Raw genomic sequence first — 72089 nt, 5'->3', positions numbered from 1 at the left:
TCACACAGCAACTCAAATGAATCCTATATGATAGTGGGTTTGTTTGCTATTGGCATTAACAGAATTTTATGAATTTGGGAATTTTGGTATTTCTTTGAATGTGTATTACCTGTTGTACTACTGTTTTATAAAGCTGTTGTGAAAATCATTTATACTTACACTGTGAATCATGCCAAAGTTATTCTTTTTTTAATTTTTTTTTAAACCCTTACCATCTGTCTTGGAGTCAATACTGTGTATTGGCTCCAAGGCAGAAGAGTGGTAAGGGCTTAGACAAAGGGGGTAAAAAGACTTGAATCATGGCGAAGTTAAAACGGAAATGGATGTCATTTTTTGGGTGAAAAACCTGTATATTCTACCTCTCCTTGACTGACACAGTCACTTATTGTAAGCTATATTTGTTTGCTTTTTAAAAATTTTTTATTATTTTTTTCCTTGTATGTGCAATACAGTATTTGAGTTTTCTTTTTTCTCTCATTTTTGTACTTGAAGCAAATTACCAGTATTAAGAATTTTTTTTTAATTTTGCACTAGGAAACATTTAAAATGTCCACAAGCCCTGATGTCAATGCATACCCCAAAAGCTTTAAACTAAAGAAACCTGCCATTCATTATTTAATATTATGGGATTTTGCTTAATAATTGTGTCTGATTTCATGAGAAGAGATCACAAAAGAGTACCTGCACAGTGCCAGAGAGAACATGGTCAAAGAGACCAACCAATCCTGGTGGGATTGATGAGATTCTGAACCAAGACAAGAGGACTTGAACTTGCTTGAGGTTCGAGGTTGTGGCTATTTGACACACGTCAGAGGCAGGTCTTCCTCATCCCACATTCTATCAAGCATCTCACTTTGGCTGCCATCCTGGCTCCCCTTTCCCTGAGAGAAAAGGTGAAATCATACCAGGGAATGCTTCTTCCCATTTGATACTAAAATCTAATCCCTTTTTCCTTCCTTCATAGTGTGGTAATTTTCTATAATCCTGGCTGCTGATTGAGTAAGTGCTTAATTGCTACTACAGGCTTTTCCAACATAAATCACTTTAATCAGGCCCTGATTCAAGGATCTCTTATGGGTTTATTTTTCCTTTACTTAGAATTTTTACACATAAGGCTTTGATATTTTATATTTCATCCAGAAGCTATTTTTTCTTTTATTTAGATTTTTTGAAGTTTTTCATTTTCTTTTGCTAATTGATTCATATACCTCATAAGTCAGCCATGTATCCCTGTGTGATCCCTGTGATTGTCAACATCCTCCTCAGAGGGTAATGTATTATTATCCTATAATGCAAACTTTAAATTCTTTTGAGAGTAATTTTAGGATAAGAAACTTGCTACTTCCCCAAATACAGAAAGTGAACTGTTTGGAGAAGGCGCCATGAAGATGCCTGCAGAGATCACATGTTGTTTTTTTAACAAGTTAACCAGCTCATTATTTGTGAGAATGCAGTAGTATTACTTCAGACACTTTAAAATTTTGAAGGTAGGTAAGTTTTGCTTCCAACTTTCTTGGGCATACCCAAGACCAGTGAAGCCTGGGGAATCCAGAAGGGGTCCTTGCAACCCTAAACTGAATTCTGATTCTTTCAAGGTTCCTCTTTAAAATGCCAGCACCCTCTTTCTTAATATCTCCTTCTTCCCACACCTGAGGCCCCCCTAAATACCAACCTCTGACTTTTTCCTTAGTGCTCTTCATTAAAATTGTTACTTCCAGCAGGGACCACCCACATAATATTGGAGTATTTTCTTTCCTTTCAAGGCCCATCTGCTTATCTCTGGTCTCAAAGATCTAATCTGATTGAAAAATTCTTTGTAAGAACCAGTTAGGGCCCTCTGAGGGTCAGAAGTAATGTATGGGGAATGTGGGGGTGGGGCAGGAAATGAAGGAAGATGAAAAGGAGAGACTGTCAGTCCTGCAACCATTCCTCCTCTTCCTATATTTGCTTTATAGAACCCAGGACTATTCATAAATCTATATTAACCCCACTCCCCAGATACTTAACCTTCTCACTATCCCCTCCCCCAAAACTATAGAGTCTATCCTCTAAGCTTAGACATTTATAAACAATTTTAATTTCAGTTGTTTTGATCACAAGTCATTGCACATTTCTTTCTTTTTTCTTTCTTCCTCCATTCTTTCCTTCCTCCCTCCCTTCCTCCATTCCTTCATTCCTCCCTTCCTTCTTTTCTTTCTTTCACTCCTTCTTACTCTCCTTTCTTTCTCTCTTTCTTTCTCTTCTTCCCTTCCTCCCTCCTTCTTTCTTTCCCTCCCTCCCTTCCTTACTGCTTTCCTTCCCCTTTCTTTCCTTCCTTCCTTTCTCTCTCTCTCTTTCTTTCTTTCCTTCCTCCCTCCTTTCCTTCCTTCCTCTCCTCCTCCCACCTATTCCTTTTTTAAAAACCCTTCCCTTCTCTAATAAAATCAATATTATTATTGGTTCTAAGTCAGAAAATCAGTAAGGGCCAGTTAAAGGGGGGGAGCAGTTAGTGACTTCTTTAGGGTTGCATAGCTACGAAGTATAAGTCTAGATTTAAGCCCAGGACCCTCCTCCAATATTCCCTGGTGTTCTAATCACTGAGAGGCCTATCTGATCCACCCCCAAGTCTTTTTTAAAGATATGCCTCACAGCCTTTATTTGAACATTTCTATTGACAGAGAGCTCATTACTTTATATTTTAAAATTATTTACTTTTTCAGGTACATGTAGAAACAATTTTTTGACAATTGTTTTCTGACATTTAAGGATTCAGATTTTCCCCTTCCCTCCCCTGTCCTTCCCACAAGCAGGAAATAGTCTGATTTACATTACATCAGTACTTTCATCCAATGCCTATTTCCATATTGCTCATGTTGCAATAAAAGACACACATCACACTATGAAACAGAAATCTCATGAAGGAAATAAAATGGAAGATGGTATGCTTTGACCTACCTCACACTCTGACAATTCCTTCTCTGGCTGTGGATACCATTTTCATCATGACTTCTTGGTAGATATCTTGGAGATGTGTTTTGCTCATAATGGTTTAGTCCTTCACAGTTGATCATTGTATAATATTTCTATTACTGTATACAGTGTTTTGCTGGTTCTGCTCACTACCCTTTGAAAGAGTTCATATAAATCTTTCCAGGTCTTTCTGAACTCATCCTGTTCATCATACCTTATGGCACAATATTATTCCATTACAACTTGTTCATCTATTCCCCAACTAACAGAAATCCCCTCAGTTTGCAATTCTTTTTCACTACTAAAAGAGCTGCTAAAAATATTTTGGTACAGGTCATACCGAGTAATAGTATTACTAGGTCAAATAATAGGCATAGTTTAATGGCCCTTTGAGCCTGGCTCAATATTGCTCTCCAGAATGAACTCATTGATTCACGAAACAGCCAGTTCCATTACTGACCAGTTCTTAGTTATTAGAAAATTCATCCTTTGAAGACACTAAACAATAACTCTAGTGCACCTATAAATAATATGGAATTAGGTCTTAATCAATGATACATGTAAAACCCAGTGGAATTGTGCATTGGCTAAGGGGGGTAATAGGGCTTGGGGGAGAGGGAAAGAACATGAAACATGTAACTATGGGAAAATATTCAAAATAAAAATCAAAAAAATAAATAAAACTAAAAACAAAAATACCACTCATAACAAAAAAAGAAAGAAAATTCATCATCCTATAGAGCTGAAATCCTCCAACCTCCTTGTTCTTATTTTTGTTGTCTAAAGCTTAAACAAATTAAAAGTCCTTTCTTCTCTATGTTGTTGTTATTGAGTCATTTCAGATGTATCTGATGCTTTATGACCACACATGATGTAGTAGTAGTAGTTGTTGTTGTTTTAAATTCTTACCTTCTGATACTTCTAGGTTAAAATGGATGCAGAGTAGAAGCAGGGCTCTTAACTCTCCAAACCAACCCATACATGATACTTCAAAATGACACAAAAACCAAATCCAGATGAATGAAGGGACCCCACAATAGGGTGCAGCACTGAAGGTACTTGGGATTTGGACATTTTCACACTATAAGTGGGTGAAATAGCTCTCGCTAAAATGCAAGCTGATTAACCACCCCTCCACCTACAGTCCCAGAGACAGCACACAAGAGTTAGAGCAAGTGTGAGGCATTTACTAAGTTCTTGGCAGCTAACTAGGATCACCAGGGGCTGGCTCCTGAGAGCAGCAAGACTTAAGACCCCAAGAGGTTAAAGAATGCATACTTCCAGTGTGGACCTTGAGTAGGGTCCTTGGGTGAGGACCTAGAGTGGAGGGGTGACAGACTGTGGAAGCAGCATGCTTAGACTTGTAAAGAAGCCTTGGGCAGAGGAGCAAGCAAGGGGACCACCAGGAGGCGTGAGCCTGAGGACAGCTGGACTTGAGATCCCAGGAGGCTAAAGAGCTTAGAGCCTAAAGAACCTTAGGCACAAGGATAAAGCTGAGAGAGGTGGCACTGAGCTGTGACTCAGGCAAAAACTGCTCCACCACTCTATACACAGAGAGCTTGCCTGCCTCACCCAGACTTCTGACTGAGAAGGAAAAACCAACATAATAATGGCACACAATGCCTAAGAATTAACCAAGAGAAAAAAAACAAGAGGAAAGCATTAACACTGAATAACTTTTGCCCTGAAAAAACCAGACAACAGAGCAGACAGCAGGAGAGGACAATAAGGAAACACATCCAAACCTTTCCAAAAAATTAAAATTGGTCAGAAGCACTTGAAGAGTTCAAGTCTGATATTATGAGAAAGATAGAAGATGATTTGGCAAGAAAAGTGGGAAATAGCTCAAAAGGAAATTAGCAGGTTAAAAGACAGAAACTGCCAATTGGAGAAAAATGCTGCAAAATCAAACGAAAAGCAAATTGGAGACCCAAATTAAACAGCAAAAAACCATGAAAAACAAGAGAAACCAAATTGAAAAGGAAAATCAAAAGATTATAGCAGAAAACCAGTCTCTAAAGACCAGAATTGGGCAAGTAGAAGCCAATGATCTTACAAGACAGCAGGAACTAATAAAGCAAAGTCAAAAGAATGAAAAAATAGAAGAAAACATGAAATGTCTCACTGAGAAAATGACAGATCAAGAAAACAAGTCTTCGAAGAGACAATTTGAGAATCATTGGTCTTCCTGAAAAATGAGAAATTAATAAAAATTTAGACACCATACTACAAGAAATTATTCAAGAAAACTGCCCTGATGTTCTTCAACAACAGGGCAAAATAGACATTGAAAGGATCCATAGATAATCTTCTACACTAAACCCTCAAAAGTCAACCCTCGGGAATATAATTGACAAATTCAAGAGTTTCCAAGTTAAGGAAAAAATGTTACAAGAAGCCAGAAAGAGAGAATTCAGATATCAAGGAACACCAATCAGGATTACACAGGATCTGGCAGCCTCCATGCTAAAAGACTGCAAAGCATGGAATATGATATTCAGAAAGGCAAGAGATTTGGGTCTACAACCAAGGATCATCTACCCATCAAAACTGACTATATACTTCCAGGGGAAAGTATGGGCATTCAACAAGATAGATTTCCAAGATTTTACAATGAAGAGACCAGAACTAAATGGAAAGTTTGATATCAAACCACAAAAATCAAGAGAAACATGAAAAGGTAAATTAGAGAGGGGAAAGAAAGAAAACTCTTATTTGTAAATTTGCTTCTTTAAGGGCTTCAATAAGATCACATTATTTGTATTCCTATATGGAGAAATGTTATACGTAATTATCAAAAATTGTATTCACTATTATAATAATTAGAAGAATTATTCATAGGGAGAGGCTGGAGTACTAAGTGGTCTAAGATGATCTGGAAAAAAAAGGGGGGGGGGGAATAGAAGATGGCACCAAGAGAAACTTGAAGGAATAAGAAAATAGGATAATGTATACTACGCAAAGAGGGTATGGGAAGGTGAGGGGATGAATACTATCATAAAAAGGAGAGGAAGAGAGCTTTAATAGGAAATACTTAAACCTTACTCTCAGCGGAATTAATCCTAAGAGGGAAGAGTAGCTATATCCATTGGGATATCGAAGGGATAAACCAAGGGGGGGCAGTGGGGTAGGGAGTTCAAAAAGGGAGGGGAAGAGAGGGTGGAGGGAATTCATTAGGCCTTAAAAATAATGAGGGCAACAAAATGGGAGGGTGTGGAAAGGGAAGTAAACTAAGGGAGAGGATAAGGGGGACTAATTTAAATTCTTACCTTCAGTCTTAGAATCAGTACTATGGATTGGTTCCAAGTCTGAAAAGTGGTAAGGGCTTAGAAATGAGGATTAGGTGACTTGTCCAGGATCATACAACTCTCTGAGCCCAGACACTCTTAGAATTGATTGAAAGATGAAAATAACTACATTGCAGAGAAGCTTTGGTAGAAGATACTTACTGAGAGCTCCTTGTATGGATGTTATCAATTGTGTTAGCTGCCTCTCTCAGCTTCCCATCTTTGGGTCATCTATAAATGTAATAAGCACACCTACTACATTTTCATACAAGTTGGGTTTTTTTTAAAAAGGTGGTAACTGGGTGGTTTGGTGAATTGAGAACCAGACTTAAAGAGAGATAGGAAGTCCTGGGTGCAAATCTAGACTCAGACACTTCCTCGCTGTGTGACCCTGGGGAAATTATTTAACCCACATTGCCTACTCCTTTTCACTCTTTTGCTTTAGAAGCAATACAAAATAGTTAAAAAAGAAAAAAGTAAATAGAATTGGGACCTTCTACTAGATACCTCTTTTCAAGCTGACTCAGCCACAATCTACTTAACTATATTGTCATGTAGCCCATCCCTCTCCATCTTGTCCTGCCCACAAGGGTAACATGAGGGACTTTGCCAAATGCTTTGCAGGTCTTGATAAATTATACTCATAGCATTCCCCTCATTTGTCAAAAGAAGGGAATGAGGTTATTCTGACATGACCTGTTCTTGAGGAAAGCATGCTGACTCAGTCACTGTTCATTACAAGGGCACATATTATGGCAAAGGATAGTGGCTCTCAAAGTTTTTGGTCTTAGGATCCCTTTACACTCTTAAAAGCTAGTGAAGATCCCAACCCCAACATGAGCTGTTCATTTTGGTTCTAGCTATTGATTTTTATCCTAAAAGAAATAGAAATGTCTTAGTATAATTATGAAAAGTTTTGGCCTTGTAGGTATGAAGGTCCCCAAAAGTGAGGATGGTTTTGAAATCTCAAAAGCTAGGAATAGGGCTGGAAGGAGAATGAACACAAGCCTAGGTCCCTCTGCAAGATGGTGGCTCCAGGAGGAACTCATCAATGGGAGAAGTGGATTATACCTCACAGTGGGATGTTTCATGTTGAGAAAGCCATAGGGATGCTGGATGATGTCTCAGGCTCTGAGGAAAGTTTCAGAGTATGACAGAATGTTTTTGTTGGTGATGGAGTTGTCAACAGCTCCAATCATTCTGGAGAGCAGTTTGGAATTATACCTAATGGGCTCCAAAATTGGGCATACCTTTGATCCAGAAATCCTACTACTACATCTATATCACAAAGAGATTTTTTTTAAAAGCAAAGGGGACAAATTGGTCGCTCAGTAGACTGAGGACCAGACCTGGAGATAAGAGGTTCTGGGTTCAAATCTGGGCCTACACACCTAATACCTGTATGAACTGGGGAAGTCACTTATCTCCCACTACCTAGTCCTTGCCTCTCCTCAGTCCTGGAACCAATACATAGTATGGATTCTAAGATGGAAGTTAAAGGGTTTGTTTTTTTTTAAATTTTAAGTAAAGGAAAAGGGCCAAAATTAGAAAAATATTTATAGCAGCTCTTTTGCTGTTCTAATTCAAAGAATTAGACATTAAGGGGATGTCCATCAATTGGTGAATGGCTGAACAAGCTGTATGATGTGCTATAAATAATGATAAGCTGGATAATTTCAGAAAAAGCTAGAAAGACCTATGTGAACTGATGCAGAGTGAAATAAGCAAAACCAGAAGAAGAATGTACCCAGTAACAGCAATATTGTACAATGATCAGCTGTGAATGACTTTAATATTCTCAGAGATACAAAGATCCAAGACAATTCCAAAGGATTTATGTTGGAAACTGCCACACATCTCCAGAGAAAGAACTCTTGGAGTCTGAATGTACATTGAAGCATACTATTTTTACTTTTAAAAAAATGTTTTTCTCTATTTTCTTTCATAACAACACTATTATGGAAATGTTTTGCATGGCTAGATATGTATATCTTATATCAAATTGCTTGCCTTAGCAATGAGGAGAAGAGGAAAGAGAGAGGGAGAAAATTTGGAATTCAGCATTTTTTCAAAGAATCTTTAAAATTGTTTTTACATGTAACTGGAAAAAATATAAAAAGTTTACAAGTTACAATGAAGTAAAGAAATTGTTTTTGAAGTCTAGGAAACAAACATAGGGCACAGAGTAGAAGAAGAAATGGAGGAAGAGGCAAAATTTGAAATGTGTGCATTATAGCTTTTGGGCGATATAATGGCTCAGTGTGGCTACCATTTTACCTTGCATAAAAACAGGTCAACCATGATATAGAGAAAATATTGTGTCATCTTAAAAAGCTGATTTATTTATATGCATTGATATGTGGCTTTTAATAGCCCTAGGCAAGGTGACATTTCACAGAATTTAGAATTAGAGGCCTAGTCCCGAGGTGCTTAACCTTTTTGATGACATGGGTCCCTTGGGTACTTTAATTAAACCTGTGGACTGCTTCTCAGAATCATGTTTGGTTTTTTCCAAACCCTTACCTTCAATCTTAGAATCAATTCTATGATAGGCAGTGTCTGAGGTCATATTTGAACCCAGAGCATCCTGTCTTTCCACCTGGCTCTCAGTCCACTGAACCACCTAGCTGCCTGTGAACTTCTATGATAAAAATTATTTATAGTAGTTCTCTTTGTGGTAGCAAAGAACTGGAAATTAAGGGGATGTTCATTAGTTGTGGAATGGCTAAACAAGATGTCGCTTCTGACTGTGAGAAATGATAAGCAGATTAACTTTAAAAAATGGAAAGACCTACTTGAAATTATGAGAAGTGAAATGAGTAGAAGCAAAAGAACATTATATTCAGCTTTAGAATTAGTGTTTGAAGCAGAATTTGTGGATGTCTACCTCCAGAGAAAGAATCAATAGAAACACAAAAGATATAATTCATTTTTCAAGTATTAAAATATGCCCACTTCAATTTTGAATGAAGAAAGGAGATCCAGGCTTTAAATTAAAATAAAACAAACAAAAAATTTAAATGTAAACATTTTAAATATATAAAATTTAATATATACATTTAAATATATAAAATGCATAAAATAAAAAATATTAGAAATTAAACAGAGGGCTAATGAAAACAAAGGTGTATAGTAATTATTATCCTACCTAAGTTTACAGAACCCCCAAAGTTTATCCATAGACCCATTATAGGAGGAGAGGGTCATGGGACCCCAGGTTTAACCCCTAGATCGAACATCTAGTTCCATTCTATTGTTTCATAGATGAGGAAATCAAGTCGAAGAATTGTGAATTCATTTCCTCAAGGTCCAACAGATAGTAAGTTGCAAAGAATTTGAATTTTTTGCAAGGTCCTCTGACTGCAATTTCTCTACTCTGAAAGATATACCACCACTACATAATCATTTTTAATTACCCTAAGCCCAAGGCATTATCCTAAAGAAAGAAATGACAACCAAACTAACAGAAATTACACAATTATCTCAATAGATTCAGAAAAAACCTTTGACAAAATACAACACCCATTCCAATGAGAAACACTAGAAAATGTAGGAATAAAAGGGTCTTTCCTCAAAGTAATAAACAATATTTATTTAAAACCACCAGCAAGTATCATCTACAATGAGGATAAGATCAAGAGTGAAACAAGGATGCCCATTATCACCCCTATTATTTAATATTGCACTAGAAAGATTAGCTTATATCAATTTGAGAAAAAAAAAGGAATCAAAGGGATTCAAGTAGGTACTGAGGAAACTAAAACTATCAGTCTTTGCAGATGATATGATGGCATACTTAGAGAACCCAAGAAAATCAACTAAAAAGCTACTGGAAAGAAAAAATAATCTTAGCAAAGTCGCAGGATACAAAATAAATCCACATAACTATTCATTATTTTTATTTATTTCCAATAAAAATCAGCAGCAAGAATTAGAATGAGAAAATCCATTTAAATACATTCTAGGTAATATGACATATTTGGGAATCTATTTGCCAAGAGAAACTTGGGAATTATATGAACACAACTACAAAACAGTTTTCACATGAATAAAACTAGATCTAAACAATTGGAAAACCATGAATTGCACATGGTTAGGACCTGCTAATATAATAAAAATGACAATCCTACCTAAACTAACTTACTAATTCAGTGCCATGCCTATCAAACTACCAAAAAACTTTTTTATATAATTAGAAAAATGTATAACAAAGTTAATTTGGAAGAAGAGAAGATAAAATATATCATGGAAGCTAATGAAAAAACAATGTGAAGGATAGAGGCATAGCAATATCAAATCTTAAACTGTACTATAAAAGGGGTGATCATCAAAACAATATGGTACTAGCTAAGTGATAGAAGGTTGGATCAATGGAATAGACTTTGAGTAAATGACCTCAGCAAGATAGTGTGCAATAAACCAAATGATCCCAGTTTGGGGTACCAGAACCCAGTACTTGACAAAAACTACTGGGAAAATTGGAAAACAGTATGGGAGAAACTAGGTTTAGATCAACATCACACACCTTACACCAAGAGAAATTCAGAAGGAGAAAATGACTTAAATATAAAAAGAACCAAGGAAAAGATATAGAACATTACAAAATGTAAAATGAATAATTTTGATTACATAAAACTGAAAAGGTTTTGTACAAAGAAAACCAATGGAACCAAAATTAGAAGGAAAGCAACAAATTGGGAAAAAATATTCATAACCAAAACCTCTGACAAAGATCTAATTTCTCAAATTTATATGGAGCTAAGTCAACTGTACAAAATATCAAACCATTCCCCAAATAACAAATGGTCAAACGATATGAATAACCAATTCTCAGAGAAAACAAAACTATCAATAAGCACATGAAAAAGTGTCCTACACCTCTAATAATTAGAGAAATACAAATCAAAACAACTCTGAGGTACCACCTCACACCTATCAGACTGGCTAATATGACAGCAAAGGAAAGTAATAAATGTTGAAGGGGATGTGACAAAATTGGGATATTGATGCACTGCTGTTGGAGTTGTGAATTGATCCAGCCATTCTAGAAGGCAATTTGGAACTATGCACAAAGAGCTTTAAAAGAATGCCTGCCCTTTGATCCACAAATACTTCTATTAGGTTTGTACCCTAAAAAGATAATGAAATATGTTTGCACAAAAATATTCACAGCCACACTCTTTGCAGGGGTAACAAAAATTGGAAAATGAGGAGGTTTCCCTTGATTGGGGAATGGCTGAACAAATTGTGGTATATGGTGGTGCTGTAAGGAATGATGAACTGGAGGATTTTTATATGAACTGGAAGAACTTCCAGGATTGAAGCAGAGTGAAGTGAGTAGAACTAGGAGAACATTATACTCAGAAAGTGAAACACTGTGGAACAAATACAGTGTAATGGACTTTACTAATACAAGACAATCCCAAGGGACTTATGATGAAGAATGCTATCCACATCGAGAGAAAGAACTGTGGGAGTAGAAACACAGAAGAAAAACAAATCACTTTTCATGTGTTTATATATGGCTATATGATTTGGGGTTTTGGTTTTAAAAGACTGCTTTATTGCAAAAATGAATAATATGGAAATAGGTATAAATGATAACATCTGTATAACCCAGTGGAAGTGCTTATTGGATCTGGGAAGGGGGAGGGGAAAGGGGAGGGAAAGAAAACAAAATATTAAAACATAGAAAAATATTTTAAAGTTTTAAAAAATTACAGTAAAAAGAAAGAAATGGCAAACCACTCATACATCTTTGACAAAAAAAAAAACCCAACACCTTGGTGGCTCAGTGGATTGAGAGCCAGGTCTAGAGATGAGGTTCAAATCTGGCCTCAAACAGTTCCTAGCTGTATGACCCTGGGCAAGCATTTCCTAGCCCTTACCACTCTTCTGCCTTAGGACCAATGTATAGAATTAATTTTAAGGTGGAAGGGAAGAGTTAAAAAAAAAAAAACAAAACCAAACCCAAATAGGGTCTCAAAGAGTCAGACATGACTGAACACAACCACCACCAAAGTGTTATCCCAGCATGTATTTTTGGTTATTCATTCCATATGCTTCAGACACTTGAAAAAAAATTTAATGGAACCTATTTTCAGGTGTCTAAACCTCTTCCTACCTTACTCATACCATAGAAGATTTCACCCAATAAAAAGATAAGTATATGTAGAGTGTCTCTTGGTTTCTGTTTTTTAGTTCATTCTCTGGAGGTAGACATTCACAGACCCATTTTCAACAATTTCAATAATGGTGAAATATTCCTTCTGGAACTGTATATAATATTCTCTGGGTTCTACTGCTTTCACCATTCATTACGTCATGTAAGTTTTTCCAAGTCTTGGGTTGCTTTTTTTTTTTTTTAACAAGTTGACCTTCTCATCATTTGTTAGGATGCAATAGTATTCTTCCGAACACTTTAAATCAAGGTTGCCTCCAACATTCTTGGGCTTCCCCAAGACCAGTGAAGTCTAGGGAATCCAGATGGGATCCTTGCAACCCTAACTTGAATTCTGATTCTTTCAAGTTTCTTCTTAAAAAATACCAGCATCCTCTTTCTTCATATCTCCTACTTCCTACCCCTGAGGCCCTGCTAAGTTCCAACCTCTGACTTCTTCCTTAGTGCTCTTCTTTAAAATTGTTCCTTCCAACAGGAATCACCTATACAGCACTGGCCTGGGTAATATTAAGCCCCTATTTGGAGTCCTTTGTTTTTCTTCAAGGCCCAGCTCATCTCCTGTCTCACAGCTCTGACCTGATTTAAAAAAATTTTGTAAGAACCAGCTGGGGCCCGTTGGGGGTCAGAAGCAATATATGAAGGATGTAGGGGTGGGACAGGAAATGAAGGCAGATGGAAGAGAGAGACTGTCCTGCAACCATTACTTCTCTTTCTCTGTTTGCTTTATAGAACCTAGGACTATGCATAAATCTTTATTAACTCCCCTCCCCAGATAACCCTCTCAGTATTCCCCACCACCACACACACTATAGGCTTTATCCTCTAAGCTTAAACTTTTATAAACAATTTTCATTTAAGTCATTTTGATCACATCATTGCACATTTCCATTCTTTTTTCTTTTCTTTTGTAATTCATTCTTTTTTCTTTCNTCCCTCCCTTCTTTCTTCCTTTCTTTCTTTTTTTCTTTCCTTCTTTTTTCCTTCCTTCCCTCCCTTCCTCTATTCCTCTATTCCTTTTTCCTTCCTTCCCTCCCTCCCTCTCTTGTTTCTTTCTTTCTTTCTTCCTTCCTTCCTTCCTTCCTTCCTTCCTTTCTTTCTTTCTTAATTTCTTTCTTTTTTCTCTTTTTATTTCCTTCCTTCTTCCCTTCCTTCCCTCCATCCATCCCTCCTTCATTCTCTCTTTTCCTTTTTCTTTTCTTCTCTCTCTCTTTCTCTCTTTCTTTTTTTCTTCCTTTCCTTCTTTAATTCCTTCCTGCTCTCCTCCCTCCTCCTCCCCCCATTTCCTGTTTAAAAAAATCCTTCTATCCTGTCTTAGAATTATTACTGTGTATTGGCTCCAAGGCAAAAGGGTGGCAAAGGCTAGGCAGTGGGGGTTAAGTCACTTGCTCTGACAGTATCACATAGCTAGGAAATGTCTGAGGCCAAATTGGAACCCAGTATCTTCCATTTCTCAGACTGATTCTCTACCTACTAAGCCATGTAGCTGGCCCCTCACTGCACATTTCCATTGTACACTTCCTTGGTCACATCCACAGATTTAGGGATGTAAAATCATAGATAGACACCTGAAAAAGACTTCAGAGGGCATCTGGTGCACTACCTCATTTCACAGATGAGAAAACTAAGAGATTGAGTGATTTGCCTGAAGTCGCGCATGTAATAAGATACACAAAGTAGAATTTAATCCTTTGACTAACCAGACAAGGCTCTTTCTGCTACCCCATATTTTTAGCCTCTTCCCTTGTCCTCCAAAGATTCCTCTGAGCGGCCACCTACCCTAGTAATACAGGCATGATGTTATTTGTGATATCTTTGAGGTAGTGTTGCATAGAGGTAAATTCTAGCCTTCCGGACTCCCAAAGAACAATTATCCAAAAATAAGTAGACATTGAAGATTCACTTTCAGAGACTTTGAGCCCTACTTTTCCTCATGGGAGCAACTCTCTTGTACCTAAGTGCCTTCTTCCTTTAATCCCACCAGAAAGTTAATAGGCCTGAGTCAGAATGAATTTATATCTCTTCTGGTTGATTCTCAGATGTCTCAGGCTGCTCTGGGTCCCATCAAAGAGAGGCAAGTGAAATATGACCTTCTTTCCTCTTTTCTACTCCTCTTTCTGCCTTCACCTTGGACCTCAGAGTTGATGTAGCTCAAGGGACCTGTTGGCCTTGCCAGTGGAGTCTTGACATAGAACTTCTGTGGGAAAAACTGGACCTTTGAGATGAAGGGCCTGGGAGATGACTGATAAAAATCTTGACACAATTGTGTTCTATTCCTTCTCAACACAGTTGGAGCCCTCAGGAAGTAAGAAGTCAGGCAAGGTCACCAGCTCAGAAAGAGAAGATGAAATTCTATGGAGATGGTGGAGGCTAGTGGTTATGGTACTGAGCTGCTACATGGACTCATAGAATCCTGGGATCTTAGAGCTGAAAGAGACCATAGATATTGTCTAATCCATCCACCCATAAAATGAAGAAATTTTCTTTTTTTAAAACCTTTACCTTCTGTCTTAGAATTAATACTATGTATTGGTTCTAAATCAGAAAATCAGTAAGGGCTAGTCAGTGGGGGCTAAGAAACTTGCTTAGGGTCATATAGCTAGGAAGTATAAGGCCAGATTTGAGTCAGGACCCCCAGTCTTCAGATCTGGTGTTCTCACTACTGAGAAACCTAGCTGCCCCACCTCCAAGTCCTTTTAAAGATATGCCTCACAGCCTTTATTTGAACATTTTTATTGACAGAGAGCTCATTAGTTGATTTTTAAAAATTATTTACTTTTTCAGGTACATGTAGAAACAATTTTAGATTATTGTTTTCTGACATTTTAGGACCCAGATTTTCCCCTTCCCTCCCCTGTCCTTCCCACAAGCAAGAAACAGTCTGATTTACATTACATCAGTACTTTCATGCAATGCCTATTTCCATATTGGTCATGTCGTGATAGAAGTCACACATCACATTATGAAATAGAAATCTCATGAAGAAAATAAAGTGGAAGGGCATGCTTTGACCTACCTCACACTCCACCAGTTCCTTCTCTGGCTGTGGATAACTTTTTCATCATGAGTTCCTGGTGGGTATCTTGAAGACTTGCTTTGCTCCTAATGGTTTAGTCCTTCACAGCTGATCATTGTATAATATTTCTCTTACTATATATAGTGTTTTCCTGGTTCTACTCACTTTACCTTGGAAAAATTCATATAAATCTTTCCAGGTCTTTCTGAACTCATCTTGTTCATCATTCCTTATGGCACAATAGTATTTCATTATAACTTGTTCATCCATTCCCCAAGTAACAGACATCCCCTCAGTTTCCAATTCTTTTTCACTACTAAAAGAGCTACTAAAAGCAATGCAATGATATAGGACAATTCTAAGGGACTTATGAGAAAGAACACTACCCATATCCAGAGAAATAACTGTGGGAATAGAAACACAGAAGAAAAAAACATTTCCTTATGGTTCAATGGGGATATGATTGAGGATGTAAATTCTAAATGGTCACTCCATTGCAAATATTAATAATATGGAAATGGATCTTGATCAATGATACATGTAAAAGCCAGTGGAACTGCGAGAGGGGGAAGAAGGAGGTGAGGGAAAGAATATGAATCATGTAACCAAGGGAAAATATTCTTAATTAATTAATTAAATGAATACATTTTAAAAAATAAAAGAGCTGCTAAAAATATTTTGGTACAGGTCATGCCCAGTAATAGTAATACTAGGTCAAATTGTAGATTTTGTTTAATAGCTTTTTGAGCCTCCATGAGATAGCTAATTCCATTATTGACCAATTTTTACTTATTAGAAAATTCATCCTTCTATAGAGCTGAAATTCTCTAACATCCTTGGTCTTATTTTTGTTGTCTAGAGCTTAAACACATTAAGCCCCCTTTCTTCTCCATGTTGTTATTATTGAGTCATTTCAGGTGTGTCTGACTCTTCACGGCCACATTTGAGGTTTTCTTGGCAAAGACACTGGAAGAGTTTGCCATTGCCTTCTCCAATTCATTTTTATAGATGAAGAAACTGAGACCAACAGGGTTATGTGACTTCACAAAAGTCACACAGCTAGTGTCTAAGGCTAGATTAGCACTGAGGTCTTCCTCACCGGGCCGCTTAGCTGCCCGCTTCCACATCAAGCCTTTCAGATATCAGACACTGAGTCACAGCTTTTTAGAATTAGAAGGAACTCTACAGGCCTTCTCATTCAACCTAGTCATGTCATAGCAGAAGACACTGAAGGCTCAGGGAGGTTAAAGGATAAGAGAACAAGAGCTAAGAGAGACTTTAAAGATCATCTAGTCCAGCTCCCACATTTTACATATGAAGAAACTAAGACCCAGGAAGGTAAAAAAAAAATGCTTGGTTCAAAGTAATACTGATAGGGTAGGTAGCACAGTGGATAGAGTATGAAGTCTGGAGTCAGAAGGACCTGGGTTCAAATGTGACCTCAGACACTTTCTAGCTGTGTTACCCTGGACAAGTGACTTCACTTCAGTTGCCACACCTTTGCTGCTCTTCTCTCTCAGAACTAATACTAAGACAAAAGGTAAAAGTTGTTTTTTGGTTTTTTTTTAAGTCATATACCTAGTAGGAAGGTAAGATTCGACTGTAGCTTTCTGACTCTAAATCCAGTGCTCTTTGCACTGTATCATAAAGTGCCAGATCTTTCCTGTCTTCTCCTGGCTGAGCCAAGCTGACTAGAACTCTGGACAAAGACTGATGTAGGAGCTAATGCTTTGGTACAAAACAATATAACAACTCACACGAACACCTCTCGGCGTCAGAATGAGCATGATTAGATAAATTGGCTATGAGACTTTCTGCTGCTTGGGGAAATGGGATAGATTTTGAGCATAATTAAATTTTTTATTTTAAATATTTTCTGTCTTTTTTTGGGGGGATGACCAATTGTGTGTACCTGAATTCACTTGTGTTGAGTTTGCATAAAATAATTCATGCTGTAAATGGGAAACATATCTGGCATTATATGCAATGTTCCAATTAATCAAAAAGCATTGTGTCTACTTTATGTAGGGCACTATGCAAACACTCAAACTAAAAAGAGAAGGAAAAAATGATTCTTGCTCTTAAGAATCTTACATTCTAAATGGGAGGAGGAGAAAACAAATGTACAAAAAAATGTATATGTATATACATATATTTGTCTATATTTGTCTATATATGTGTGTGTATATAACATAGAGATACATGCAAGATACATATAAAATAGTTACAAGGTGATCTTAGAGGTCATGGCATTAATAGCTGGAATGCTAATAGGAAAGTGGAACTTGAAGAAAGATCAGACATTCTTAGAGGCAGAGGTGACATGGGAAACATTCTGGGTATTGGGGAGAAAACAGAAGCTCAAATCAAGGAGTTGAATCAAGAGTTGTGAGGACTGGTGAGTGGGTAGCTACACCATCGAGTGTGGAGAAAGGAATGCTGTAGAAGGAACCCAGAAAGACAGGAAGGGGCCAGGCTGTGGTGTACTTGAGGACCCATCTCTGCCCAGAGTTGTCTGGAAAATATCTTTTCAAATCTTTTCTTTGGGGCCAAGATTGTTGTTAATTTATATTGTTGCAGTCATGGTCTATCATTTTACCTGACTTCATTTTGTATCGGTTCATATACATTTCTCCATGCTTTTGTGTATTTATCATGGTTGGCAGGTGAAAATTAGTTTGTCTAATATAGCCTCAGACCTCCAGGATGCTAATAAACCCAGGAACAGGGCATGAACCCTTTTTAGCCTTGTGCTGGAATGGAACCATTACGGTCAAATTCCCCACTTCCCTCTTTCCTTGCTACTTATTCTTACCTCCTTTCTATTTTTCTGTCCTGTCTTTTTGGCATATAATTTTCTTTGTGTTTGCTCTTTCTGGTTTTGACATCAGCATCTTATACTCCTTTCTTTACCAATTTTTCTAAATAGTTTATTCAATATTATAATTAGTTCATTTTTAAATATTGGCAGAATTCTGTTGTAAATCCATCTGGTTCCGATGGCCTGTTAAATTTCTCTTTCTAAAATAGGTCTCTAGATATTCTTTTTTTCCTCCTCTGTTAGTCCACGCAGTTTATATTTTTTGTAAGGATTCTTCCATCGTTTCATGTCAATTGGTAAATCTATTGGTATGTAATTCAGTATAATAAGTCCTGAGAATTGCTTTTATTTCATTTTCATTCCTGAAAAATTCACCTATTTCATTTTTGATGTTAGTGATTTATTTTTTGTCTTACTCTTAATATATTAAACAATTTGGTAGAAAATAGGTATAGAGCCATAGCTTAAACTATTTACTTAGATAAAGTCAAAATGTATACATGACCTGGACCTAATGGGAATTAGGAGGACCTGGAACACATTACCAATTAAATTTATGGAAAGGAAAAAAATATGCATGAATAAGATATAAAAAATGTTGTAATGTAAAAAATATATAATATTGCACAGACCTCTGTGATGTGAGTAGTACTGTTGCTCAGGAGGGACAAGTTATGAATATACAGAAGGGATGGGCGATATTTCTTGCTTTCCATGATGCATTTTTTTTCAATGATAACATTACTGTATGTTAATGACTTGTTGAGTAACTAGAATCTAAGGTACTAGAATTGATATCAATGTATACAGGGTCCTTTTGCAATAAACCTGATCATAACTTGATCCAAGTATTTGACAATTGGAGCTGTTGAATCTATACATCAATGTGACAAAGCATGTTTTTTCAGAGGGTCTTAACCAGGGTGTAACTTAGTTTCTGAAAAAAGAAAAAATTAAATTAAAAGGTTTTTGTACAAATAAAACTAATATAACCAAAATAAGAAGGAACATAAAAAATTGAAGGAGGGATTTTGTAGATGATTTCTTGTATAAAAGTCTTATATATCTAAAATATAGCAAGGATTTTGCCAATTTTATAAGATTACAAACCATTCGCCAATTGATAAATGGTCAAAAGATATGTCCAGAGAGTTTTTGGAACAAGAAATAAAAGCTATATATAGCCATATGAAAAATTATCTAAATCATTACCAATTAGAAAAAAGACAGTTCAAAATGATTCGATTTTTTTTAGACCTTTAACTTCTTTACTTTCTATCTTAGAATTAATACTGTCTCAATTCCAAAGCAGAAGAATGATAAGGACTAGGCAATTAGTGTTACTGAAAGCTCCCTGTATTAATGAAATCACAGTTCCAGTCCCAATCCCAGAAAGGGAAGAGAGAAGTATGCAATATAATTTTATAAGGATAGAGGAAGCCATAGTCTTATTTGTAATCAACAAGTAAGGAGCAAGTAGATGTGATGAGACCAAGGATGACATAGAGGAGGGATAGACTATAGAGACAAGGTCTTGGAGAAGACAGGAGGGAATGGGCTGAAGGCACAAATAGAGGGGTTGATCTTGCCCAGAAGAAGGGCCACCTCTTACTCTAGGGGCAGAGCAAAAAGCATGAGAGAATAAAAGATTTTGAGGGAGTTTGAATAAGTGAATGGAATAAAGAAGAAGCTCACAATAGATGATATGTCTTTTCCTTTTTTAAAATTAAATCCTTACCCCCTGTCTTAGAATTCTCAGGACTAGGCAATGGGGGTTAAGGGTCTTGCCCAGGAACACACATCTAGGAACTGTCTGAGCTCAGGTTTGATCCCAGGTCCACCCAACTCTAGCCCTGATACTCTATCCATCATGTTACCTACCTGCCTCAACCTCAATTTTCTGACTAAAGTCAAACTCTTTTGATAAGAAGGATGGGGGGGGGTAATATTAATGCTGATATTATCAAAAGACAGATGGCAGCACAATTTGCCAAGCACCTATAAAGGAAATAAAGTTAGTTTTCACAGAGAAGGAATATCTCATGTAGAGAATGAGAGGGAGAAGCCATCAATAGGGGGAGAAGGGAACAGCACTGGGAGGCTAGAAATCCAAAAGTTTCCCTTCTCTGTTTTACCCAGAGCTTGGTATTACCCAGAAAAAAAAATCAGCATTGAGCCTAGAGGGTTTCCTCTACATTATAGATGGGAAATTAAGGTCCATAGAGAATAATGAATTTCCTCCAGATTACCTAGTACAATTATACAACATATTTGTGACAAGATCAAGACTGATAATACTTCTGTGCTCATTGAAGGATGATGAGAAAACCTCAAGGGCTGTGGGCTGGGAGAGGGATCCTAGATCTGACAATTCTGGAACCTGTATTCTGGCTTAATTCTCTCCTGGACTCACTGAGGGTTTCTTTTCCTGTCTCATTCCTGAGGTCATCTACACCATGGAACCCAGGACAGGCCATGTAACCAGTGTGACAGATTTGTAGACCTGCTGGCATTACTGAATAGTGGTCTACTTTCCCACCACCAACCCTCCCTGTCTTTCCCCCTGTTGACCTTACTAGAAACAGGTGAAACCAGGCTTTGTACCAAGGGTTAGCCCTCAGCTGGGGATTTATTACTCCTGTCCTTCCAGGCTATAAATCAGAGGAGAGGAGGATCCCAACTAGAATTCAGTAGTATATAAAGGCAAATGGACCTTGGAAAAGAACAAACAGCCTCAATCCCAGGCCAGACAGACAGATAGACCAGGATGGATTGCTGGGAGCTCCTGCTGGTAGCCTGGATCACTTGCTTCTTCAGTCTGCCCAGTGATGGCTTACAAAGGTAACACCAAGGCCAAGAAGGGGTTAAGGGGAGTCTGAGCTGACTAACAGTGTGGGAAATAATGTGACCAAAGAACCTTGGGGAGGAGAGGGATTTCCATATGATCATCAGGAGGAAAGCAACATCTGTGGATCAATAAGCAGGGGCAAGGGGTTCTCTGTCTAGGTATAGGCAACAGGGCAGTAAGCCAATAGAAGGAGCAGCAAGTACCTAAGGCTAAAGATGATAAGCAGAGAAAAATTGGTCAGGGGGTGCCTTTTGACCATGGCAACTTTCCTCTTCTCTCAAAAACCTATAATGGCTTCCTCTTACAGATGGGAAAACTGAGACCCATAAAGAATAATTAATTTCCCCCATAGTAACCTAGTACAGTTTTACACCATTCTTACCTTCAAAACTGACAAAATCAGGCCTTGTGATTCTTGTGTGGCCAGTTCCCATAAGGAAGAAGGAGGGATTTGGGGAGAGGGAGCCATTTGGAAGGAGGAAGCCATTTGTAGAGACAGAGCCATTTGGAGGGACAGAGAACTACCAACCTTCAATCACTCCTTCAGCCACAATGATCAGAATTGTAGCTTCAGTCAATCAACTAGGAGCTATTTTCAGATGCAATTCAATTACACAATCAATAAACATTTATTTAGCAGCTACTGTGTACCAGGCACTGTGCTGAGCTGAAGAGTTAGAAAGAAAGATCTAGTCTGAGTGAAGAATGTAGTTCACATAATGAGGAGATGATGTGCAAACAAATAGGTATTTATATAAGCTATAGAGAGAGAATGTAGACAACATGGATGGATGATAATTTCTGTGCAAAGCCACTAACAGAGGAGCTTGTTAAAAACCTTTTGCAGAAGGTGGGATTTGTTTTGAATATTGAAAAAGTAATGCAGGAGTTGTATAGCTAGGTAGTACAGTGGATAGAAAGTCAGGCCTGGAGTCAGGAGGACCAGGGTTCAAATCTAACCTCAGATACTTCCTAGCTGTGTCACCCTGGGCAAGTCACTTAACCCCCATTGACTAGCCCTAACCACTCCTCTGCCTTGGAACCAATACTTAGTATTCATTCTAAGACAGAAGTTAAGGGTCTTTAAAATAAATAAATAAATTGCCCAATAAAGAGTGAAGAGCAGGAAGCAGAAAAATAGGAATGAAAAGCAGAGAAGTCAAAGACTTCCCCCTCATGGGACCATTCTAGCAAGAGGGTGAAAAGGATTAATGCTCAATCTTTGGGTCTCTTAGCATTTGGGGGCCTGAGCTGTACCATGCAAATTTGTTTTCATAGGTAGGCAGAAGAGTAGAGAGGGTGACATAAAGGGTGTTTAAGTGGCACAGCAGACAAAGAACTAGACTTGGAATCAGAAGACTCATATACTGATGTTCAAATCTAGGTTCAAACACATATTGGCTGTGTGGTCTTGGGCAAGACACTTAATCCTATTTCCCTCGGTTCTGGCATCTATCAAATGATCTGGAGAAGGAAATGGCCAACTACTCTAGTATATTTGCCACAAAAACCCCAAATGGGGTCATAAAGAGTTGGAAAGGAATGAAACCTCCAAAATAAGAAGGGTGGCATGATTTTGGAAAATCACTTTGGTAGTTGAGTGGAGGATAAATGGAGAGGAAAGAGATTTGAGGGAGGGGAATCATCCAGAAGGCTATTGAAGTAGAGGATAGGAGAGTTTGTACCAGTGATGGCTGTATGACTGGAGAAAATGGGAGACACTAAGAGAGAGGTTAGGCAGATAGAAGGAAACCCAGAGAGAGGAGCGAGAGACTATCTAGGAGAAGAGATAAACAAAGTTGTGCTAACACTGTGTTCGATGTTGTAGATAGAAAAATGAAAATAAAATGGCTCCAATCTTCAAGGAGTTGACATTCAGCCAGGGAGTGAGGTTAGCCTTTTACTAATTTATTAAAAAAACAACAACAGGGGGCAGCTGGGTAGCTCAGTAGATTGAGAGTCAGTCCTAGAGATGGGAGGTCCTAAGTTCAGATCCAGCCTCAGACAGTTCCCAGCTGTGTGACCCTGGGCAAGTCACTTGACCCCCATTGCCCACCCTTATCACTCTTCCACCTATGAGCCAATAAACAGAAGTTAAGGGTTAAAAAAACAACAACAACAACAAAAAAGCAACCTTAACTTCCATTTTAGAGTTGATATTGTCATTCATAGTTGATCATTGCAACTTATTGCTGCTACTACATATAATGTTCTCCTGACTCTGCTCACCACAGTTTTGAAAAAAAAAAACCAAAGCAAAAAAACAACCCATTTCTTCCATCTTAGAATCAATACCAAGTATCAGTTCCAAGGCCAAAGAGTTGTAAGGGCTAGGCAATTGTGGTTCAGTGTCTTGCCTAGGGTCACATAGCTGGGAAGTATCTCAGGTTAGACCTGAAGATAACAGACCTATTATCTTCAAGCTTGACTCTGTTCACTCAGCTGCCCCAACCAGCCCTTCACTATAATTAATTTTTTAATTATAAATCAATGTGAGGTGTGAAAGCAACAAAGGAGACATCACAATGCTCTGGCAAGATTAGAGGAATGAGAAACTAGCTTGGGGGGAGTGGTTTGGAAAAGTTTCATGGAAAAGGTGGATTTGGAGCTTTCGTTTTTAAAAATTAACTATTATATTATATAGTCATTGTTGTATTGTTTCACTCATGTTCTGCTCCTTGTAGCTTCATGTGGAGTTTTCTTGGCAAAGATACTGGAGCTTTTGGCCATTTCCTTCTTCAGTACATCTAATAGATGAGGAAACTGAGGCAAACAGGGTATCATGACTTGCCCAGGGTCACAAAGCTATTAAGTGTCTGAGGCTGGATTTGAACTCAAGTGCTGCTGACTCCAGACTTCACATCTCTATTCTTAGTGCCACCTGGCTATCTATTGTGTAGTGCAGACAGGAAAATCTACAGGCATTTAAGGAAAGGCAAGAACACTGGGAAGAAAAGTAGGCTGGGAAAAGGCTTCACAGAAGAGTCAGAAAGTGTCAGATCTTGAAGGCTAGGCAGATTTTCAGAAGGCAGAGAAAAGAAAATTCAAAGCATGCTGAATTCTAGGTAAGGGAAATGTCATGAGTAAATCATGCAGGCTCCTTAGAGCTAATGGTTAATTTTCAAGGGTAGCATCTACAACTCCGAAATTGGCAAAACTACAAATCAGACTTCGATTTCTTATTTTGTTGATTGTCTAAACTTAAGAAAGTGATAGAGAAAATGTTAATAATACAGATTAAGCTTAAAATGGTGTCTTCTGCATATTCCTCTCCTGGAGAGCCAGTTGTTAATCATTTACTAACACATCTCTGTGTGAATGTATGTTTGGGTTGAGGGTATTTGGGGTTAGGATGACAATTTGGGAGCTTTTAGCAATATGGATCATCTTCACAGAGGAAGACTGTGCTGGGAAAGAGGAAAGCCCATAATAATACAACTTAGGACAGAGATGAGTTCTTGCATCATGCTCCTGGGGGAGGGGGTGGCCCTGGGACAGTTGCTAGTGTGACTGGTACAGTGGAAAGAGGGTTTGAATCGTACCTCAGATGTGACCTTGGGCAAGTCTCCTAACCTCAGTTTCCCAACCTCTAAAATGGAAGGCTGGGCTGGATGGCCTCCAATACCCACTTTGAGCTAGAGCCCTCCTTGGTCATCAAGGATGCATCTTGGCTTGAGCGCAGCAGTCAGGGCAGCAACACTGAGGTGGACAGAGAGGGGCAAAAATCCTTCAGGGGTCCCAGCAATAGGACTGCTGACTCTTCTCCACAAGACTCCTCCATAATCTTGTTCCCTCAATACTCCCCTTGATGTGCCAGTTTCGTGCTGGGCTGCTGTGTCTCTGCTGCCACCTACTGTTTCCATGTAGCATCACCTCGTTCTTAGCTCCCTAGTCAGTACTCCATCCCCTGCTCCCTTCCCCAGCAGCCCTTTAGACCTTTGCCTGAGCTGCTCCCTTGCACAATGGATGGAATGCTGACCCTGCAGGCAGGAAGGCCTAGCTCCAAATCTGTCCTCAAACATCTACTAGCTATGTGACCCTAGACAAGTCACTTTAACTCTCTTGGCCTCAGTTTCCTCTTCTGTCAAATGACCTGGAGAAGGAAATGGCAAATGACTCCAGTATCTTTGCCAAGAAAAGCCCAAATGGAGTCACAAAGAGTCAGACGTGACTGATTGACTACATAACAACAACTGGTTTCCTCAGGACTCCAGGAAATCCCTGAATCTCAGAGCTGGAAGGAAGCTTTCCTGACTTCTAATTCAAAGCTCTCCTTTAGCATGATCTCGTCTTGTTTCCAGTCCCTCTGCCCAGCCGCCAACATTTGTCTAAGAGATCAGTAAGGACATTCTGCCCGTGCTGGGGGCAGATGGAAATTCTGTGGCCGTGTCAGTGATAAGAATAAGTCAGCCTCTCTGGTTTCCTTAAGTCTCCTAGTGCTGAGTGTGTATTTTCTACAAACAAGAATAGATTATAGGAGGGCAGATTTAGATCTGGAAAGAATCTTTCCCATAGCTAGTCTTATCCCCTTATTTTACATATGAGGAAACTGAGGCTCAAAGAGACTTGATCAAGATCATACAGATATTCTAAATTTAAAACACTTTCATACCACTCCCCTCATTGGGATTATTTTATTTAGGTTTCTTGGAGAGGGCAAGAGGAATAAACTCATAAAACTTTTGTGAAGATAATTCTTCTTTAGTTAATTTTATTAATGCTAATTATATAATCATTGTGCTTAATTATATATGGAAGAAATGTTTTATCTGATATAATTAATGAATATAATTACTTTTAATTAATTAAAGTGATGCTTTTGAACAAGTCATTACCCACCCTGCTTCAGAGCAATTCTTCCTTTTAACAATGAAAACACGATATAGAAATCTTGCCAATAATAATAATCAGTATTTCCATGTGCTTTAAGATATCAAAGAACTATCGGTAGCTGGGTGGTTCAGTGAATTGAAAGTCAGATTTAGAGATGGGAGGTCCTGGGTTCAAATCTGGCTTCAGACACTTACCAGCTGTGTGACCCTGGGCAAGTCACTTGACCCCCATTGCCTAGCCTTTACCGCTCTTCTGCCTTAGAACCAATACTTAGTATTGATTCTAAGAGAGAAGGTAAGAGTTTTAAATTTAAAAAAAAAAGGTTTCAAAGTACTTTTGCCATGTTATCTCAATTCTCACAACTTTGTGAAGTATATACTATTATTAACCCTATTTTATGGACAAGAAGAGGTTAAATGACTTGCCCAGATCACAAAACTGGTAAATGTCTATGGCGGGCTTTAAGTTCAAATCTCCCTGACTTAAAGTCTAGCACTTTATTCATTAGAACCTCTAACTGGCCCCAAATGTCTATAGCACCCAGTAGCCACTCATAGCTCTGTCATTATGTATGGAAGAGTTATGTTTTGTTACTTTGTGAAGAAGTGGCAGGAGTGTATATGTGTGTGGAGAGGGGGGTGTGGCATTGCAGTTTTCATCTTAATGTAGGAAATAAACTGGAGGAATTAAGATTAAATGAAAGATAAAGTATATGAGCAGGAGGAGCCAAGGAAGCTTTTAGACCAGTGGCGTCAAACTCTACTATAAATGGATCTCTCTGAGCCACATGTTAACTTGGAAAATCCCAAGGCTTCTCCATGTTTCATTTTGTTTTTATTTATTTTGTTAAACATTTTTCAATTATATTTTAATCTGGTTCAGGTAAAACTACTCATGATACCTGTTGTGAGGAAGATTAATTAATAATAGTGTTGGACCTAGCAGGAAGGGCTGGAGGATTCTAAGATGGAATGAAGGAGCAGGAAGTGGGCTTGTGCTCTGAGAGAGACTCCATTAGTGGTTGGACATAACTCTTGCTAACCCTGGGAGATCTCAGAGTTAGGGAAAACCTGCATCCTGATTCCCTGGAATCCTGAGAGGTGGAGGCTTTCAGCAAGTGGACAAGACCTGCAGAGCTGCACCAAGTGGGGAAGTGGTTTGGGATCTGGTGGACAGCATCTCAAGCTCACGCTCCCTACCTGGGTACCTTGGACCACCTTGGCTCTTGGCATCCTGTGATCATCCTTGGATTACCGTGAGACCCTCAAAGCCACCCTCAAGCCCATTAGCTGTGCTGACCAAACCTGGCTGGAACCAGGTTTGAGGTAGCCTTCCCTTTGACTCCAGTACTGCTCCTTTGGGCCCTGCCTGACTGAGGTCAATTAGAATAGTGTAGTTAAGTCCTTCCCTGCCCCCTATGGTTTGCCCTTAGGATTTTAGTATAGGAATTCCTCATCCCATCCTTTCATTATTATTTCCCCAGTTAAACTGTATTAACTTTTACCTTTGCCTGCTGGTTTCATAGGCCCTGGCCAGCTGCCATTCCTGTGTCAGTTAAAAGCTTGGCAGCTGGGTAGCTCAGTGGATTGAGAGCCAGGCCTAGAGATGGGAGGTCCTAGGTTCAAATCCGGCCTCAGACACTTCCCAGCTGTGTGACCCTGGGCAGGTCACTTGACCCCCATTGCCTACCCTTACCACTCTTCCACCTATAAGTCAATACACAGAAGTTAAGGGTTTAACATAAAAAAAAAAAAGCTTGGCAGTAAACCCTGGTATCCCTATCCTGTTTGGTCCTGTCTCTCCCTCAACCCAGTGAGCACCCACAAACCATTTAGTTGTATCTAATAATAATAATAACATCCCTTGTGCTCCATTTTTACATACTGCTGTCCTAGAATTTCTCTGGCAGTCTTAGAAACAGGTGCAGCTCTCTATTGTCTGGTCTGAGAGGTTGGGATAGTCTTAACTGGGGGGGCAAGGGAATGAGCAAAATAATCTTAGGGGATTGAGTAGGGAACCATGGGAAATTCTAATATGCTTCTCTTTTCTTTCCTCTCTTCCTGGTCAGGATTCCCCTCAAGAAAATGACTTCAATCAGAGAGAGCATGAAGACAAGGGGAAAGCTTTTGGAGAAGTTGAAAATGGAACATGGGACACAGACCACAAAAAAGAACTCCATTTATGAAATATTGTCTCTTGGTCTCTACAATTTTGTGGATGTAAGCCCTCCACTACTGATCCTTTCCCCTTTCTCCCCACTCCTCCCCAGGGCACAAATTCAATTAGAATTCTAGAAGATATGAAACAAGGGTTTTAAATAGTTTCTCTTTAATGTTTTTATCATTTAAATCAGTGGTTCCCAAACTTTTTTGGCCTGCTGCCCCCTTTCCAGAAAAAATATTACTTAGCACCCCCTGTCACATACAATTCACTGCCCCCAAATGCACCTGTGGCCATCACCACTCCCTTGGATCGCTGCAGCACCCACCAGGGGGCAGTGGCACCCACTATGGGAATCACTGATTTAAATGAAAGCACTAGAGGAAAAAATTGGAAAAGAAATAAGAGCTGTGAAAGAAAGAATTAGAAAGGGAATTAAAACTTGGCAAAAAGGATACAAAATATTGCCCAAGCAACAAACTCCTTGAAAAGTAGACTGGACCAAATAGAAGCCAGTGATTCCATGAGACAATAGTAAAACAAAGCTAAATGACTTTAAAAAAGTAGAAGAAAATCTAAGGTATCCCATAGCAAAAAATGACTAAACTGGAAAATGGAACAAGGAAAAAAATATAAGAAACATTGGACTACCTCTGGAACAAATTAAAAATAGAGTCTAGGTATATTTCAAGAAATCTTAAAAGAAAGTATGCAGAGTACTTAGAATGAGAGGCCAGAATGGAAATAGAACTTACTGGTCACTTTTTGAAAGAAACCCCCAAATGAATACTTCTAGGAATGTTATAACCATCATTCAAAGTTTCTAGGTCAAAGAAAAAACACTTGAAGCCACAGAAAAGTATGAATAATAACAATAATTCATATCTTTATAGTACTTTGAGGTTTAGAAAGTGTTTTTGTTTATCAAGAGGTATATAGTTCAAAAAGGTATCATCCCCATTTCATAGATAATGCTTTTATTGAAAAACCAGCCAGTCCCTCACACCTTTTAGTATATAATTGTGCACCTCAGAACTCAAGGACCTTAAGGGATAATTCTGTTTAATCTGCCCATTTTATAGATGAGAAAACTAAAGTCCAAGAGAGTGAGGAGATTTATGCTCAGTTCATATCTCCTTTTTATGCCTACAGAAACAGTATTATGGTGAGATCAGTATTGGAAGCCCACCCCAAACCTTCAAAGTCATTTTTGACACTGGCTCTTCTGACTTTTGGGTATCCTCCAACAAATGCAGTACACCCAGGAAAGCATGTGGTAAGATCCTAGCTCCTGGGCACCAAGGTCCAGGCTCTCCTGATTTGAAGTTTGAAATCTGTGCTTCGCCTCAAACCATCCTAAATCAAAGTCCTTTCTCCTCTTATCCTCTCATCAACCCATCCTTTCAACAGGAGTAGGGATGATTCTCACTTTCTTAATAGTGGAAATAAAAGCCCAGAATGATTAGAAATGTGTACAGAACCCAGGAATCCTTATCCCAGCTCCTTGTTCTTTCAGCCAGAAAATATAAATGATAATAAGGGGAGAAAATACGAAATCAAATCTGATCTCCTAAAGAAGCATTGAGACCCTGGCCACCCAAAGTGGCAAAGTGCCACCACATCCAAGTCTTCCTCAGCCTGGAACAAAACCAAATTCCTAAGTCTCTCCTCACTCCCATCCCAACTTTGCCTCATGGCCCCATGCTTGTAGCTCCCATTCTCATCACTCAAGCCTTATGGCTATTTTTTAACCCTTACCTTTAATTTTATTTTTTTATTTGTTTTTTATTTTAAACCCTTAACTTCTATGTATTGGCTCCTAGGTGGAAGAGTGGTAAGGGTGGGCAATGGGGGTCAAGTGACTTGCCCAGGGTCACACAGCTGGGAAGTGGCTGAGGTCAGATTTGAACCCGGGACCTCCCATCTCTAGGCCTGGCTCTCAATCCACTGAGCTACCCAGCTGCCCCTACCTTTAATTTTAGAATCAATTTTGTGTATTGGTTACAAGGCAGAAGAGAGGTAAGGGCTTGGCAATGGGGGTTAAGTAACTTGCCCAGGGTCACACAGCTAGGAAGCCCTGTGGCTTTTAATAACCCAGCCAAGGACTAGGTCCCTCTCATTCCCTACATTGAATTGCCATCTCTGTCCCTTAGCCCTCTCTCACTGACACTTAGATTTGCTCTATCCTTGGCATTTAGCCTCCATTCAAGGAACTCTCATGACTCCTGGCAATTAGATCTCCATCAATATCATTTTAGGATCTGTCACAGGTCCTTAGCCCCTATCTCTGACAATCCATCAATCAACAAGTATTTCTCCAGAGTATATTGTGTACTTCCTGTCTCCAAGCCCACCCCAAGACTAGAGATGCTTCAAGCTGATTCATTTAAATGATAGAACAAAGCTCAGGAGGAATCCTAACCAGAGAACAGAGGCTTACCTAGGGTAAGGCGAGTGGGGCTTAGGCATAAGCTATGAGTCCATTCAATCTTCAGCAATATGTAAACACCAGCTAACTGCTTTGGTTAAAATAGGAAGCTATCAGATGACAGGCTAGAGGAGCCCAACTATCCAGGTCCACCCAGGAAGTACCCAGAAGATGAGCTCTGCTACCCCAGAATCTCTGTGTTGCTAATGGGGATAATGTCAGGGTTTATGTCCCAAATGATAGTCACCCTTCCTGTGGTTTGCAGCAGGCTTTGGATTGTAGTATGTGAAAAAAACACCAAAACTGAAATCTAATTAAGGGCCTGACAGAGTGGGGGGAGCATAGCAGATATCAGTCATTTTTTACATTTTTAAAGGTTTTATTGAGGGATAAAGACTGACCTGGGATTTCACTGAGATAGGTACTCCCAGGTGAAGAAACCCCCTCAACAAGTACATGTAGGCACCTTCTCTGTGATTTGGGGTCTTACCTAAGCACAGAGACAGTATGGGACTTGTCAAGGATCACCAAGACAATCTGTGTTAAAGCCAAGTCTTCCTTGCTTTGGACTCTTTCTTTTCAACCATGATGCCTTTAGCACATCCTTTATTTTTTTAACTAATCCTGACTTTCTGTCTCAGTAACAACTCTAAGACAGAAGGCCAAAGGCTAAGCAAATGGGGCTAAATGACTTGCCCAGAGTCACACAACAAGGCATATTCCTAAGACTTTTAACCCTGCCCACCTCCCCTTCCAGCCAGTGACACCAGATAACAGAATCATAGGCTGTTAGCAGGATGTTAGAGAGCATCTGTTGGCCCCTTTCTGGACAGAGGAGGTCACTTGTTAGTGGCAGAGAAGGGAGCCCAATCTCTTTCTGACCTCAGTGCATTCCTGCCTTTACTGCCCTGCCTGGTTTCCTCCTCTAACACCTGGATCTTTGCTTCCTCCCCAGAGTTACAGAATCGATATGATGCTTCAGTTTCCTCTACTTACAAAAAGAATGGATCTGAATTCATCATTGAGTATGAATCTGGCTGGGTCGAGGGCTTCCTGAGCCAGGATATACTGAGTGTGAGTCCCTCCCATAGGAAATAATGCTCCCTTTACCGATTTCCCATAATTTAGGATCTTGGAGGAATTCTTGTGGGAGAGGGGGAAGGCTAAGGAGAGGGAATGGATGTCAGCCTACTCTGAGAACAGAGGAAGCCTGGGAGACAAAGGAGTTCTGCTACTTCCCTTTGGTCTCTAGGGAGCAGTAATACAGCCCACATACCTATCCTAGAAGGTGGTTCAACTACTGCCTCAGAAAGAAAATCTGCATTATTTTGCATGGTATTGTGTTCTTGATTTGTATGTGATTCACTTACGTGTAAAATGATTAGAGGTTCTACTCCATTCCTTGTTCTTTTCCTACTGTGATATGGAGAAAATAAAAAAAATCTCTCTTCTATACATCTCTTTCCTCTTTCTCCAAGTCCTCTATCCTCATTTCCCTAAAGGAGGGCACTAGCATTGTGACTGGGCTTGAGTGCAGTGATTCCCAAAGTGGGCACCACTGCCCCCTGGTGGGTGCTGCAGCGATCCAGGGGAGCAGAGATGGCCACAGGTGCATTTATCTTTCCTATTAATTACTATTAAAATTAAAAAAAAATAATTTCCAGGGGGATAAGTAATATTTTTTCTGGAAAAGGGGCAGTAGGCCAAAAAAGTTTGGGAACCACTGGCTTAGAGGATAAACCACAGGCCAATTAGTGGTAAGGAAGGACTTACTGTATGAATCCATGCAGCATCCTATTGGTTCTCAGCTGAGAGAGAAGATCCTGGGAAATGAATCACCTGAAAACAGTTTATTTTGGAAGAGAGACATTGGGAGTTGGAGGCACAGTACAATCTGAAGCTTGGACCAATACCTTAGGACTGTGGCTGGGTGGGAATCTGTGGGAGTGAAAGGAAGGCATTAGGCATGTCATAGGGAGAAGAAGGGACCAAAGGAGGTAGAGAAGGAAGTGAAAGACAGACTAAAAGATCCAACTTATTCCAGTTTGGCCCAGAGTCCAATCTGCTCCTCTCTTCTCAGTGTTTCTCCAGGTCCTGATCTGTTGGGTCAACTTTAGGTTAGGTTATTCCTGAGGGAGAAGGCCCAGGACAACTTAGGCTATGCCTCCCACAACTCCATTCATAGTTTTATCTAGGTGAAATCAGGTTTTGATGAATAGAAAAGGTATCCTGGAAGAGGATAAGAAGGTAGCCTGGAGCCCAGAGGGTGGTGAAGGGATTAGTTTGTCTTGCAACCCAGCTCATGGAATAAGGGGAGTGTTGGCCCTAGTTAGAGAGGATTAGGGTGGAGCAGGGCTCCAATCTTCACTCTGACATTTAATCCTCTGTGCCTCCGGTTCCTCATCTGTAAAATGATGAATTTAGACTAGAGGACCTCAATGATTCTTTTGAATTCTAAATCCAGGGAGAAGAGTCAAGATGGAGGCTTAGGAGCAGCAAAAACCAAAACTGCTCTGACTATCCTTCCATACTAATATTTAAAAAGCACTTCAAAAAGACTACATTCTAAATCTATCTTCAAACTACATATTTTTCTTCTTTTTCCTCCCTAATTCCTCCAAATCTAATAATGGACTGCATCCCAAGTTAGGGACCAGTGTCCTGATTTGTTGTGGCCATGGTCAGCACCAGGTCAGGCTGTTAGAGCAATATGCCTGGTCTGCCAGCTTTCTACTCTGGCTTCTTAAACCCACAGATTGCTGGAATCAAGGTGACTCAGTTATTTGGTGAGGCCACAGAACTGTCCCCGATACCCTTTGGACTGATTGAGTTTGATGGAGTCCTGGGGCTGGGCTACCCTGAGCAATCAATAAGTGGAATCACTCCTGTCTTTGACAACATAATGGCCCAAAGGGTGCTGGAGGAAGATGTCTTCTCTATCTACTACAGCAGGTGAGGCTGTTCTTCTGGGCTGGGATTCCACACCCTGGGGAGGAGGAAAGGAAGGGAATGGTGCCCATGACTGTGCCTTCTGCAGGAGGAAGAATGGCAGGAGGACTCACTTCCAAAAGCTCTGTGAAGTCCAGGGTGCCTCAGAGAGACAGTTGAACCCTTATTCCATGTTAGTGGGAGGTAGCCCAAATGAGATATCATGGGAAATTATTTTTACTTGGCTTTGGAAAACATTGTTTTGTGTACTCACAGAGGTATACGTAATCCAACAATTGTCTAAATTTTGTACTTTATAAAACACTTTATACTTCTCTTTTCAATTGCTGTGATTGTTGTGACATAGGCAGGGTATGATTATTATCCTTATTTTATGATGTTATAAAATACTTTTAAAACCATAATTTCATAATAAAATGAAGTTCGTGTAGATGAAGCCAACCAGGATTGTAAAATCTAGAACTGGAGAGAACTTAGATGATCTAATTCAGAGGTTCTTATCTTGGAATCCTCAAATCCTCAAGGATTCTGTGGATAGATTTCAGGAGGTTCATGAATTTGGATGAGAAAAAAATGTTAATTTGGTATTTCCTTAATTATTCAAAAACATTATTTTGAAAAGGGCATGTTGGACTATACCAGATTGACAAGTAGGGTACAGGTCATCAAAAAATGGTTAAAAATACCTTTATCTAGTCCGGTTACTTCATTTTACACATGAGGAGATTGAGGCCCAAGTAGGAGAGTACCTTGTCATTGTTGTTGTGTGGGAAGTGATTTTGGAATCATAAAGTGCTATGGAAACAACCTTAAGCTGACAAATGAAGCTGCAAGATGATGTTTTGTGGGATCTTCACAACAACCCAGTAAGGTAGGGGTTATTTATCCTCAACCCATTTTACAAATGATAATGTTGAGGTTAAGAGAGGGTAACTGTGACCTGTCCCTGATCATGCAGCTATCATGAGATGATAGACTAATAGAATCATAAATTTAGATGTGGAAGGAGACTGAGTGGTCATTGAGTCCAACACCTTCATTTTACAGATGAGGAAACTGAGGCCAAAAGTTAGGATACATAGTTTAAGACTGAACATTTCTGATGACAAATACAAAAGAAAAAAACCAAATGTGTTTATTAAATAACTTACATGAGATCACACAGGTTAAGTAAGGGACAAAGACAAGACTCTAATTGAGAGCCTCTAGCTCCAAATTAAGTATTCTTCCACTGTTCCTTGTTGCTAATTAGTCTCTTGGGTAGTAGCCAAACCCAGATCTCCTCTAACTCCACGTGGAGGGTTCTTCCTATTCTGCCTCATGGATTTTCCCAAGGTCACAAAATTGAGTAGAAGACCTGGGATTTGCACTCATGACTTCTGATTGAAAATCCATTCTTTTGGGCCTGAGACACTTCCTAGCTGGGTGAACATGGACAAGTCACTTAACCACCATTTTCTAGCCCTTAGCACTCTTTTGTATTGAAAACAATACATAGTATTGATTCTAAGCAAGAAGGGAAGGGTGAAAAGAAAAAAAAAAGAAGAGAAAAGCAGGGAAGAGAAAAGAAAAGAAAAGAAAAGAAAAGAAAAGAAAAGAAAAGAAAAGAAAAGAAAAGAAAAGAAAAGAAAAGAAAAAAGAAAAGAGAGGAAAGGAGAGAAGAGAAGAGAAGAGAAGAGAAGAGAAGAGAAGAGAAGAGAAAATTTTCTTTCCAATGTAACTTGTTGCCTTTCTTTACCTAAAGTGAGGACTAAAATCCAGGGCTTCCAGCTCCAAGAAAAGTGCTTCCCTGCATATATGGGAGAGATATAAATGGAAAAGATATCCTAGGCAGGGGAAATTTTGTGATGCTTTGTCATCTCTCTCTATAGATGTGTGAGAGGTAACATATTAGAGTAGATAATAGTGCTGATTTCTAAGTCAGCAAGACTAGGACAAGTCACTTTCATCTCCAAGAGAATGATGAGATAATGCCCAAAATTGTAAGCATCAGGTCAATTGCCAATCTGCACTGATACAGGGATCTCTCTCCCTTCTCTCAGAGCTCCCTAGATTATGGCTCTTTAGCACTCTCTTTACCCCCTACAAAAAAAAAAAACAGCAATATAGGGAGAGATGAACACAGTGTTCTACTAGAAGGTGTTATCTTCTGTGACCAAGTGCATGTCTTGGGTTGACAGGTAGCCACTGGACTTGCTTGGTATTTACTCGAGGTCCCATGATCTAGCAGAAGGACCCCAGTCCTGCAAGGAGACATCTGCTTGTTCCTGAGAGCGCAGGAACAAAAGTGAGAATGTTGGGATTTGGGATCCATTTGAGATTCCTTCTGTGCAGTTTGAGAGAGCCCCCACATTGATGAGACCACAGAGCCTCCTAAATGTCAAAATAATCCTAGAATATCTGATGTTTCATAGAATCCTGCCAAAAAGAGGTCCAAATTACCATCTGGGTAAAGTAGAGCATTACTTGATAATGAATGAAAATTCCATCAGTTTCCATGTGAGTTCCACATGAGCACAGTTGAATGGGACATATATGAGATGGAGGTTGTATCTCCACCTGGGGTGGGAATATCCCCTTCTACCATGATAGGTCACTTATCAAACAAACAAAGAAAGAGGCTGAATACTGAGAGTTTGAGATGCAGAGAAGAGTAGGGAGTCTACAGTGGCTTATATGTCCAGCAGCAGGCATATAACACACACGTGCACACGCTTTCTTGAAACATTGTTCATTCAATTTCTAAATGTGTATTGCTCTAAAATTGGGAGCACCAGCTAATGAGATGTGTGCTGAAGTCTGTGAGCTACCACATTCTTTTAATTTTTTACCCTTACCTTCCATCTTTGAATCAATACTGTGTATTGGTTCTAAGGCAGAAGAGCAGTAAGGTACTGGGGGGTTAGTGACTTGCCCAGGGTCACATAGTGAGGGAATGTCTTGAGGTCCCATTTGAATCCAGGACCTCCCACCTCTAAGCCTGGTTTAAAAACTACTAGGGGTATCCTGGGAATCAAATGAAATGCTAAGTGTGAAAGGGATGGGAGATGAGAGTGGCCAAATAATTCCATCAATTCTTCCCTGTCTCTACAGGAAATCCAAGTGAGGATGCAAGCCCATCCCAACATGACTCCAGCTTCTCTGTGCATGAGCAGCCTTAGTAGCATGACCCAAAGTCACACACTCTATCAGCCCAGAGAAGCCCCAAAGAGGCCCAGGCTCATGGGAGGCTACCTGCTGATATTCTCTGCACTCCCCCCACTCCCCACCCTTTGGTCACAATCCTTGTGCATTCCTACCCTTACCTTCCTCTCATCTTTCCCAGAATCTTTTCCCAGGTGCCAATTCTCACTCTTTGGGGCCTGGACCTGCCTGAAAATGCCTAAAGCAAGAGAATTAATGCCAATTTGTGTCTCATTTTCATAGCACTCATTTGTACATCCCCATCCCTCCTCCTTTCTACTGATTGCTGCAGTGACTGCTGGGTCAGGTTCGGTGACCCAGCCTGGAAAAATCAGAGCTGTCCAAAAATGGCAAGGACTGATTTGGGAGCAAATGAATTCTCCCATCATGGGGTCTTTCAAAGGAAGGCTCAATGACCACTTATTGGGGGCCTGGAGAGGAGCTCCTTATTCAGGGATGTAGCAGAATGTAGATTCAAGGCATGAAGGGCCCAATATGAGACCCAGGAAAGGTGGAAAATGCATATCCCCTGATTTTGCTCTCCCACACTGTCTAATGCCTCCTATCTCCCATGGCCCAGTCCAGTGCTTAGCGTAGTCCCTGAGATGTAGTAGATACTTAATAATTGTTGGCTTGACTGTCCCTATTCTCCAAACCCCTCTCCCAATTTCCCCTTGGCCCTGTTTCCCCTTGACCTTGAGTCCTCAGACTTCAGGGTGAAAAGATTGTCATCTGCCCTCCAGGAGTTCAGGGAAGAAAGCTGGAGAGCTGATACTCGGAGGCAGCGACCCCAACTATTACCAAGGGACCTTCCACTACATCAAGACCAGCCACCCAGATTTCTGGCAGATCCAGATGCAAAGGTCAGGAATCGCCATTGGTTCTAATTCCATTCCACCTCCTAACTCACCCTGAAATCCAGAGACATCTAACATTGGCCAACCCCAAGACTTTTTGTCACCCACTTCTCTACATTCAGATACCTCTGGAATGACTTCTTTCTATCCACTAATATCCTTCACTAGGGACCATTGCCATGGACTATATTTTCTTAGCCCTTACTTTCTCTCAAAGAAACAACTCTAAGACAAAAAGGCAAGGGCTAGACAAGCAGGGTTAAGTGAATGTCCCAGGGTCACACAGCTAGGAAGTGTCTGAGGCCAAATTTGGACCCAGGTCCTCCTGATTATAGGCCTGGTTCTCAAACCATTGAGCCACCTAGCTTCCCGTGCTATAGACTATTGGTGAGGGGGCAGTTTATTTCTTTTCTTTCTTTTCCAATTATATGGGGAAAAAATTTTTGATGATTGTTATCTGACATTTTAGGATTCAGATTTTTTCTTTCTTCCCTTCCCCTCCAAGGTGGTAAATAGTCTGATAAAGGTTATCCTAGTGCTTTCATGCAAAATAGATTTCCATATTCCCCATATCTTAACTGAAAAACATATCACACGTACAATTAAAAACAAAATGAAACTAATGATGGAAATGAAGTAAAAGATGGAAGCCAGGGCTTTGATTTGCAATCAGATTCCAATAGTTCCTTATTGGGCTATGGATGCTAATTTTGGGCATAAGTCCTTTGTGGTTATCCTTACCATAGACTATTAATACAAATGGGTGTTCATGAGAGAGAAGAAAGAGGATATTCCTAAGGTGTTTGAAGGGAGATGAGAATGGGGAGGTACTAACCGTAACAATGCAAGGACTTGGCAGCTTGATAAAAATAAAAGACTGCTGGAATTGGAATGGGAGATCTGGGTTTCAATCCTGAATCTGTCAATCACCAGCAATATGGCACTGGGTAAGTCATGCTCTCTGAGTGTCAGTTGCCTAATCTGTAAAATGGGATTAATGGTACTATCCTCTATCTCCCTCATGAATTGATTATGAAGAAATGCTTTAAAAACATTAGTCACTAGACCTGGTTCCTTCTGCCCACATTCTTCTCCTCTAATAATGGAAGCTCTAGCCCAATGTCCTCTAGGAAATCTCAACTAGTTTCAGCTAATTTCAGCTCAACTATTTTTCTTTCTTTTTTTAACCTTTATTTTATGTCCTATGATCATTACTGTGTATTCGTTCCAAGGCAGAAAAGATGTAAGGGTTAGGCAAACAGGGTTAAGTGACTTGCTCAGGATCACACAGCTAAGAAGTGTCTGATGCCAAATTTGAACCCAAGACCTCCCATCTCTTGGTCTTGTTCTCAAACCACAGAGCCACCTAACTGCCTCCCCAGCTAACCTATTTTCCACCTATATAACACATTCTCTAAAATACTCTTTCCATGTATTTGGAGCATCACATCTTCCCCCTCCTCTATCCAAATATCAACTCCCTGAAGTTACCGATTGTATCTGTTCTTTGCTCGGTCCACAAGATCCTAATCTGAGGCTTTAAGTCTCTGGGGGTGGGGCAAGAGGCTGACCCTGCTGGCCTATGAACCCTCTTTCTGTCTCTGACCTTCCTGTATAGGGTGGCTGTCAAGTCTCATGTGGTGTCCTGTGAAGAGGGTTGCACTGCAGTGGTGGACACAGGAACAACCTTCATCACAGGCCCAACCAACTCCATATGGACACTGATGAAGTTAATTGGAGCAGAGAAACATGGAAAAGAGGTGAGCAAGCCAAACTCTAGGAAGAAGAAGAGAGTGGGGGGTTACCAAAAAGGGTTGAGTAAAAACCAGGATCCTGAAGTTCCCTTCCCAGAGAATGAAGGGCCACTGGGGGCTAATTCAGAGGTGGTTATCTCAAAGGCAGTTGTCCCATTTCAGTCTGCCCCACTCCCTGCAAATGCAATAATTACTCAGAGGGTATCATAGATTTCAGAGTTGGAAGGACCCTCAGAAGTCTTCCTTCTACCCTGCTCAGAAATTCCCTGCACAGCACTCTTTACAGGTATCCATCCAGCTTCCATTGGAACACTTCCACTGATAGGGAGCTCACCACCTTACACAAGATAGACATTTCTATTTATTGCCACAAAACTTGAGTATTGGCACCATTGAGGTACCTCCATGCATAAAGTGCTGGAATCAGAAAGATTTGAGTTCAAATTCAGCTTTAGACACTTATTAGCTATGAGACCTTGGAGAAGTCACTTAACTTCTGTTTGCCTAATGCATTGGAGAAGGAAATGTCAAGCCACTCCAATACATGCCAAGAAAACCCCAATCCAGGTCATGAAGAGTTGGATGCAATTGAACAACAACCAAAAGTTCGACAGTTAGAAAATTCTCCCTGAGATAAGAGTAAAATCTGCCAGTATAATACCCAGCTATTGGAATAGGGGGGATTAACAATTAAAAATATATATTACATATATAATATAATCATATATATATTTGTTTGAAGGATTATCAACTAGGAGAGAAATTGAAATTTGTTCTACTTGGTCTCAGAGGGCCATAGCTAAGAGCAATGAGTGCAAGTAGTCAAGCTAGATTTCAGCTCAATGTATAAAAAAATGTCCTAAAAATGAGACTGCTCCAAAGTGCCATTGCACTTTGGGCTGCCTCAACTGAAAATGAATCCCCCATTATCTAAGGAAGCAAGTGATCATTTGGTGACCACCTGATGGCTATGCTGGAGATCAAAACTGGCAAATGTTGAAAAGAAATGTTTAACAAAATAGATAAAAATGCAATACAATATAGATAATGTTAATTTGTGTTTTTCTGTTTGATACCATTGCTATAGAGGCAGTTGTTTAGTCATCATCAGTCCTGGCCAAATCTTCATGACCCCATGTGGGTATTTCTTAGCAAAGATGCTGGAGTGGTTTTGCCATGTCCTTTTCCATCCCATTTTACAGATGAGGAAACTGAAGCCAACAGGGTGAAGTCACTTGTCTGGGATCACAGAGCTAGTAAGTATCTGAGGCCACACTCAGGAAGATGAGTCTACCTGACTCCAAGCCCAATAGCCTATCCACCTGCTGCCTCTATAGAGGCAGAGGAGCTCCCTGTTCAGATTATAGGTTATACTCAATGATCTCTGAGGTTACTTTCTATTCTGACTGTGTAAACTCCTAAACTTGGACTACCGCTGAGAAAGGGGACCCAGATGACACTTCAGCCCTTCCTTACTGATCTGTACTCATGTGAGGTCTAGAATGTCTGGAATTCACACAGGCTCTGGGACCCTTTCTGTCCACAGTATCTTGTAAAATGTGACCTGGCATCTAGGCTCCCGGATATCTCCTTCAACTTTGATGGCAAGAACTTCACTCTCCAAGGTTCTGACTATGTCTTAGAGGTAAGCTTCTGGATCATTCTGTTTCTGTTTGTTTGTCTGTCTCTCTGCCTCTCTTTCTTTCTCTCTCAGTCTCATTCTTTGTCTCTGTCTCTTTCTCTCTCTGTCTCTCTGACTATCTGTATGTCAGTCTGCTGTGGTCTGTCTGTCTCTGTCTCTGTGTCTGTGCCTGTCTCTTTGTTTCTGGGTCTGTCCATCTGTCTGTCTTTCTCTGTCTCTCTCTGAAGTAGGGGACCATGGGAATTAGTAATCAGCTACACCAATAAGAACCAGGATTAGGGTGTGTTGAGTATAGACTTAACGGTACTCCTATGTTTCCTCTATAAAAGTGGGTTCATTTACTAACTAGCTCCAAAGTTACTCTCAAGTATTTGTATCCCAACAACCCTAGAAAGTTGGTAGTATATAACTTTTATCCTCATTTTACAAGTGAAGAAACAGTTAGATGGGGAAAGAGCTCTGTCCTGGTCCCTCTTATCTTTCTATAATTTCTCTCACTTTCCTTCTCCAGTGGATTAGGCAAATAGAAGTTAAGTAGCTTGCCCAGAGTCATACAGCTAATGATTATCGGATGCTGAATTTTAACTCAGGTCTTCCTGATTCCAAACTCAGCACTCTTTCCACTGAGTCACCTCATTTTCTATACTTTATCTGATCTCAGTTCCTGTCGGCTCAATTATAATTAATATTGTCTTTACAGTATGTTGTTTTATAAAGTGTTTTTGATTATCCTAGTGATTGGGGGTGTCCTCTCATTTGTCTGCATTTAAGACCCGTTTGATCTTTATAATTTTGTTAGTTTTTTTAAAAGTTACTTTCTGTGTTAATAACAACTCCAAGACTATAGGGTAAGGGCTAGGTAAATAGGGTTAAGTGACTTGCCCAGGATCACACACCTAGGAAGTACCTGAGGTCAAAGAACACAAGTGCTCCTGACTCCAGGTCTGACTCTTTTATGATATTAAAAGATAAAGTATTTTTATATTATATAATACAATACATATATTCTATGCATTTCTCAGTTTCTAAATTTTTTATGCATCATTTGGCTTTCCCATGTTGTCTATGGCTTCTGAAAAACTCTCCACAAATTCCCATTTAATTTCTTAGACTGGCATGTGATATGACTTCCTTGAGGTATAAGACCAAAAATAGAGTCGTTGGTTTAAAGAATATGGTATGTTTTAGGCACTTTCTTTGAATAATTCCAAATTACTTTCCAAAATGGTTGTACTATTTTGCTGTTCTACTAACAATGTAGCAGATCTGTACAACCCCTTTGATATAGATCATTGTCATTTTTTAAAATTTTATTTAATTAATTTATTTAGAATCTTTTTTCATGGTTTCATGATTCATGTTCTTTCCTCCCCCTTCCTGGAATCCACAAGCAATTCCACAAGATTTTACATGTATCATTGTTCAAGATTTCTTTCCATATTATTACTATTTGCAATTGAGTGATCATTTAAAGTCAACATCCCCAATCATATCCCCATTAAACCATGTGATCAATCATATGTTTTTCTTCTGCTTTGTATTTCCCTCAGTTCTTTCTCTGGATATGGATAGCATTCTTTCTCATAAGTCCCTAAGAATTGTTCTGGGTCATTGCATTATTGCCAGTAGAGAAGTCCATTACATTTGATTGCACCACAGGGTATCCTTCTCTGTGTACAATGTTCTCCTAGTTTTTCTCATTTCACTCTGCATCAATTCCTGGAGGTCTTTCCAGTTCACATGGAATTCTTCCAGTTCATTAATCCTTTCAGCACAATACTATTCCATCACCATTAGATACCACAATTTGTTCAACCATTCCTCAGACAATGGAAAACCCTGCATTTTTTCAGATTTTTGCCACCACAAAGGGCATAGCTTTTAAATATTTTTGTACAAGTATTTTTCCTTATTATCTCTTTGGGATACAAACCCAGCAGTGGTATGGCTGGATCAAAGGGCAGACGTTCTTTTAAAGCCCTTTGGGTATAGTTCCAAATTACCTTCCAGAATAGTTGGATCAATTCACAATGCCACCAGCAATGAATTAGTGTTGGATTTTGCCACATCCCCTCCAACATTTATTATTTTCCTTTGCTGTCATATTAGCCAGTCTGCTGAGTGTGTGGTGGTACCTGAAATAAATAAATGGGTAGACTGGAGCCAGACAAGGAATATACACAGTAAAGGTACACACCTAAGACCCACAAGGAATGAATGGATAAGTAAACACACACAGGGAGATGGGAAATGGGTAGTGAAGGAGAAATACAGTTAGCTGGGGTACTGGCAGTTAGCAGTTTAGCTGCCTCACCAAAACTAGCTAGAGATTAACAAATACTCAAAGTGGATTCTGTGGTCTAGAGGAGGACAACAAGAAGTGTTATAAACAAGTTTAATGATTGTTTAGGGAAAGGGAGAAGGATGAAGGATTTTCTAACTCAAGAGAAAACACCATCTGCCAATTAGAATGTTACATGTTCAGCTGACTTTCCTACTACACTAACAGGCAGACAGCTCTAACTGAATCTAGAGAGGGGCTGGGAGATTAGGATTCTCACACAACTGGTCCAAGATGATCCATAGATGTTGACAGGAACCAGGAACCAAATCCGTGAAATAAGTCCAATGAGCTCTAGGGAGTAAAAGACTATCTGTTTGTTGTCCACCAATAGCAGAATAGTGGCTTTCTCTCAACCTAGGCTGGCTTGACCAAAGTCTACTCCTATCTTCTTTAAAATCCCCAAATCCACAGGCTGCAGAGGCTAAGGTGGCTAGATAACAACTCCACACTCCTACTGGGTAACTCTGCCAACTCTACCACTCTACCAACTCTTCTCTCTCAACTCAAACCTTTCTCTTCATTCTATGTTAGAATGTGTATGGTTCCAGCCAAGATTTTTCTTTGAGCTGGCTACTTTCTATCTTAACTTCACTGCTATCTTACAAACTACCTATAACATACATCAGAGTTGTTTTGATTTGCATTTCTATAATTGGAAAGATTTAGAATATTTTTTCATGTAGTTATTGATAGTTTTGATTCTTTTTCTGAAAACTGTCTATTCATGTCCCTTGCTCATTTATCAATTGGGGAATGGCTTGATTTTTTGTACAATTCATGTAGCTCCTTATAGATTTGAGAAATTAGACCCTTGTCATATGTTTTTGTTATAAAGATTTTTTCCCAATTTGTCGCTTCCCTTCTAATTTTGTTTGAATTGGTTTTGTTTGTACAAAAAACTTTTTAATTTAATGTAATCAAAATTATTCTTTTTACATTTTGTAATATTTTCTATCTCTTGCTTGATCTTAAATTCTTTCCTTTCCAATAGATTGGAGAGTTAACTATTCTATGTTCACCTAGTTTACTTATATTTTCCTTCTTTGTATTTAAATCATTTGCCCATTCTGAATTTCTGTTGGTATAGGGTGTGAGATGTTAATCTGAACCTAATGTCTCCCATACGGTTTTCATGTTTTCCAAAAGTTTTTGTCAAATAGTGTGGTTTTTGTCCCAAAGGCTAGGATTTTATACTATCTTGCTGATGACATTTATCTCAAGTCTATTCCACTGATCATCCCTTCTGTCTCTTAGCCAGTACCATATTGTTTTGATGACCACTACTTTATAGTACAGTTTAAGACTGGGAACTGCTAGGCCCCCATCTTTCACATTTTTTCCCCATTGGTCCCGTTGATATTCTTGATCTTTTGTTCTTCCAAATGAATTTTGTTATAACTTTTTCTAATTCAATAAAAAAGTTTCTTCGTAGTTTGATAGGTATGGCACTGAATAATTAATTAATTTGGGTAGGATTGTCATTTTTATTCTATTAGCTCATTCTACCCATGAGCAATTAATATTTTTCCAATTCTTTAGATATAGTTTTAATTGTGTGAAAAATGTTTTGTAGTTCTGTTCATATAATTCCTGTGTTTGCTTTGGCAAATAGATTCCTAAGAATTTTTTTATTATCTAGAGCAGTGATGGGCAAACTATGGCCCTCAGGCCAGATGCAGCCCCCTGAAATGTTCTATCTGGTCACACGACATCATTCCTAATCTGAAGAATACAATGAGTAAAATACAATTCAATGAAACTTCAGAAGAGTTGCTTTAGAAACAGACTGACAGATGAGCATTTCCTTTCCTTTGGCTCCCTCTTTAAAAAGTTTACCCATCACTGGTCTAGGGTGATTTCAAATGGAATTTCTCTCTTACTCTTGCTGCTGAGTTGTGTTGGAAATATATAGAAATGCTGATGACTTATGTGGGTTTATTTTGTATCCTACAACTTTGCTAAAGTTGTTGATTATTTCCATTAGCTTTTTAGTTAATTCTCTAGAATTCTTTAAGTAGACCATAATATCATCTGCAAAGAGTGATAGCTTAGTCTCCTCATTGCCTACTTTAATCCCTTCAATTTCTTTTTCTTCTCTAATTGCTATTGCTAGAGTTTCTAATACAATGTTAAAAAATAGAGGTGATAATGAGCATCCTTGTTTCACTCCTGATCTTTTGGGGAAGGCTTCTAACTTATTCCCATTGCAGGTGATGCTTGCTGATGGTTTTAGATATATGTTGTTTATTATTTTTGAGAAAGGCCCTTCTATTCCCATACTTTCTAGTGTTTCTAGTCTTCCAAGGGAGAAAAGTGGTAAGGGGTAGGCAATTATGGTTAAGTGACCTGCCCAGGGTCACACAGCTAGAAAGTGTCTGAGGCCAGATTTGATTATCCTGTAGACATTTATGTCTGTACAGAAGCATTTTCAGTTTCATGAAATCAATGTTATCTATTTTATCTTTTGTAACTTTTATCTTTTTTTTTATTTCTACCAAATTTCCTATCCTTAGCCATGAGAAGTATATAATGTCTCTCTTCTAATTTTTATACTATTTTTATTTGGTGCATCTCTAATATTAAGTTTACATATCCATTTAGAATGTATTGCAGAATGTGGTGTTAGGTGTTAGTCTAAAAAACCTAACTTCTGTCAGTTTTCTTTCCAGTTTTTATCAAAAAGAGTTTCTTCCAAGTCAGATTTTGGGTTTTTTTTTTCAAGTAGATTATGTTATTATTTTATTAAGTTTTGAAAAGGATGACCTTGGTAATTTAATTTTCATAGCATTAAAAGTACAAATTAATTCTGGTAGCCTTATAATTTTTAGTATATTGGTGTGATCTAGCAATGACCACTAAATATTCCTCCAGATGTTTAAGTTCTTTATTTCTTTAATAAGCATTTGTAATTTAATTTACGCAAATCTTTTTGGTAATTTTGGAGGCTATCACATATTTTATGCTTTTTGTAGGTATTTGGGATTTCTCTATTATTATTACTTCATACTTTTGATTATTGAGGACTTATTTTGAGGCCTCTAACATTACAGAATCTATTAATTGTCTTCATTAGTATCTTTGATGATTTCTTGGGATTTTCTTTCTTCTTCTTTTTTAAACTTTCCTGCTTTCTTAGATTTGATTCCAAGGGGGACAGCTGAGTGGCTCAGTGGATTGACAGCCAGGCCTGGAGATGGGAGGTCCTAGGTGAAAATATGACCTCAGTCACTTCCATTCTCCGTGACCCTGGGCAAGTCACTTAACCCACATTGCCTATCCTTTATCACTCTTCTGCTTTGGAAGCAATATATTGTATTCATTCTAAGACAGAAGGTAAGGATTTAAAAAAAAATTGATATCAAATATCACTTCCAAGCCAAAAGATGATAAAGGCTAGGTAACTGGGGTTAAGTGACTTGTCCATGGTAACATGGCTAGGAAGTATCTGAGGCCAGATTTGAACCCAGAATCTCCTCTCTCCAGGCCTACCTCTCCCTAGGATTTTTCAAGAAGCCCAATATGTTATCAATTGAGATAGTGTTATCTCCTCTTTAATTCCTTTCCCTTGACTTTTTGTTATTGCTAGCATTTCTGGAACAATATTAAATAATAGTGGAGAGAGGGTGCATCCTTGCTTTTCTTTTGTATTTATTGAAACCAATTCTAATGTATCCCCATTGCATCTTTTGGTGTTAGATAGAGGCTTTTTGCATTAAAAGAAAAGAATTCCATCTATGCCCATAAATTGAAGGATTTTAAGCATAAAAATGTGTTATACTTTGTCAAAGGCTTTTTTCTGCATCTCTTGAGATGATTATGGGGGTTTTGGATAACTGGCTTTTTAATAACCTAGGTGGCAAAGTAGATATAATGATGGCTGGTAGTCTTGAAGATCTGAGTTAAAATCTTACCTCTGATCCTTTCTACCTATGTGGTCTATAATAATTAAAATTATGAAGCTGATAATCGCTTAATAACTTTATTAAATCAAAGTAGTAGTAGTAGTAAAGAGAGTGAAAGGTAGGAGAGAGGTAGAGAGATATTTAACTTTCTAATTTTTAGATACCATTTTTATCACCAAGCTAAATTCTGACAAGGGTTCATTCCACTGTCCACAATCAGAAAAGAAAGCATTTACTTCCTACCTTATCCCCTTATAAGCTGTTTTTTCCACCCACTAGCTCTCACACATCACATCTCAGGAAGCAACTATGGTTTCTTAATTTGCCTTGGCCGCCGAGGGTGGCAGTGCCTTTGGAATCAGTTTTCTGTTTCATTGGTTCCCTGGTTCCTTAACTTCCTTTGGGTGAGGGCTTGCCTATACTTGAATTTATTCAGTGGTATTTGAACTGCAAGTCAGTGAGAGATGACATTGAAAAGGCAACACAATGGAGAAAGAAGTTTGCTTCTGACAGGTCTTAAACAACTTATTTTATTTCTGTTTGCCCAAATTTCCTCATCTATAAAATAGGGATAATAATAGCTCCTCTCTCCCAGGGTTGTTGTGAGATGTGAAGTGCTTAACACAATACCTGACATAATCTAAACTGTATATAAATGTTAGCAATCATCAACATTATTACTAAGTATGTGATTATTTCTCCAATATTGGACTATCCTTCCATCCCTGGCATAAAACCCACTTGAACATAATGAAGGATTTCTAGGAAAAATCACTGAAATGGATTTTGTTTAATATTTTTGAATCACTGTTTATTAATGATATTGCCCTGTGATTTTCTTTGTGTGTTTTATCTTTCCATGGTTTATGTATTAAGACTCTATTTGTCTCATGAAAAGATTCTGGTAGGGGGCTCCCTTTCTCAATTATTAGGGATAATTTGTAAATTTGGGGTGTTAAATATTCTTTAAAAGTGTTACAGAGGGACTTCCAGGTTAATATGGCTGCAGAGTAGAAGCAGGGTGCTTAATCTCTCCTAACCAACCTACACATGATACCTCAAAAGAACACAAAAAGCAAATCTTTCTTATTTTTAAGGCCTAATGAATTCTCCCCTTTCTATCCATTTTTTAACTCCCCACACCCCTGATCCCCTTTGTTTATCCCTTCTGACATTCTACATAGGGTTAGATAAAATTCTATATCTCAATGGATATAGCTGCTCTTCCCTCTCCGGATTAATTTCACTGAGAGTAAGGTTTAAGTATTACCTATTAAAGCTTTCTTCCTCTCCTTCTTGTAATAGTATTCATCCCCTCATCTTCCCATGCCCTCTTTGTGTGGTATATATTATCCTATTTTTCTTATTCATTCAAGTTTCTTTTGGTGCCATCTACTATTCACCCTCCCTCTTTTTCCCCCCTGTATCATCTTAGACCATTTAGTACTCAAATCTCTCCCTATAAATAATTCTTCTAATTACTATAATAGTGAATACAACTTTTGAGAATTACACATAACATTTCTCCATATAGGAATACAAATAATGTGATCTTATTGAAGCCATTAAAGAAGCAAATTTACAAATAAGAGTTTTCTTTCTTTCCCCTCTGTTTCTTATTTACTTTTTTATGTTTCTCTTGATTTTTGTGGGTGGATATCAAACTTTCCATTTAATTCTGGTCTCTTCTTTACAAATATTTGGAAATCTTCTATCTTGTTGAATGCCCATACTTTCCCCTGGAAGTATATAGTCAGTTTTGATGGGTAGGTGATCCTTGGTTGTAGACCCAAATCTCTTGCCTTTCTAAATATCATATTCCAAGCCTTACGGTCTTATAGTGTGGAGGCTGCCAGATACTGTGTAATCCTGATTGGTGCTCCTTGATATCAGAATTCTCTCTTTCTGGCTTCTTGTAATATTTTTTCCTTAACTTGGAAACTCTTGAATTTGGCAATTATATTCCTGAGGGTTGACTTTTGAGGGTTTAGTGTAGAGGATGATCTATGGATCCTTTCAATGTCTATTTTGCCCTCTTGTTGAAGATAAATCAAACAACAAAAAAAGAAAGAACTAAGAGATCTGAATTAAATCTTAGAAAAATTAGAATTAATAGATATGTGGAGAAAAATAAATAGGGACAAAAAGGAAAACAACTTCTTTTCAGCTGCAAATGGTACATTCACAAAGACTGACCATGTATTATGGCATAGAAACATGGCAAACAAATGCAAAAGATCAGAAATAAGAAATGTAACCTTTTCAGATCATAATGCAATAAAAATAATAATTAGTAAGGGCACATAGGCAAATCAAAGATTAATTGGAAATTAAATAATTTGATTCTCCAAAATCAGTTAGTTAAAGAACAAATCATAGAAACAATTAATAATTTCATTGAAGAGAATGACAATGATGAGAGACATCCTACCAAAAATCTGTGGGATGCAGCTAAAGCAGTACTCAGGGGAAAATTTATATCCTTGAGTGCATATATTAACAAATTAGGGAGGGCAAAGATCAATGAACTGGGCATGCAAATAAAAAAACTAGAAAGGGAACAAATTAAAACTCCCCAGTTAAAAACTAAATTAGAGATTATAAAAATTAAAGGAGAAATTAATAAAATTGAAAGTAAAAGAACTATTGAATTAATAAATAACACTAGAAGCTGGTACTTTGAAAAAACAAATAAAATTTACAAAGTACTGATGATTTACAAAGTACTAATTAAAAAAGGAAATAAGAAAACCAAATTATCAGTATCAAAGATGGAAAGGGAAACCTCACATCTAATGATGAGGAAATCAAGGCAATCATTAAAAACTATTTTGCCCAATTATATGGCAATAATTATATCAACCTAGGCGATATGGATGAATATTTAGAGAAATACAAATTGTCTAGATTAACAGTAGAAGAATATAATAAATAATCCCATGTCAGAAAAAGAAATTAAACAAGCCATCAAAGAAGTCCCTAAGAAAAAATCCCAAGGACCAGATGGACATGTGAATTCAATCAAACCTTCAAAGAACAACTAATCCCAATACCATACAAACTTTTTGACATAATAAGCAAAGAAGAAATTCTACCAAACTCCTTTTATGACACAAATATGGTACTGATTCCAAAGCCAGGCAGACCAAAAACAGAAAAAGAAAACTATTGACCAATCTCCTTAGTGAACATAGATGCAAAAATCTTCAAGAGAATACTAACAAAAAGACTCCAGCAAGTGATCATGAGGATTATTCATTATGATCAAGTGGGATTTATACCAGGAATGCAAGGATGGTTCAATATTAGGAAAACCATTCACATAATCGACCATATCAACAAGCAAATCAACAAAAATCACATGATTATCTCAATAGATGCTGAAAAACCCTTTGATAAAATACACACCCATTTCTACTTAAAACACTAGACAGTATAGGAATAGAAGGACCTTTCCTAAAAAATAATAAATGGTATATATTTAAAACCATCAACAAATATCATCTGCAATAGGGATAAATTAGAAGCATTCCCAATAAGATCAGGGGTAAAACAAGGATGCCCATTGTCACCTCTATTATTTAACATTGTACTAGAAATATTCGCAGTAGCAATTAGAGAAGAAAAAGAAATTGAAGGTATTAAAATAGGCAACGAGGAGACCAAGCTATCACTCTTTGCAGATGATATGATTGTCTGCTTAAAAAATCCTAGAGAATCAACTAAAAAGTTAGTGGAAATAATCAACAACTTTAGCAAAGTTGTAGGATACAAAATAAAAGCACATAAATCATCAGCATTTCTATATATTTCCAACACATCCCAGCATCAAGAGTTAGAAAGAGAAATACTCTTTAAGATCACCTTAGACAACATAAAATACTTGGGAATCTATCTGTCAAAACAAATTCAGGAATTATTCAAATACAACTACAAACCCCTTTCTACACAATTAAAACTAGATCTAAACAATTGGAAAAATATTGATTGCTCATAGGTAGGATGAGCTAACATAATAAAAATGACCATACTGCCCAAATTAATTTACTTATTTAGTGCTATACATATCAAACTACCAAAAAACTTTTCTACTGAATTAGAAAAAAACTATAACAAAGTTCATTTGGAAGAACAAAAGATCAAGAATATCAAGGAAAATAATGAAAAAAAAAATAAAGGAAGGTGGCCTAGCAGTACCAGATCTTAAACTGTACTATAAAGCAGTTGTCATCAAAACAATATGGTATTGGCAAAGAGATAGAAGGGAGGACCAATGTTGTAAGGAAGATTAGTTAGTAATTAAGTATTAAGGATGACCTAGCAGGAAGGCTGGAGCATTCCAAGATGGAATGAAGGAGCAGGAAGTAGGTGCCTTGTGCCCTGAGAGAGACTCCATTAGGGGTTGGAAAAACTGTTGTTAGCCCTGGGAGATCTCAGAGCAAAGGACACCCTGCATCCTGATTTCCCTGGGATCCTGAGTGGTGGTGGTTTCTAACAAGAGGACAAGACCTACAGAGCAGCACCAAGGGAAGAGGAGAAGTTTGGGATCTGGTGGACAGCATCTCAAGCACACCTTCTCTACTTGGATACCCTAGACCACTTGGCTTTTGACATCCCGAGATCATCTGTTGGATTACTGTGAGAAACCCCAAAGCCACCCTCAGTCCTTTAGCTGTGCTGATCAAATCTGGCTGGAACCAGGTTTGATGCAGCCCTCTCTGTGACTCCTGCACTGCTCCTCTGGCCCTGTCTGCTTAGGTCACTAAGTTAGTGTAGAGAAGTCCTCCCCTTGCCCCTGTGGTTTTACCCTTTAGGTTTTAAGTATAGAAATCCCTATCCCACCTCTATTTTAGAGAAATATAATTAAACCCTGTTAAAACCTTTTACTTTGCCTGTTGAATTCAAAGCCTCTGGCCCAGTGGTGATAGTTGATGAACAGCCATTTTGTCAGTTAGCAGCAGCATAGCTGTGACCTCTGGTCTCCCTAACCTGGTCAAGTCTCTCCTACAACCCAGTGTGTAAACCCACAATAATTTTGATTTATTGTAATATCCCTGGTGTCTCCATTATCATTTCCAAAACCAATGGGTCCTTGGGGTAAGTGATCTCAGCATGACATTCTATGATAAACCCAAAAACCCAGTTTCTAGGACAAAAATCCACTATTTGATAAAAACTGCTGGGAAAATTGAAAAACAGAATCGGGAAGATTGGTTCTAAATCAACATCTCACACCCTATACCAAGATAAATTCAGAATTGGTGAATGACTTAAATATAAAGAAGGGGAGCACAGAATATTATGCTTGTCAGATCTCTGGGAAAGGAAAGATTTTAAAACCAAGTAAGGGTTAGAAAAAATTACAAAATGTAAAATAAATAATTTTGATTACATTAAACAAGAAGTTTTTGTACAAACAAAACCAATGCTAACTAAATTAGAAGGGAAGCAACAAATTGGGAAAAAATCTTTATAACAAAACACTCAGACAAAGTTCTAATTCCTCCAATATACAAGGAGTTAAATCAATTGTACAAAAAAACCAAGCCATTCCCCAATTGATAAATGGGAAAGGGACATGAATAGGCAATTTTCAGATAAAGAAATCAAGACTATCAACAAACACATGAAAAAATGTTGTGAATCACTTATAATTAGAGAAATGGAAATCAAAACAACTCTGAGGTACCACCTCACACCCAGCAGATTAACTAACATGCCAGCAAAGGAAAGTGCGGAATGTTAGAGGGGATATGACAAAATTGGGACATTAATGCACTGCTGGTGGAGTTGTGAATTGATCCAACCATTCTGGATGGCAATTTGGAACTATATCCAAAGGGCTTTAAAAGACTGTTGTTTTGATCCAGCCATACCACTGCTAGGCTTGTACCCCAAAGAGATAATAGAGAAAAAGATTTGTACAAAAATATTTATAGTCGTGCTCTTTGTGGTGGCAAAAAAAATTGGAAAATGAGAGAATGTCCTTCAATTGGGGAATGGATGAACAAACTGTGGTATCTGTTGGTGATGGAATACTATTGTGCTCAAAGGAATAACAAACTGGAGGAATTCCATGTGAATTGGAATGACCTCCAGGAATTGATGCAGAGTGAAAGGAGCAGATCCAGGAGAACATTGTACACAGAGACTGATACATTGTAGTACAATTGAACATAATGGACTTCTCTACTAGCAGCACTGCAAGGATCTAGAGCAAGGCTGAGGGACTTATGAGAAAGAAAACTAGCAACATTCAGAGGAAGAACTGTGGGAGTAAAAACACAGAAGAAAAGCAACTGCTTGAACACATGGGCTGATGGGGAAATTATTGGGGATGCAGACACTAAATGATAACTCTAGTCCAATTCTCAATAATATAGAATTAGGTCTTAATCAATGATACATGTAAAACCCAGTGGAATTGTGCATTGGCTACAGGGGGGTGGGGGAGTTTAGGGCAGAGGGAAAGAACATGAAATATGTAACTATGGGAAAATACTCAAAACAAAATAAAAATTTTTAAAAAAACATGCCTTCACCCCCCAAAAAGTGTTATAGAATTCCAGAGTGTCACATCTGGAGTTGGGAAGACCTGGGTTGAAATCCGATCTCAGATACTTGGTACTCTGTGAACCTGGGCAAGTCACTTAACCCCAATTGCCTAAAACTTATTTATCTTCTGCCTTGAAACCAGTACTTAGTATCATTTCTAAGATAGAAGGTAAGCATTTAAAAAAAGTTTTATGGCATTCTCCTATGAATTTGTTAGGACCAGGAGGTTTTTTTTCTTTAATAGTTCATTTACAGATAAATCTATTTCCTTTTCTGAGATAGGGTTATGTAAAGTCTCTGTAAGGTCTTCTGAAGGTGGGGGTGTTTTATATTTTTGAAGGTATTCCTCTATATCTTTTCTGTCCTCCATTTTGTTAACGTACAACTGTACACATTGTGTTCTGATTATTCTTTTTATTTCTATTGATTTTGATGTGATTTTACCTTGCTCATTTGCTACAACATTGATTTTATTTTTTCATTCCTTTTAATCAGATGAGCTAAGGGTTTATCAATTTTATAGTCTTTAGCTTTTAGTTTTATTTAATAGTGCTATAGTATTTTTTGTTTCAAATTTATTTTTCCCCTCCATTTTTTAATATCTTTTCTGCAAAAGCCTCTTAATTGGGTTCTTTGTTTCTAGTCTCATCCTTCTCCAATATGTTATTCAGCACTACTGAAATTATATACCTAAAGCACAGCTCTGACTCAGCCATGCTTTTGCACAAAAATCTCCATTAGCTCCCTACTTCTTCTAGGATATTAGCATTTATCACGCCTTGTATAAACCTGATAGCCTACCATACTCCCTCTCTGATAAAAGGTAGGCTTCTCAGTTTGACTCCCACCTATGTTTTCCAATCTTGGTGCATAGTTCACTCCTGTACCAACTCTATGGCTCAGCCAAACAGGAAACTCCAAATTCCATCTTATGTCTTTGCAGACTCAGTCTCCCATGGCTAGAAGTCCTACCCTTTCCAAATCCAACTTTTAGACTTCTTGCCTTCATTTAAAGCCCTCCTCAAGTACAACTTCCAAAGGGAAACTTATCCTTCTCTCCAGTTGTCAGTTTTCTCTTCTCAAATTATCTTGCATCTCTTCATCCAGGTGTGTGTTATGTTATCTCCAGTAGAATGGAGGGTCTGGGGGTGGGGAAGCAGATGAGTAGCTCAGTGAATGGAGAACCAGGTTTGGAGACAGGAGTTCTTAGGTTCAAATCTGGGGTCAGACACTTCCTAGCTGGGTGACCCTGGACAAGTCACTTAATCCTCATTGCCTAGCCCTTACCACTCTTCTTCCTTGGAACCAATCCATAGTATTTATTCTAAGACAGAAGGTAAAGGTTAAAAAAAAACAGAATGGGAGCTCCTTGAAGGCTGTTCTGATTATTGTTTAGTCTTTGTATTGCCAGCACCTTTAGCATAGTGCAACAATCGTATATGCTTCAGATTTGTTGAAATGAACTGAATTAAGAAACCTGGATTCTAGGGGCTGCTCCGTCACTAGTCAGCTGACAAGTCATTTCCCTTCTCTAGTCCTCAACATTCTTAAGTATAAAATAAGACAGTTGGCCTGCATTATCTCTCAAAATGCTTCCAACTTTAAGATTCTACTAAATATGGGCAGCCAGTAGATAGAGAGCCAAGCCTGGAGTAAAGAAATAAATGGGTTTAAAATTGACCTCAAACCCTTCCTAGCTCTGGACAAATCACTTAACCCCATGTGCCCAGACTTTCCTGCTCTTCCGTCTTGTCTTAGAATGGATACTAAGACAGAAGATAAGAATTAAAAATAAAAATTTAAAAAAAAAGATTCTTTTAAATCTATCCATATGGCAGGGCAAGAGAACCATGACCAAGTTCTTTAACTTCTCAAACTCCCCTGGTTTTCTCATAATATAAAATGATGAAAATAATGCTTTCATTAGTTACCTCACAGCATATCTGAGTCTTGAATTACTTACAAAATGTACTTACTACTTCTATTTCATAATATTAGGCATTTATTATATTTGTATTGATTATTATTATTATTATCATTATTGAGAGCATCACCAAGGGACCGCTTCAAGAACTTCTTCTGAAATGTCAATGGCTCAATTAAAAATAGACTAAGCTGCCTCCAGTTCCTTGGGTAACCTAAGTACCAAAGAATTGTGAAACTGGGGTGAAGAAGAAGGTAGAGGGAGACCTATTCTGGAAAGCAAATCTGCCCAAAGATGTCCCTGGTTAAGAGTGTGGAGGTGGTCTCCTTCATGACAGGGTCAGTCACCCTAGGTTCCTTTTCCAACTGGGCGTTAGTGTTCTGACTTTTTCTCATCCAAACTAGAAGTCAGATGTATATTTCTGGAGAGGATTTATAGTTTACGTCCTGAGGAAAGTGATAAGAAATAACACTTACATGTCACTTTAAGAGTTATAAAGCACCTGACATTTATTCTCATTTTTTAAGATAGCTTTAGGCTGGGACTCTTCCTGGAGGCTACCCCCTAAAAGGGGACTATCAGTGGGGTATGGATTGGGGTTAGGGGTGGGGGATTGATCATCAGAAAGAGACAACAGGGGACAGCTAGGTAGCACAAAGGATAGAGCATCAAGCCTGGAAGTGGGAGCATCTGGATTCAAATCTAGCCTCTGACACTTCCTATGTAACTCTGAGCAAGTTACTTCACCCTATTTGCCTAGATCTTACTGATCATGCCTTATCTATTCCAAGAAATTTTTTAAAATCCAAAATAGTTAAATTAATAGCAGTATCTTAATTTATCAAGTTGAAAGGAAATGGGAAGATAGTGGGATTTATGGGGAAGGGAGAATCCAAGGCAGGAGAGCACTACAGGGATCTGAAAAAATGGTTCAGTGAAGAAGGAGGCAGATGCCATGAAGGCAAGAGTCTCTGAGAAAGCATAATAGTAGGGTTTTAATGTTTGATGAATGAGTAAGTGTTAAGAAAGGGAAATGTTAGTGCATCTCAAAGAAGCTAAACAGTCATTAGAAAGAAGGAGCAACAAAAAGTGTTTTTATAGTCTGGAAATGATCAGGGAATTGGACTACTTCAGTGGTATCAAATTTAAACAGTAATGATTCCTATGGGATTCATATTGACTTCAAAAATGATAAATTAGCATTGTCCATATTGTGTAGTTAGTTATTTTGTTAAACATTTCATAATATCATTAAAAAAAACTTTTACCTTCTGTCTTAGAATCAATACTCTGTATTGGCTCTAAGGTAAGAAGAGTAGTAAGAGCTAGGCAGTTGGTGTTAAATGATTAGCACAGGGTCACACAGCTAGGAAATATCTGAGGTCAGATTTGAACCCAGGGCTTCTTATCTCCAGGCCCAGCTCTTTATTCACTAGCCATCTAGCTTCCTCCTAATTACATTTTAATCTAGTTCAGGTAGCATTGGGATCTTTATATGTGGTCCATAGCAGTGAGTTTGGCACATCTGAAATGGATAATCTCGAGGGTCAGGCAATAATAGATAAATATGAAGTCTTTCACACAGGTTCCAAAAATTAACTTCCCAAGTGCAAGAAAGGGGAGATGTAGATAGAAGGTAGTTTGACAAAAAAAAAAAAGTCAGAGAGATGCAATGACTTGTACACTCAAAATCAGTCAAGAGGGTGATAGAGCAGGGGAAAAAAGCTGATTCCATTTTAGGCTATAGTGTGAAGGCAGATACAAGCTCTGCTGCATTCTGTCCTGATCAGACTATCAGAGGCACTACATTTAGTCTTGGGTGCCGCACTTGTGGAAGAACATTGTTAAGCTAGAGATTTTGCAGAGGAGGACAAACAAGGTGGTGCAAAAGATCAGTTTAGGATACTGGGGGTGTCTGGCTTAGAGAAGAGTTTGTGGGGAGAGCTGGTGATGGAGTGGTGGTGGTGGAAGTGATCATTACCTTTATGTACTTGAAGGGCTAACTGGAGGAAGAAGAATTGGTATGTTTCTGCTTGACTCCAGAGAGAAGAGCTAGGAAAGATGGGTAGAAGGTTAAAGAGGTTGAAAAAAGCTTATAACTAGCAGCACTGATAAAAAGAACTATCTCCTGATGCTAATAGCTAACCCATGGTGGAATGGGCTGACTCAGGAAGCAAATGGATTCCTCTCTTCTAGATTGCTTTTGGCATAAGGCAGGATGACATTTGTCAAGCATATCGCATTAGGAGTTCTCCTTCATGTTGGACTAGATGCCTTCTAAGCTTCCTTCTAACTGAGCCTCTGAGATCTTGTCATCCTCTTCCTTCCAGTGCCAAGATTCTGTGATGTTTATCATAACCAGGAGCTAAATTGAGTATTTGCTAAAAGCTGGGATCAGAGGAAGAGGAAGGGGGTGAAGGACGAGGTAGGTTTGTTAAAGGGCATCAGTCCAAACTAGTCTCTCCTCGTAGAATAAGGACAGCAGCGATCAGATGTGCCTGGTGGCCTTCCATGGCAAGGATGCTTATAGCCCAGAAGGACCTCTGTGGGTCCTAGGAACAACCTTCATCCAAAAGTTCTACATTGAATTTGACCGGCACAATAATCGCATTGGTTTGGCCTTGGCAGCTTGACCCATCTCTGCCCACATCCCTGTTGGATGCTGCTTTCTCCCTGTTGTGCTTCATCCCTTGGGCCTGGGGCAAGTCCCTCCATCAAGCTCTCTAATCCTGCAGACCACTGTTAATCTTCTGCCTTAACTGAGAATAGAATAAAGTTTTATTGCTCAAATCTGGATCTGTCTTTTAGATGAGAATGGGGTGTAACAGGAACTGGGAGAAGCAGCACAATGTCTCTTCAGAATGTAAAAGACAATGATCCTGCTATATGCTCTTAGACAAATCCATACAGGCTCATAAACTCTGATGTAATAATGGACACAAGTATCACCCTTTGTTATATAATTGCGAGAATTTCTTCTTTTAAGTCCTTACCTTATGTCTGAGAATCAATACTAAGTATCAATTATAAGACAGAAAAGTAGGAAGGGTTGGGCAATTAAGGATAAGTGACTTACTCAAGGTCACAAAGCTAAGATGTGTCTCAGGGCAAATTCAAACCCAGGACTTCCCATCTCCTGGCCTGGCCACCAAGCTTCCCTGCAATGGCTTCTTTTTATATATATATTTTTTTACAGTTAAAAAAAATTGTTTCCACATTCCTCACCCACAATAGCTTAATTGCAGCACTGTCCCTTTCCCGCCCTGTACAGTATGTCATTTGAGTTGATTTTTCCAGCAATGAGGAGATATTTTCTTGGTTTCTGGAGCTGTCAAGGCCAACAAATGGGCAGCCTAGAGGTGACTGAGCCTCCCCATCCTTACCTAGACTCAGGCTTTGGAAAGCAGACCCTGTTTGTTGCCAAGCTCTAACTTAACTCACCTTTCAATCAAGGACAAGCATTTGCAAACCAGCTGGTCCAAGCAAAGGGTATAACCAGCGACTGGGCTGCCCAGCAGCAAAGAGCTCATTGGCTCATCCAAGGATTATCTGTGACCTTGAGGCTCCTTAAAACAGAGCCTTCACCAACTGAGCTGATCAAGCCCAGACACTTACAGATGTATGAAAATACACACCCATCGATGTGTGGATGTACACCTGTACATGCAGACAGAACCAGAGACAAGCATATACTGATGCGAAGTACACATGAATGTCACAGGATGTACAATGTACCCACGTGCATTCATGACCCACCAAACATAGGACAGTTGCCAGCATGTAGGGGTGATACTTTGCCCAAACACACTCACTGAATTTCCAGTCTTCAGAAATGATCTAGCTCAACCTGGTGGCTAAAAGGAATCCCCTCTACCCTGAGCAAATACACAAACTACACTGGGAACAAACAACATGGAATAGGTGCCCACAGTTGAGGCAGAGGGAGGGAAAGGGAAGACTGCCCCATGATAATCACAGAGCCCCTATTACATTAATGTGAAGCTAAGACTGGAGAGGCTGCTACACAGAAAGAGAACAAGGTGGGCAGGGTAGAAGCTTTCCCTGAAGCACCATCAGTTTGAGTTTTATTTTAGAATTATTTTTGCTCAGTAGGTGCTAGATTCTATTGTTTCTTAGACTTGTTATGAGTAAGATTAGATTAGCTAGTGATTAGGAATTAAGTTGTACCTAGCAGGAAGGAGCTGGAGCTGGGAATTCCAGGATGGAATGAGGGAGGAGGAAGAGTGTCTGTGCCCTGAGTGAGGACTCCATTAGTGGTGGGCAAAAACTGTTACCAGCCTGGGAGACCTCAGAGCAAAGGACACCCTGCTTTCTGATTTTCCCTGGGATCCTGTGTGGTGTGGCATCTAGCAAAAAGACAAGATCTACAGTGCCAAAGGAAGAAGGTGAAGTTTGAGTTCTGGTGGACAGTGCTTCAAGCAAAACCCTCTCTACCTGGTACCTGAGACAACTGTAGCTCCTGGCATCCAGAGAACATCAGTGGATTGCAGTGAGAATCCCAAAGCCACAAAGCCCCAGCTGTACTCAAGCCTGGCAGGTTCCAGGTTTGAGGCAGAAACCCAGAGACTCCATTTATAGCTCCTTGGGCCCTGTTAGTTTAGAACACTTAAATAAAAGTAGAATAAGACCTCCCATTGCCCTGTGGTTTTATCCTTTTAATTTTAAGTATAGAAATCCCTTTCCCACCTTTTAGTCAAATATAATAAAAGCTGCTAAGTCCCTTTTACCTTGTTAGCCTGTTACTATACTCTGGCCTAGTGGAAGCTGAGTGACAGTTAAGATTAACTGCCATTCCTGTGAGAATCCAGTAAACTCTGGTCTCTCCATCCTGGTCCAATCTCTCATAAATCCCAGAGTGTGATCCCACAAACCACTTAGTTTATTATAATATCCCTGGTGACCCCATTACCTTATTTATATTTTTCACAGACTTGTAGTCGAAAGGAATACAAGTACTGTCAGTACCTTCCAAATTTAGTTCCTGAGACAAAGCCTTGTGGCCTCACCTTAGTTGTGCATCTGCCTTATCAATGAGCCTGGCTATAAGTACAAAACCATGTGCCAAGATCCAAATATCCACAGGGACACTGGAGAAGGCTTTTGTGGGTCCTAAATAGGATTGATGAATTGTGCCTCTGTGTTACTGTCCTCAAGGAGGTTTGAGCCTTAACTATAATATGTGTGGCCTAAACGACATCACAGATGAACACACCTTTTGGCCATAGAGAACTGAATTTCCAGGCATTGGCATTTTGTACAATCACAAAATATGATATTGAGAAATCTATCAGGTTGCTGCATGTTGCATCCTATCTTTGGGCCCAGAATGCAATACCCCAGAGGATCAGTCACTTTCTCATGCTCCCCCTAATGATGCATGGTGTAGACCAGTGATTCCCAAAGTGGGCTCCACTGCCCCCTGGTGGGTGCTGCAGCAATCTAGGAGGGCGGTGATGGCCACAGGTGCATTTATCTTTCCTATTAATTGCTATTAAATTTTTTTAAAAATTAATTTCCAGGGGTACTAAGTAATATTTTTTCTGGAAAAGGGGCGGTAGGCCAAAAAAGTTTGGGAACCACTGGTGTAGACCATCCATACTTGCATAGGCATAGGAAAAGTGGCTGCCTATTCTTCTTACTTTGAAGCCTGTGTGCTTTAGACAAGTACACAGATGAACAGATATTAACCCAATAACACAGGGAGCAGTCATCTCTAGGAGATAGAAGAATAGATCTATCCTGATGATAATCTCTTTACTAATAGTGTCTCCCACCTTGTTTCTCTCTCTCTCTCTCTCTCAGACACACATACACACACACACACACGCACACGCACACATACACACACACATGCACATGCACACATAAACACACATACTTTTCCAAGTATGAGCTTCTAAGTATGAACCCCACCAAGGACTGGGGCTATTGTCTGATGTCTGTCCAAACTAAGCAAAGAAAGAGTCAGTGGTCAACACTTTGGCCACCAGGGAATGAATCAATTTGTCCAAAGGACCTCAAACAAAAAATTCAACAACTACTAAGGCAAGATGGGTATGAAATTTATATCAAAGGAGGGAATACCAGTATAGACCAAATCCTGGTTCTTTTGGAAGATTTGAAGTAGCAATGTCTATGTAGATTCTATTCATTTTAGCACATGAATTAAAATTTACTTCAATGAACCTCCTGAATGAGGATTATAGGATTGGGAAGTTCAGTACACTTCTCCTCTCATCCCCCTCAGCTCCTCTCCCTACTTTCCTTCATTGTCTAGAGCAGTGGTACCCAAACTTTTTTGGCCTATCGTCCCCCTTTCCAGAAAAAATATTTCTTAGCCCCCTGGAAATTAATTTTTTAAAAATTTCATAGCAATAAATAGGAAAGATAAATGCACCTGTGGCCATCACCACTCTCCTGGATCACTGCAGCAACCACCAGGGGGTGGTGGCGCCCACTTTGGGAATCACTGCTCTAGAGCTTCCCTGATGGGATCACCAACAAGCTGTTGGCCTGCTTTGTAGAGGATGACGTAAGAGATGCAGTGCTCATCTGTGTCTATGCAGAGTGGATAGAACTTCTGGTGGACCAAGAGAATGAGGTCAGGAACTTCCAGCTCCTTCAGGCGCGTGACTGTGCACCCAAACTCTATTGTGCCTTTCAAAATGGCCTGTGCTATGAGTTTCTCACAGACATGGCTTTGGGGCCTAAGCATATTCTTGAACACCACCCCTACCAGTGAGGTGGGCTCAGGAGTCCTGGGGGAGGTTAGGAACAATCTGTATTGGTGGGGGGGAACCACTGGGCTCAGAGGTTGTGTGTTTATGATGTGCTTCTGTCTGAACTCATCTTAGGCCATTGGAGTTTTAAGCTCTTAAGAAACAAGGCAGGTTCAGGGATGTGAAGGGTTAAATTGGGGTTGGGGCAGGGATTGGAACAAAAATCAGGAAAGTAGTTTCTTAAACACAAAACACCTAGCTTATTATTAGGAAAATATGGATAGTGTAAAAGAGAATTCTTGGTTCTCTTTGAGTTCACATTTGTGAAAAGGGAATCCTTTGTTCTCTTTGCCTAGTTGGCGTTAACACTTTGGTTGGCAATAACTTTGAATCAACACAAGCTTGAAGTAGGTGGGAGAAGCTTGAAAACCACTTAGTGAATTCACACCCTGCCTAGTGTTAGGTAAAAAGCCAGCAAGATAATTGGAGAGTTCAATTCTTTTTTTTAACTCAGTCAGAAACTTGCTCACACTCTCAGAAAGTATAACCCTTTTGATAAATATTCATCCCACCAGAAGGTGAACTAGTTCCCACAAACACTGCCCACTGGGCAGTGCTAACCATTTGGAAGCTGTGATTGGCCCCTGTGAAAAGGGGCAGGGACAGGAAACCACCATAAAAGCCATGAAGGCAGTCTGATAAAAGGGGACTCTAGGAGAGGGTGAACTCCAAGAAGAGAGTCATTCCAAGAAGAGAAAGTGAACTCCAAGAAGACTCACTCCAAGAAGGAAGGCGGCTTCAAGAAGAAGGTGGGCTCAAAGAAGAAAGTTGGCCTCAGGAGTCACCTTCAGTTCCCTTCATTGTCTTGGGTGAGTGGATAGCTAGTTTTCTCTTCCTGTCTTCTAGAGATAGTTTAATTCTGACTAAAGGTTAACAAGTCCTGAACTGGAACAATATTTAGTTAGATAGGTTAATGTCTTTTCTACCTTTTGTACTTTCATTCTTTCTACCTCTTTTATAAATAAAAGATTTATAATTTTCATATATTTAGCCAAACCATTCATTTTAAGATTTACAATAGGAAATAGAAAGAAAAAGGGAAAAAGAAATCTTATACTAGCTTATAACTATACCTAAAATCCCAATCCTGACTAAAACTTTCTTTAAAAAAACCAAACAAACAAACAAACAAAAAAAACAAATCTATCTGCCTTAGAGGGCACTGTCTTCTGATAGACCAAGGCCTAGCCTACTCTCCTACTCTATCTAATAATATACCCACCATCTATCTACCTATCTACCCAGGTTAATTAATAATCAATAAGGCCTTAATTCCGTTTCTCTGTCTCCAAGCGTCAGTTAGAAACTGCCAGTTAGCAAAGAGAGTGAGCTGCACACTCCTCTCCCCAAGAGACCCAGAGACCAAAATACTCTTTCCAACTGTCTGCCACTCAGTAACCACATTCGGCCACTTCTAACTGTCACCAACTGTCAAACAGCACAGCAAGAAGTCTGTTCCTCAGAAATTTTATTGCTCCTTTTCCTCTTTCATAGAAAAAGGGAGACATGAATAAATACTCTCTTAACAGGGATATGGAGGAGGGGAGAGCAGAATGAAGTTAAATTAAATACAAGGACCCTGAGTTGGTCCTTGGATATGCTTTGTTTGAGTTGCCACAAAGGGAAAAGAATTCAAGGAAAGGAAGGCTGAATCTCAGCTGCAACCTCTATACTCATCCATATCCCTCTCCAACCTTAGAAATGTCCCTCATCCAACATTTTCTTTCAGCAAATATTTTGCCATCTGCCCGCTATGTGCCAGCCACTCTATCCAAATTCTTGGAGCTCTTGGGGTATCTCTCCCTTCGCTTTGCCTCATCACTAGCTCAGGAATGGAGGGAAATGGAGACCCGTCCCAGAACTAGTGTGTGCCGAACCTGAGCTCCTCCTGTGAAGGGTGACACAGCTCCTCCCAAGCTGGGCTTCCTTCTGGATGCTAGGTTCTGGGATTCTGAGAGCTGGGCTTTTTCTCCATAAAACCCAGATGCCTTTACTTAATTCTTCCAAACCCAGGTGAGAGATGCTATGGAAAGGGGTCTTTGGAGATGCCCTTAAGCAGGTTTCTCCCCACTATTCCTCTGACCCAAGCAACTGATATCTGTTAAAATTAAAATTATGAGGCTGATGGCAGCTTAATAAATCAGTCATAGTAGTAAAGAGAGGGAAAGGTAGAGGAGAAGTAGAGAGATGCTTAACTTTTTCATCTATGGCCATCGTTTATGGGTCTCTAGCTGAACTCCTACAAGGGTTCATTCTGCTCTCCATGCTATAAAGATAAAAAATAATAAAGGCTGAGATAAATATAAAAATTAGTAATTTAATTAAAGCCATGTTGATAGATAAAATCATTAGACCACGTGCTTGTAAGAATTCAAAACTGCCGCCCCAGCCATTATTACCTCCCGTCTCTTCCTGAGTCTGCTGGCCAAGAGAGCCACTCCCTCCTAACCCAGGAGATTTAAACTGTTCTCTGCTTGGAGACGTAAGCATCCCCACGCCCAAAGAACAGGAACCAGAAACCCGTTGGACCACGGGAAATGTAGTTTGATAATTTCCACGTGTCCATGGAAAATACATATATATACTTAAAGATGGCATCTCCCAAATTTCATTTTTACAGTACTGCCTAGGGGGCAGTCAGTTGATTCTGATTCATCCCTCACTCTAGCACACGTGGGTTATGGACCTCCCAGAATTAGAGGTGTTCTCACCTTTGGTGATTAAATCTAAAGATGGGCAGTGTAGACTTAATCTAATTATCACAGAATGGCTTGATTTTTTTGTATAATTGATTTAGTTCCTAATATTTTTGAGAAATTGGACCATTATCAGAAATTTTTGTCATAAAGATTTTTTCCCAATTTGTTGTTTACCTTCTAAATTTGGATTGGTTTTGTTTGTACAAAACCTTTTTAATTTAATGTAATCGAAATCATTCTTTTTACATTTTGTGATATTCTCTGTTTCTAGCTTGGTCTTAAATTCTTTTCTTCCCCATAGATCTGACAGGTATACTATTCTATGTTCACCTAATTTACTTATACTTTCCTTCTTTATATTTAATCATTTACCAATTCTGAATTTATCTTGGTATAGGTTGTGAGATGTTGATCTAGACTGTAATAATGGATTAAACAGTTAGGGTGATAAGGTAGTTGTAATAGGAGATAAGGCAAGTGGATGGGGTTTGTAGATCCCTAAGTCAGAAGGTAGGAAAGGAGGGTGCAGTAGTGGAGGTAGTAAATTGAAGTGGTAGGAGGTTTAAGGGAATGACTGAGTTTTGGAAATATAAACACTGAAGTATAAAGAGTAGCAAAGGGAGAGGATGAGGTAATTGGGCATGCAGCTGCAGCAGGGAGATACAGACTGGGTACACAGGCTTGAGACAGAGACACTGAAGGGAAACAGACTGAGCCCTCCAGGTAGGAAGGGCACTTCTACAAACAAAAGGATAGGGCCAGCCAGAAATGGCTTATAACTGACTAGAGGGCTTTCTAGTCAGTTTCTCAGGTTCACAAAGGAAGAGTCCAGAGGAAGTATAGAGATCACCACTTCCTCCAAGATGAATGCCTCCAACTCCCTCAGGACCCAGAGAGAAAACTATTCTTTCTCCCTTTCTCCCTCTTTTATCAAACAACCAATGATTTAGCCAAAGGTTTGATTAAGTTACAACAGGGTTTGTTGAATTTCAGGGTTGATTGTAAAGGACAGAGGGATACAAGGTATCTCTAACAACTGCCTAGGGAGAAACTTCAGGTGGGGGAGGGACACAGGAATGTGAGACTGAGAAATGACCTGCCTCACTCGTTCCTGGGAGGTTTTGTTGCCTTTTAGGTTAGGAAAGTTGCATACAATGATTCAGGAGATAATTTGTATCAAGGGTAAGCCCTACTTGACTACGGGGAAACTAAGTCTACACAGTTTGAATGCTAACACCCAGATCCACCCTTCTTCCAAAACCCATAGGAAATTCAGGAAGGGAAATGATGATTGGGATAGGGAAGGTCAGGAAGATCCAGAGGAATTAGCTAAGCTACAAATCTTAAGAGAAAAGCTGCAGAATCAAGGCCAAGTTTTCAGCCCAAAGACCAAGCTCAATTGACCCTCCTACTCTGACCAAGACTCCAGGAACAACTGCCTCTAGTCAGGGTTCTAAACCCTTTTCAACTGTCAGAAATTCTGCAGTAAGGTTTTGCAGGGTTGATTTGCACCTTCTGCACCACAAGAACTAATCTCTCCCATACCGTTTTCTGATTTTTCCAGCAGTTTTTGACAAATAGCAGGGTTTTTTGTCTCCAAACCTGGGACCTTTGGGTTTATTCTACAACATCTTGATGAGGACATTTACCCCAAATCTATTCCATTGATTCTCTTTTCTATCTCTTAGCCAGTACCATATTGCTTTGATGACTACTGCTTTTTTTTAATACCTGGTACTTCTAGGCCCCCATCTTTCACGTTTTTTTTCCCATTGGTTCCCTTGATATTCTTGATCTTTTGTTCTTCCAAATGAATTTTGTTATATTTTTTTCTAATTCAATAGAAAAGTTTCTTGGTAGTTTGATAGATATGGCACTGAAAAATTTATTAATTTGGGTAGGATTGTTATTTTTATTATATTAGCTCATTCTACCCATGAGCAATTAATGTTTTTCCAATTATTTAGCTCGTTTAATTGTGTGAAAAGTGTTTTGTAGTTGTGTTCATATAATTCCTGTGTTTGTCTTGGCAAATAGATTTCTATATTGATTACAGTGATTTTAAATGGAATTTCTCTTTCTTACTCTTGCTGCTGAGTTGTGTTGGAAATATAAAGAAATGCTAATGACTTATGTGGGTTTATTTTGTGTCCTACAACTTTGCTAAAGTTGTTGATTATTTCTACTAGCTTTTTAGTTGATTCTCTAGGATTCTTCAAGTAGACCATCATATCATCTGCAAAGAGTGATTGTTTAGTCTCCTCAATGCCTACTTTAATCCCTTCAATTTCTTTTTCTTCTCTAATTGCTACTGCTAGAGTTTCTAGTACAATGTTAAATAATAGGGGTGATGATGAGCATTCCTGCTTCATTCCTGATATTTTTAGGAAGGCTTCTAACTTATTCCCATTGCAGGTGATGATTGCTGATGGTTTTAGATATATACTGTTCATTATTTTTAGGAAAGGTCCTTCTATTCCTATACTTTCTACTGTTTTCAATAGGAATGAATGTCGTATTGTGTCAAAGCTTTTTCTGCATCTATTGAGATTATCATGTGGTTTCTGTTGGTTTGGTTGTTCATATGGTCAATTATGTGGATGGTTTTTGAATATTAAACCATCCTTGCATTCCTGGTATAAATCCCTCCTGATCATAGTGAATAATCCTCATGATCACTTGCTATAGTCTTTTTGCTAGTATTCTATTTAAGATTTTTGCATTTATATTCATTATTGAGATTGGTCTGTAGTTTTCTTTCTCTGTTTTTGGTCTGCCTGGCTTTGGAATCAGAACCATATTTGTGTCATAAAAGGAATTTGGTAGAACTCCTTCTTTCCTCATTTTGTCAAATAGTTTGCATAGTATTGGGATTAGTTATTTTTTTTAATGTTTTATAGAATTCATTAGTGAATCCATCTGGCCCTGGGGATTTTTTCTTATGGAGTTCTTTGATGGCTTATTTAATTTTTATTTCTGATATGGGATTTTTTAAGTATTCTATTTCCTCTTCTGTTAATCTAGGCAGTTTATATGTTTGTAAATATTCATCAATATCACCTAGATTTCCATATTTGTTGCCATATAATTAGTTTAAATAGTTCTTAATAATTATCTTAATTTCCTTTTCATTAGAGGTGAGGTCATCTTTTTATCTTTGATACTGTTGATTTGGCTTTCTTCTTTTTTTAATTAGATTAACCAGTGCATTATCTATTTTATTTGTTTTTTTCAAAGAACTAGCTCCTAGTCTTATTTAGTAATTCAATAGTTCTTTTACTTTCTATTTTATTAATTTCTCCTTTATTTTTTAGGATTTCCAATTTAGTTTTTATCTGGGGATTTTTCATTTGTTCTCTTTCTAGTTTTTTAAGTTGCATGCCCAATTCATTGGCCTCTTCCCTCTCTGATTTGTTGATATATGCACTCAGGGATTGTAAGGGGGGGGGGGAAAGGGTTTTTAGCCAAATATATTAAAAGATGGTCATCAGAGGACTGAACAATTATCAATCTTCAATTAAGAATAATCTCAAGTCAAAATTGACTTTTATGAAAGTTTATTTACAATTGAGAAGAGGGAGAGGAAATAAGGAAATAAGAATCTAAAACAGTAGGTAAATTACTGTGATCCTCTAAATTAATCCAGGTAGATCTAATTAACCCTCAGCCGTGAGTCAGAAGGCCAGAGGTGTGAGGTAAATGAAGCACAGAGTCTATTAAAGGGAAGTTCCTTAAGAGAAGTCTTTGAACTCGCCACGTGGACTTGTAAAGAAGATGTTGAAAGCAGTCTCACCAAGGTCTCAGTGTTCCAGCCAGCACTCCTCTACGGACCAGAAGAGCTCCTTCAGCACCAGCCCTCTTCACCAGAAGCTCCTCTCACTCACTCAACTCCCTCTTTTAAAGGGGTCACTTATGCATCACTTCCTGTCCCTTCCCCTAGTTTGTGTGTCCAATCATAACAGACACTTCTCTTAGGATGCCTAGGGGAAGGTCAGTTGATTCTGATTCATCATCCACTCTAGCAGATGTGGGTTATGGATCTCCTAGAATTGGAAGTGCTCTCACCTTTTGTGATTAAATCTAAAGATGGGCAGTGTAGACTTAATCTAATTATCACAGGATATCAATTTTCCCCTGAGTACTGCTTTGGCTGCATCCCACAGATTTTTATATGATGTCTCCTTATTGTCATTCTCTTCAATGAAATTGTTAATTGTTTCTATGACTTGTTCTTCAATCAATTTTGGAGAATCATATTATTTTATTTCTAATTAATTTTTAATTTGTCTCTTCATGTACTTTTATTGCATTATGATCTGAAAAGTTTGCATTTATTATTTCTGCTTTTTTGTATTTGTTTGCAATGTTTTTATGCCTTAGTACATGGTCAATCTTTGTGAATGTACCATGTGCTGCGGAAAAGAAGGTGTATTCCTTTTTGTCCCTATTTATTTTTCTCCATATATCTATTAACTCTAATTTTTCTAAGATTTAATTCAGATCTCTTCTTTCTTTTTTGTTGTTTGATTTATCTAGATCTGATAGAGAAAGTTTGAGATCTCCCACTAGTGTAGTTTTACTATCTATTTCCTCCTTAAGCTCCAACAGTTTCTCCTTTAAAAATCTGGATGCTATACCATTTGATGTACACATGTTCAGTACTACTACTTCTTCATTGTCTATACTGCCCTTTATCAGGTTGCAATTACCTTCCCTATCTCTTTTTTTTAACCCTTAACTTCTGTGTATTGGCTCCTAGGAGGAAGAGTGGTAAGGGTGGGCAATGGGGTCAAGTGATTTGCCCAGGGTCACACAGCCGGGAAGTGTCTGAGGCCAGATTTGAACCTAGGACTTCCCGTCTCTAGGCCTGACTCTCAATCCACTGAGCTCCCCAGCTGCCCCCCTCCCTATCTCTTTTAATAAAATATATTTTTGCTTTGGATTTGTCAGATATCATGATTGTGACTCCTGCCTTTTTTTCTCAGTTGATGCCTAATACATTTTGCTTCAGCCTCTTACCTTTATCCTGTGTATGTCTACCTGCCTCATGTGTTTCTCTTGTAGACAACATATGGTAGGATTTTGGTTTCTAATCCACTCTGCTGTCTGATTCTGTTTTATGGGTGAGTTCATCCCATTTACATTCAGAGTCATGATTACCACCTGTGTATTCCCCATCATTTTGATTTCCTCTTTTAGTCCTGCCCTTTCTTCTTTCACTATTTCCTTTTATACCAGGGTTTTGCTTTTAATCAGTCCCCCTATTCCCCATCTTTATTTTACTTCCCTTCCACCCTCTCCCTTCTTATTCCCCTCTTATTTTCCTTTAAGGTCTATTTAATTCCCTCTCCCTACTCTTTCCCTCACTTTTGGTAGCCCCCCTCCCTCCCCCCTTGGTTTTTCCCTCTCAGTTCTATACGTCAATGGATTTAGATGCTATTCCCTTTCAGAATTTATTACATTGAGAGTAAGGTTTAAGTATTACCTATTACCACTTTCTTCCTTTTTCCCTTATAATAGTATTCTTCCTCTCCACTTGCAATGTGCCTCTTTATGTGGTATAATTTATCCTACTTTTCTTCTTCCTTTAAGTTTCTCTTGGTGACATCTTCTATTCCCTCACTTTTTTTAACGTATCATCTTAAACCAATTAGTACCCCACCTTCTACCTATTGTAATAGGAAATAGATTTTAAAAGTAGGAAAGCCGACTTAGTGGGCAGGCTAGGGAAAAAAAACCTTGGCTGGCAGCCATGGACATTATGAATGGAATGCAAGCAAAGAGGGAGGAGAGAGAAAAACTATCATTGCTGTTTTAGAGGGGTTTGGAGCAGAAGTGCAGCCAGAAGTGTTTCCATAGACTTAGGATCTGTGAAATTGGAGAAGTTTGAAGACAAAATCTCTCAAGACAAGCCTTAGTAGTGGATTGTGTCTGTTTTCTGGTGGACAGCTTGCAGGCATATTTCTCTACCTGGTAGCTCTTGGATTATTTGCTGTGCAAGGAGTTGGTTCCTGGTATCCTGAAGCCATCAAGGAAGTGGCCTAGACCATTTGGGAGAAACCCCAATATCCAGCTCTCTCCCTCTAACCTCAGCCAAGGCTGTCAGCCTGACTGAAGTTAGGTTGACAGAGAAACTTTCCCTTAGAACTCCAGTTCTTGCCAGTTAGAGATTTCTAGTTATAGATATACCTCTCCCACTCTTCTGACCATAATAATAAATTAAACTTTTCTTTTGCCCTTTTCCTGTTGGTTTCCTCATAGTGTGTGTATAGTTAATATTGTGTTCTTTCCCCTGGCTAGGTGGATCAGTGTGGCAGTTAAGACCCAACTGTCACTCCTGTCAGTTACCCAAACCATTCTTTGAACTGTTAGGTTCAGCTTGTTAGGTCCCAACCTATTGTCCATTCCTGTCTCCTACTCACCCTTCTAAACCCAGATAAAATATATGTTAACCCCAGTTTTTACCATAAGACTTTGGCTACCCCAGATCATGAGTTAAGAGGAAAATAGGAAGTTAGCTCTCTGAGGGTTGGACACAGACTGGAAGCCAGAGGGAAGTGAACATTCCATGAGAGGGGATAGCCATTGGCTGTAGACTGAAAGTTCCAAGGGAGTGGTGAACCACTCAGTGAAGACTGCTCCTACCACCAGCTCATTCATAAAATCTTTGAGTACAGCCAATTTACTATCAAGGCTAAAATAGCCCTAGAGAAAGAGTTTTTCTCCATTTTTTCCCCTCTGGATTGTTTTTTCTCCTGTTTTTTTTTCTTTTGGTGTTTTTATTGTTCTTGGTCTATTGTATTGGTATTGCTTTTGTGTGATTACTGTTCTGTGTTTTAGTTAATTGTATAGCAGTGGAGTTAAATACCACTAGTGCACCATTACCAAGTTTGTGGAGTTTACTATCAAATGAGGTACTAACAAAAATGGAAGATATAGTGGACAATTGTCACTGATGTT

The 72089-nt window shown here is 38.9% G+C and overlaps 1 protein-coding gene across 1 annotated transcript; it reads left to right on the top strand.

Annotated features, from left to right (window-relative positions):
- Positions 1 to 21018: 21018 nt before the first annotated feature.
- Positions 21019 to 58379, top strand: LOC123247901 (renin-like). Its single transcript, XM_044676972.1, has 9 exons — positions 21019 to 21092; positions 28001 to 28151; positions 29245 to 29368; positions 31476 to 31594; positions 33276 to 33472; positions 37396 to 37515; positions 39128 to 39269; positions 40810 to 40908; positions 58102 to 58379. The coding sequence occupies exons 1-9, from the start codon at positions 21019 to 21021 to the stop codon at positions 58261 to 58263; spliced, it is 1188 nt and encodes a 395-aa protein (XP_044532907.1). The 3' UTR covers positions 58264 to 58379.
- Positions 58380 to 72089: the final 13710 nt, after the last annotated feature.

The sequence above is a fragment of the Gracilinanus agilis genome, chromosome 4 (genome assembly GCF_016433145.1).
Source record: "Gracilinanus agilis isolate LMUSP501 chromosome 4, AgileGrace, whole genome shotgun sequence".
Taxonomy (NCBI): domain Eukaryota; kingdom Metazoa; phylum Chordata; class Mammalia; order Didelphimorphia; family Didelphidae; genus Gracilinanus; species Gracilinanus agilis.
This window is presented reverse-complemented; position numbering and strand designations above follow the sequence as displayed.

What these genes read in the sequence shown, in the direction of transcription:
- LOC123247901 (XM_044676972.1), top strand. Translation starts at nt 21,019, where the DNA reads ATGGATTGCTGGGAGCTCCTGCTGGTAGCCTGGATCACTTGCTTCTTC. An exon ending in TGGCAGATCCAGATGCAAAG is followed by an intron (nt 37,516 to 39,127) that starts GTCAGGAATCGC and finishes CTTCCTGTATAG; the next exon opens with GGTGGCTGTCAAGTCTCATG. An exon ending in GTTCTGACTATGTCTTAGAG is followed by an intron (nt 40,909 to 58,101) that starts GTAAGCTTCTGG and finishes CTCTCCTCGTAG; the next exon opens with AATAAGGACAGCAGCGATCA.